Source organism: Oncorhynchus mykiss, chromosome 7, assembly GCF_013265735.2.
Source record: "Oncorhynchus mykiss isolate Arlee chromosome 7, USDA_OmykA_1.1, whole genome shotgun sequence".
Classification (NCBI taxonomy): domain Eukaryota; kingdom Metazoa; phylum Chordata; class Actinopteri; order Salmoniformes; family Salmonidae; genus Oncorhynchus; species Oncorhynchus mykiss.
In genome coordinates, this window is record NC_048571.1 from 30,005,816 (window position 1) to 30,077,904 (window position 72,089).

The 72,089-nt window shown below is 41.5% G+C and overlaps 1 protein-coding gene and 1 pseudogene across 1 annotated transcript; one reads left to right on the plus strand and one right to left on the minus strand.

The window, feature by feature from the left end:
* The first annotated feature begins 3,852 nt into the window (after positions 1–3,852).
* LOC110527626 (zinc finger protein 239-like) lies at positions 3,853–10,237 on the plus strand. The gene is made up of 2 exons (XM_021609028.2): positions 3,853–4,463; positions 6,452–10,237. The coding sequence occupies exons 1-2, from the start codon at positions 4,121–4,123 to the stop codon at positions 7,156–7,158; spliced, it is 1,050 nt and encodes a 349-aa protein (XP_021464703.2). The 5' UTR covers positions 3,853–4,120; the 3' UTR covers positions 7,159–10,237.
* Positions 10,238–20,887: 10,650 nt separating this feature from the next.
* LOC118965350 lies at positions 20,888–22,387 on the minus strand (annotated as a pseudogene).
* Between the last annotated feature and the right edge of the window lie 49,702 nt (positions 22,388–72,089).

Here is a 72,089-nt window from a genome sequence, read left to right on the forward strand (position 1 = left end):
TCCCCCCTCCTCCCCCCAGCCGCAGACACATATGACCTCTGACGAGCCGGGAGCCGGGCATTACTGCCACAGGTGTGCTGACGAGCCACACCAGTGGCATGCCGTGAGCTCGTCACAGTCCTTCGCCTCGTGCTCCCTAGATCCACAAAATCTGTACTTTCTTGTGCTGCACGAGGCTAGGATGTGCCCGTAGGCCATACAACGCCTACAAAACGGGGGCTGACGTGCATAAAACAATGTCCCCCTGTCAGCCCCCAGGGAGAACATAGCTGGAGGATGAAGGTAGCCGCCCAGTCCCTTTGGGTCCTCCCTGAGGAGGGCCTGGGAGTCTCTCCTCCTGTTCCAAAAACCCAGGGAGTCCTTGAGGTGCCTTGCTGAGGAGATGTCATCCATGTATCTCCCCAGAAAGGCCCTCACCTCCTCATCATAAATGTTCAGTTACAATCCTGAAATTGTTTTTGTTGTGTTTTGCCAAGCTGGTTACCTCGTCGTGGCAAATCAGCCTCGCACCTTCCACTTCTCTCACCTTTTTCAGGATCTCGTCGTGTTTTTCTTCTGTGTGTAAAGCCACATCATAAGTTCCTTCCAACGAGTAACCTAGGAGGCAAAACACATCCTTCCCTGTCAGTTTAAGGATCCACATCAAGATAGTCCTTCCAAAAGTTTCACGTCCGAATGGCTCCATCTCCTTGTCCTTCCACACAAAGCGGACCGTATTCGCCAGCCCGATCCCAGGGACCGACCTATTTGAAGAATTTTGCGCCATCTCCACTCCCGCTCTCTTCCAAAAAAGGTAAAACTGAAAAGAAAAGCAAAAACAGCTGAGAATATTTACCCCCAAAAAACTTTTTTTCCGGCCTACGACTTTCAGCTCATAGGTTACGGTACCCTCAGTACCCAACTTGAACTTAGCCACACAGGAGGGAAGCCTTATAGCTGTGATCAATGTGACAAGAGATACTCTCATTCAAGTGGTCTGATTAAACATCAGAAAATACATGCAGGAGATCCACAGAGTGTAGAATGACCTCCAAAACCAGATCTGGGTAGTCAAACAGAGTGTAGACCAAAATACATAAAATCACATTTTATTTGTCACATACACTTGTTTAGCAGATGTTATTGCGGGTGTAGAAAAATGCTTGTGTTTCTAGCTCCAACAGTCCAGTAATATCTAACCAGTATTATCTAACAATACACACAATCTAAATGAATGGAATTAAGAATATATAAATATTTGGACGAGTGATGTCAGAGGGGCATAGACTAAGATACAGTAGAATAGGATAGAATACAGTATATACCAGAGGTGGGACCAAGTCATTGTTTTACAAGAGTCTTAGCACTCAAGTCACAAGTCAAGACAAGCTATGGGGCGCAATCAGGCGATGTAGGCTTGTACACAACCGCCCAACCTTAACACACACATACACCCTCTCTGTGTGTGGTTACAGTAGGCATATATATGTCAATGGTTTTACGAACAGCACTCTGTGTTCGACAATCAGGCAGGATTTAGGCTACCAACTGCCTAGACAGTTGAAGCTCAATCTTGGGTGCAATGTTCACGTTCCCGCACTGACTGACTGTGTGGAGGAACATTGATTTAATGTTACGATGGCCTACATGCTATACTAGCAACATAAATATTGTATAGCTGTCGGCTATATTAGCCACGACTTACCGTTCTTTGTGCAGCTTCAAATGTCGAACAGTTGGAAGTTGTTGCGCCCCATGTCTGTAATGTTCTTCCCAGATGTTTTGCAAGGTGCAATCCGTTTTTTGGTGATACAGCGTAGTCTTTATATCTGAAAATAATAATTACTTAATTACATCAAGCGTCCCAATGGCAAAACGTTTGATTTAATTATGTTCCAAACGTAAAACTTTCGAGTTCATTGTGACACGGTCACGTTGCCTGTTGTTTATTGCCACGTTTGGATGAAACCTTTTTTTAATATCCTTTTTTAAAATATAAATATCCTTTTACCCACGTCTTTTCTCCTCAATTTCAATCTTGTCTCATCTTTGCAACTCCAAAACAGGCTGGGGAGGCGAAGGTCAAGTCATACTTCCTCTGAAACATGACTCGCATAACCGAGCTTCTTAACAACAGCCCAGTTAACCCGGAAGCAAGCCGCACCAATATGTCGGAGGAAACACCATTCACCTGACGACCGAGGTCAGCCTGCAGGCACCCGGCCCGCAAAAAGGAGTCTCTCCAGAGGGTAGTGAGGTCTGCACAACGCATCACCGGTGGCAAACTACCTGCCCTCCAGGACACCTACACCACCCGATGTCACAGGAAGGCCAAAAAGATCATCAAGGACAACAACCACCCGAGCCACTGCCTGTTCACCCTGCTATCATACAGAAGGCGAGGTCAGTACAGGTGCATCAAAGCTGGGACCAAGAGGCTGTAAAACAGCTTCTATCTCAAGGCCATCAGACTAACATTGAGTGGCTGCTGCCAACATACTGACTCAACTCCAGCCACTTTAATAATGGAAAATTGATGTAAAAAATATATTACTAGCCACTTTAAACAATGCCACTTAATATAATGTTTACATACCCTACATTATTCATCTCATATGTATATACTGTACTCGATACCATCTACTACATCCTGCCTATGCCGTTCTGTACTATCACTCATTCATATATCTTTATGTACATATTCTTTATCCCTTTACACTTGTGTGTATAAGGTAGCTGTCGTGAAATTGTTAGGTTAGATTACTCGTTGGTTATTACTGCATTGTCGGAACTAGAAGCACAAGCATTTCGCTACACTTGCATTAACATCTGCTAACCATGTGTATGTGACAAATAAAATCTGATTTGATTTGAGTCGCTAGAATGCGATGAGCCAAGTAAAGCCCCCCCTGGCCAAAACCCTCCCCTAACCCGGACGACGCTTGGCCAATTGTGTGCCGCCCTATGGGACTCCCGATCACAGCAGGTTGTGGTACAGTCTGGGATCGAACTTGGGTCTGTAGTGACGCCTCTAGCACTGCGATGCAGTACCTTAGATCGCTGTGCCACCCGGGCATAACCTTTTTGGTTGTTAAAAGTGGGATTTTGACATTATTACCATTATATCAACACACTCAGCACTCCCAGCACCCCCAACTAACAATATATTTGGCACCGTAGACATCTAGTGACCACTTGATTCCATGTGACCAAACATTCCTGAGTCTCAAATAGTCGCCTGTCCCTTTTAATAGCCGGGCAATGGCACACATTATAGCAAATACATTTGGGGTCTAAATTAAAGGAGCTACAATTATAATTTAATTACATGTTTTAAATGTCCATAATATCTGCATTAATAGTGGAATGATCGTGTTTCACAATATTCCTAAAAAAAAATATATATATCGATCTTCTAATTGTGTTATTAACTGAATGTTTGTTTATTCCATGTGTAACTCTGTGTTGTTGTTTTTGTCGCACTGCTTTGCTTTATCTTGGCCAGGTCACAGTTGTAAATGAGAACTTGTTCTCAACTGGCCTACCTGGTTAAATAAAGGTGATAAATAGAAATACAAAAATGTCGGAGCAGTATAGACCTAGTCTGTTCATTATATACATCTACATGATGTATTGTTACACCATGTAGGAGCAGTATAGACCGACAGTAGCTAGCTACTTATGTGCCGTAGGAAACATTTTTAATCGCACTAATCAATCAACACATTCCTGTCTTTGTATGTCTCAATATAATAGTACTATTTAATTAAATCTATTTAAAATAATCTTTGTCTAAAAATAAAATATGATCCTCAACTGCGTTTCCCCTCCGGTCAGCAGACGGCGATGTGCGTCTTTCAGGCGATGCTGCCAGCGTGACGTATAATCTAGTGGACGGTTCTTCAGAAACAGCTCGTTAATCACCAAGGTAGCTTGCTAGCCAACATAGCGTATAGCTTGAATCTTTCGGCTATCGATGTATATTAGCTACTGTGTTTTAGACACACTTCTGTCGTATCTACTTGTTAACCTATTTCATTTAATTTGATGTTATTTTGTATTAGTCAGCTATAGTAGCTGGCTGGTTAAGTTAGCACTAGCCTACTCGCTAATGATAGCTAGCTAGCTAACATCCCCGAACATGAGCTCCCTAAACTACTCTCCTCCTGTTACAGAAGAGGAGGGCTGCTGGACGGAGGAAGAAGCTCTGGGGCTGAACATTGTCGCGAAAGAGGAGAAGGAAGAGGAGGATGTCACAGTAAAACAAGTAGAGGGTGATGCTGTTACAGTGAAAGAAGAAGAGAAAGACGTTTCAGTGAAAGAAGAGGAAGACGCGTTCAGAGTGAAAGAGGAGGAGGATGTTACAGTAAAAGAAGAGGAGGAAGATAAAGATGAGGATGTCGTTTTTGGAGTGCAGAAGGAAGGGGAGATTACTGTCACATTGAAAGATGAAGAGGAGGAGATAGGAGATCTGATTAACACCAGTAAGTAACGCCTTAAATTGGTTTTTCACTTTGGATATTCGGAGTTGGTTCGTCAATACCTTTTCAATGGAGGCCCATAGGATGATGACTGATATGTCTAGAATCAGACGACGTAGAGAACAAGCTACCCCTTGTTTTCTCCGTTCCGTTTCCAAAAAGTGACTTAACATATATATTTGAGAAGGGTCTATCTGCTGACCGCAGACTGGGGGGCACGGCATGTTGTGATTTTCGTGTAGTGATGATTTACGACACACCTTGCACCTCAATAGTGCCATGCGAGAGTTGGGTTTGCTACACCAAAGATTATGGATGTACTGACAAGATGTCTCTGTTCTAACAAAGGGAGTCGTTGTCCACAAAGCGGCACTGCGGGTTGTCTAGCTCCCACCTATTCTTTCTTTGGATTGGTGGATAGATCTTATTATTGTAATCTATTGTTTACATTCTATGAGGGTTCTATGATGCTAAGCTACTAGCATGAATATGCATAGCGATCTGATGACAACTCCTATAGTGTTTTTATCAAAGTTGTCGGTATGTCATGTGTCCACATAATAACTTAATCATTACAAAACTTCTGTTAGATCAAGTAAACCTCACGTAGCAAATTAGCCATTAATTTAGTTGTTGACCAAATTCGACACTTTCCACATTGGGTTGATAATTGTTTCCACTTGGATACAACCTACTGTAGCCTACTGGCATGACCTAGAGAAATACAACCTACTGTAGCCCACTGGCATGACCTAGAGAGATACAGCCTACTGGTAGACCACACTATCTACCTAGAAAGTTTGTCTGTATTTTTCGTAGCTGTTTACATACCGCCACAGACCGATGCACGAAGACCGCACTGAATGAGCTGTATTCCGCCATAAACAAACAGGAAAACGCTCATCCAGAGGCGGCGCGCCTTGTGGCCGAGGACTGTAATGCAGGGAAACTTAAATCTGTTTTATCTCACTTCTATCAGCATGTTAAAAGCAAAAATGAAAGCAGGAAGCACCAGTGACTCGGTCAATAAAAAGCTGATGCTAAGCTACTGGACTGTTTTGCTAGCACAGACTGGAATATGTTCCGGGATTCTTCCGATGGCATTGAGGAGTATACCACATCAGTCATTGGCTTAATCAATAAGTGCATCGATGACGTCCCCACAGTGACTGTACTTATATACCCCAACCAGAAGCCATGGATTACAGGCAACATCCGCACTGAGCTAAAAGGCTAGAGCTGCTGCTTTCAATGAGCGGGACTCTAACCTGGAAGCTTATAAGAAATCCCTCTATGCCCTCCGACGAACCATCAAACAGGCAAAGCATCAATAAGGGACTAAGATTGAACCGTACTACACCGGCTCCGGCGGTCTACCAGACGAGCAAAAGTACTTTGAGGCAAATAACACTGAAACATGCATGTGAGCACCAGCTGTTCCAGACGACTGTGTGATCACGCTCTCCGCAGCCGATGTGAGTAAGACCTTTAAACAGGTCAACATTCACAACTTCGCAGGGCCAGACAGATTACCAGGACGTGTACACTAGGTCTATGTTATTTTTAGGTGAAGTTATGGGTCAATTGGCATACACTTAGTGTACAAACCCTCATTGTCAGGCTGATTTTAAAGCTTGCCAAAGAGCATTTTACTGGTTGAAGTGTTGAAGAATAAGGCAGTTGATTTGCGACCAGTAACACAAATATATTAAGATTCAAAAAAGCCTTACAATTATAATCCAAAAGTAGTGTGAAATGCACTCATAAGCAACCTGGAAATGGAGGCTATTTTTGCTGTCAGCCTATGAGAACTCCCCTGAGTTTTCCCCCACGGTGGTGAATAAGTGAATAGACACAGAACTTAAAGTGAGTTTCCTTGAGTAGCACTCCCGATCTTGCACTTCATGGCTACGCTGTTGGCATAACCTTTTACAGGAGATTTCCTCTGTTGTGGGCCTTTAAACATCTGTCTGACTTTGTTGTTCACACAGGAGAGAGAGGTGACTATCGTGGATCCTCTGGGGAGCCTCAACAACCGCATGATGCCGAGGCAGAGAAGAGTCTCTACAGACCAGGATACCTCAAGAAACACCAGCAGAAACCCAAAGGAAAGAGAACTCACCGCTGCTCTGACTGTGGGAAGAGTTTTGTTTTCTCAGGACAATTAAAATCACACCAGAGAACGCATACAGGAGAGAAATCATATAGCTGTGATCAATGTGGGAAGAGTTTTACTACATTTAGCAATCTGATGATACACCAGAGAACACACACAGGAGAGAAACCTTATAGCTGTGATCAATGTGGTAATAGTTTTGTTTCATCTGGCCTTCTGACTGTACATCAGAGAATACATACAGGAGAGAAACCATATAGCTGTACTCAATGTGGGAAGAGTTTTACTCAGCTAAGCAACCTGATATCACACCAAAGAATACACACAGGTGAGAAACCTTATAGCTGTACTCAATGTGGGAAGAGTTTTACTCAGTCAACCAGCCTGATATCACACCAGAGAACACACACAGGAGAGAAACCTTATAGCTGTGATGAATGTGGGAAGAGTTTTACTACATCTAGCAAACTGACTCTACACTACAGAACACACACAGGAGAAAAACCTTTTAGCTGTTCTCAATGTGACAAGAGATACTATGATAAATGTTCTCTGATTACACATCAGAAAATACATGCATGAAGGCGTTGTTTCATGATATCAATGAAATTATGTCAGAATGTAGAATGTTTAACAATGTACAAGGAGTATTTTAATGATGTCACAATATAGAACCCTAAATGTTTGCCCCCTGTTCTATTGATTTCAACATGATATGGATTTTAGCCTCAGGGGGGAAATCCAGGCTCTGAATTGAAAGAGTACTATTTATATGATTTAACAAAAAGTGAGTAACAAAAAAGTTCTGTCTTACACTTACTATGTTGGTGGCCCACTTTAATCACAAGTTACACTTGAATAAAAATGTAGCTAGAGGTTTTCTACAAATTGTCCTCAACCAGTGATGTACACATTACTCTCAGATTCCATATGGTTTTTGAGCTGTTAGTTTTAACAGGACGTGCAACCTCATCTCCCTCCTCTCGGCAGAATTGATTTCAACATGATATTAATGAGTGATGACAAATTAAGTGTTGCCCTTATTTGTTTAGCGACCCCTACATTTAAATGCATCTCTCCAAAATGTAGCTGACTGTCTTCTGCAGATTGTCCTCTAACCAGTGAGGTGAAAGATATCTCCTATTTCTATGTGTTTTTTTAGTTGTGTTAGGTACAACCTGATTTCCCCCCTAATTGATTTCACTGATTTATTGCTTCATGCCAAAACAACAGCGTTTCTGGTTCTTGTGCAGTACGTAAGATGCTTGTTTAAAAAATACAAGTAATATGTATTATTGTGGCAGATGTTTGTGTTTATATAGCTCAATTTATCACAAACTGTTTCTGCATATTGGTTATTGATTTGGACACATTAAAACTTTGTTTTGACATTGGGCTATCCCACCTAGCAAAATGTCATTGAAAAGAGGTTGAGAAGGAGACTATGCCCGGTGTACAATATACGTTCAGTTTTAGTTGAAGTGAAAGTTGAGATGTTGTTTTTTCAATTCACTTGCAGCCTATACACATGGACGCAGTATAATAACTTGGTCTGTAACAATTTTATTCGCATTCTTACATCACTCCAGTATTTCTTTGCAACATTCAAATGGTAATTGTCTTTATTCCCACTGTCAAAGAAGCATGTCTCAAATCACTTCATATTTCAAACACATCCATGCCTCACCATGAAGTTAATTATTGCCAATACATATTAACAAAGGGGTGTACATTTGGTTTTCATATTTACATTTAGTAATAATAATTATTTATGCAACCAATCAGGGTTCATTCTCAGATGTGCCAAACCAAATGTACTAGAGCATGACATTGGGGATTGGGCCCCGATCCAACAACATGCCTATCTAGTGAACCCTGAAAAGAGAGAGAAGCTCTGCAGTGAGGTGGAAAGTTACTACGGATATTGCAGGAGTTTCCTCTTGAAATCAGACATGTCCGTGGTAAGGACAACTTGGTTGTTGATTGTCTCCAGCGGGGTGTAGTCAAAAAGTTTTGTGTTTAGCCAGTGCGTTACCATGGATGACAATTTATTTTGACTGCATGTTTTTACGTATTGGAGATGAGTTTTGTTTGTGCTCGTTCCAAGGGGACGAGAGTTCTAGAAGCTAGTGAGTTTTTCAAAAATAGATTGTAGAAAAATATATATATTTAGAAATGTGTTTTTTCTTGTTTTTAATTGGTGACAGCCAGTAGACACCATGTTTATATTGTAGAAGGTGAAGCATTGTAGTTGATTTTAATATGAATTGGAAGTTGTTTTCTGTTGGTGGTGAGTAAACTTGTCCAACAAAAGTATAGGATATATTTGTAATCTTAAGGGGGAAGGTGTTACAGGCTTTGGTTTTTCCATTTATGTTTTGAGGTTGGACTTTAGCACATATAGCTCGTTAGCACTGTGAGGGAATTTTCTTTTAAACCTTACTAATGCATGTGTATTAAAATATTATTCTTTAAGCCGAGGCATTGGGCTTGAGATTGGTAAAGAACCTAACTCCTATAACATAGAAAAGTGTGTTGATAGAGGCCTGTTCTGGGTGTGTAGAATGAACCCATGATGTTCAGACACTCAGCCAAGAATATGACAGAAACTGACTGGTTCCTCTTGATCCTCCACAGAGTAAAGGTTTTTTCCTGCACACCAGTAACAGAGCTATTGTGTTGGAGCCTGTTTCTGAGGAAAGATTGTGGTGGAGAAATCATGATTAGCTAAGTAACATGGATAATTAAGATGTCTTATCTGTAGAATATGCTGTTATGAACTATTGACCTCTTGCTATTAGAATGTCTCCTTTCTGGATCTGGTGTTGGCAGCTGCACTTCCCCCCTCAAATGGGCCTCAGTCACCTTGGGTCCAAAGAAGCGAGATGTCAGGCTTATCGATCACATGTCCCTGTTGCTATGCAGAATATCAGCATCTATCACATTTCCCGGTTGCTATGCAGAATATTAGCATCTATCACATGTCCCTGTTGCTAGGCAGAATATCAACAGGGAGGAAGGCAAAGGAGATCAGAAGGAAACATTGTTTCCATATGTGAACTGTGTGTTTATTGCGAAACATGTGAAGGGATGGTGTGAGTAATGGGGAACCAATCACTTGTCTCCACAGTGTCTGTGCGTCAGTCACCTACTCCTAGGGGCAGATTGTATTTGGGGCCCAAGGTCTGACACAGGATGTGTGGGGTTGGTGTTTGGAACCATTGTACGTCATCTCTGAGGTTGCACCTATCCTGAGATAGTTTATAACCCAGAAGCAAGCCTCCTTGTAAAAACAAGTATTTTAATAAAAGTAAAAACCTTGATTGATTATTAATTTTGCGCCTCCTCATTATTGATTATGGGTAGAATTTCCACCCCAGCACGTATGGCGAACCGATTGGTATCACCTCGTTAGTTAGAATGTGTTGGCTTGTCCATCTTGTTAGGGTTGGATGTTGCATCCAATTGTTAATATTGTAATCAATGACATTTCCTTAGGGTGCTCATTAGTCTTTCAGTTGTTATTCTTCTGTTTTTTATCCTATTATTGTTGTGTAGTAAATATTTCTTTTTATTTTCAATGTTTTCTAAACATATTTTCCTGTGAAGTCATTGTGTTGCATCCATGTCTGAAATGTGCTGTATAAATAAAGCTTGATTTGAACATATTGCAAAAGAAATTAACCCGATGACTGACCAATCAACAGCCTCTTGCTAAACCAATTAACAAATATGTGCAAAAGCAACACATATCTTTGTCCATCTTAGTATGAAAAACAGTATAAATTCACTAAATCTTCCACTATGTCAATATAGTGCATGGCATGTAAGTTTAGTATCACTTTTTAACCAACCCAGTGCATTTGTTGAAAATGAAAAAAAAGGTACGAGTAAAACATGACATTATTTCCAAACCATTGTTGGGGAATAATCAGAATTAGTTGGGTAACCTAGATAAGATGTTTTATATTCATTATATGCTTGTGAGTTACTTCTCATCAGAATGTCTATTTTTGGATAATACTGTTGGCCGGTTGCAGTTATCTGTTCTCTGACATGGGGTCAGTTACTTGGGCTGCATAGAGGGGAGGGGTCAAGCTTGTCTTCATATGTAAACATATCTTTTAAATCAATTATCTCTTGGCTCCACAATGTCTGTGTGCCAGTCACTGTGTCTCTGTGATTTTGTCAAGGAGGGGGTATTTGATATATGCCTGTTGATAGGTTTTGTTTTATGGTCCTGAGAGCGAGGAAAGAACATAGTTTAGGAGACAAAGCTGAACAATAATTTATGGCCAATGCTGTCTGGCTATGTATGTCTTTGCTATAAAGGATCTCAGTTGCAATGTGTAAGGACTCTCAGAGAATTCATTGATAGACACTGAATTGATCTGAGAGTCACAGGGTTGTGATGGAGCTCATATAATTAAAGATGGACTTTAAGATAACTCTGACTTGTGTGTGGTTTGCTCTCATGATTTGGTAAATACAGGAAATTTCCACAACACCATTCACAATGCTGGCTGAGGTACGAGAAAAACATGACATATTATTTCCTAATTGTAAAAAAATCCCCACTCCTTTATCAACTAGTCTTTCACTGTTTAACCAGAATAACATGAGTTGTGTCCTTCATACTGTTAGACTGTTAGTCCATAATCAACTAGTCTCTCACTGTTCAACCAGAATAACATAAGTAGTGTCATTCAGACTGTTAGTCCATAATCAACTAGTCTCTCACTGTTCAACCAGAATAACATAAGTAGTGTCATTCAGACTGTTAGTCCATAATCAACTAGTCTCTCACTGTTTAATTAACCAGAATAACATGAGTTGTGCCAATCAAACTGTTAGACTGTTAGTCCGTAATCAACTAGTCTCTCACTGTTTAACCAGAATAACATGAGTTGTGTCTTTCAGACTGTTAAACTGTTAGTCCATAAGCATATTCAGCTACTTAGATGTCATGTATTGTCATGTTATGTTCTCTATAATGAAACATCACCAAGTGAAATAAAGTTGATAAGATACTATTAATAGACATTAAATAAAAAAATGGTTGTTCAGAAATCATTAATTATCTTGTTGCTCTCATGAAATAAACTAAATATTTGAATAATTGCAAGGAACATATTTGCATATTGCAGAAATCCTAAGAAAGAAATCCTGAATGTATTGAAATGCCTGGAGGGGATGTGTTCATTCATAACCCATCATTTATACATGTTAATTTATACCTGTTAGTTCATAACTGTCACACCCTGACCATAATTTGCTTTGTATGTTTCTATGTTTTGTTTGGTCAGGGTGTGTTCTATGTTGGATGTCTAGTTTGTCTGTTTCTGTGTTTGGCCTGATAGGGTTCTCAATCAGAGGCAGGTGTTAGTCATTGTCTCTGATTGGGAACCATATTTAGGTAGCCTGTTTTGTCATTGTGGGTTGTGGGTGATTGTCTATGTTAGTTGCTTGTGTCAGCACAGTTCTTATTATAGCTTCACGGTCATTATTGGTTTATTGTTTTTGTATAGTGTTGCAGTGTTCAAAAATTGGAAATTGATGTCACCTGGGTCAGCTTTCCATACTCGTCCTGAGGTAGTCGTCTGGTGAAGACTGTGCCAGCCTCACGCACCAGGCCTCCTGTGCACCTCCCTAGCCCTGCACGTCCTGTGCCAGCTCAGCGCTACAGCGCTCCTAGCCGTGCTAACCGTGGCGGGCGTTGTACTGGTCAGGCACCGTGTTATGCGGTGGAACGCACGGTGTCCCCAGTACGCGTGCTTAGCCCGGTGCGCTACATCCCAGCTCCCCACATCTGCCGGGGTAGGGTGAAAATCCAGCCAGGGTGGATGGTGCCAGCCCTGCTCTCGAGATCTCCAGTGCGCCTTCACGGTCCGGTCTATCCAGTGCTACCTCCACGCACCAGCCCTCCGGTGGCAGCCCCCCGCACCAGGCTGTCCCTCCGTCTTTTGCCTACAGGTGCCTGTCCAGCGCTGCCAGAGTCTCCCGTCTCTCCAGAGCGGCCAGGGTCTCCCGTCTCTCCAGAGCGGCCAGGGTCTCCCGTCTCTCCAGAGCGGCCAGGGTCTCCCGTCTGTCCAGAGCGGCCAGGGTCTCCCGTCTGTCCTGAGCCGCCAGAGTCTCCCGTCTGTCCTGGGCCGCCAGAGTCTCCCGTCTGTCCTGAGCGGCCAGAGTCTCCCGTCTGTCCTGAGCGGCCAGAGTCTCCCGTCTGTCCTGAGCGGCCAGAGTCTCCCGTCTGTCCTGAGCGGCCAGAGTCTCCCGTCTGTCCTGAGCGGCCAGAGTCTCCCGTCTGTCCTGAGCGGCCAGAGTCTCCCGTCTGTCCTGAGCGGCCAGAGTCTCCCGTCTGTCCTGGGCCGCCAGAGTCTCCCGTCTGTCCTGGGCCGCCAGAGTCTCCCGTCTGTCCTGGGCCGCCAGAGTCTCCCGTCTGTCCTGGGCCGCCAGAGTCTCCCGTCTGTCCTGGGCCGCCAGAGTCTCCCGTCTGTCCTGGGCCGCCAGAGTCTCCCGTCTGTCCTGGGCCGCCAGAGTCTCCCGTCTGTCCTGGGCCGCCAGAGTCTCCCGTCTGTCCTGGGCCGCCAGAGTCTCCCGTCTGTCCTGGGCCGCCAGAGTCTCCCGTCTGTCCTGGGCCGCCAGAGTCTCCCGTCTGTCCTGGGCCGCCAGAGTCTCCCGTCTGTCCTGGGCCGCCAGAGTCTCCCGTCTGTCCTGGGCCGCCAGAGTCTCCCGTTTGTCCTGGGCCGCCAGAGTCTCCCGTCTGTCCTGGGCCGCCAGAGTCTCCCGTCTGTCCTGGGCCGCCAGAGTCTCCCGTCTGTCCTGGGCCGCCAGCCAGCCAGGAGCCGCCAGACCCGCCAGCCAGCAGCCGCCAGAGCCGCCAGCCAGCCAGGAGCCGCCAGCCAGCCAGGAGCCACCAGCCAGCCAGGAGCCGCCCCTCAGTCCGGAGCCGCCCCTCAGTCCGGAGCCGCCCCTCAGTCCGGAGCCGCCCCTCAGTCCGGAGCCGCCCCTCAGTCCGGAGCCGCCCCTCAGTCCGGAGCCGCCCCTCAGTCCGGAGCCGTCCCTCAGTCCGGAGCCGTCCCTCCGTCCAGTGGGGCCCTTTAGCAGGGTTGCAAGTCCTAGGTTGGCGGCGAGGGTCGCCGCTCAAAGGACGCTACTAAGGTGGACTAAGACTATGGTGGAGTGGGGGCCACGTCCAGTGCCAGTGCCGCCAAAAATCAACATTAATCACTAACCTTTGATGAATTTCATCAGATGACACTCATAGGACATCATGTTACACAATATATGTATGTTTTGTTCGATAATGTGCATATTTATATCCAAAAATATCAGTTTACATTGGCGCATTACGTGCGGTAATGTTTTGATCCCAAAACATCCGGTGATTTTGCAGAAATACTCATAATAAACATTGATTAAAGATGCAAGTGTTATTCACAGAATTAAAGATAGACTTATCTTCTATGCAACCGCTGTGTCAGATTTTTTTAAAACTTTGCGGAAAAAGCATAATCTGAGAACGGCGCTCAGTACCCAATTCAGCCAAAGAAAACTCTGCTATTTTGGAGTCAAGATTAGTAAATATAAATATTCACTTACCTTTGATGATTTTCATCAGAAAGCACTTCTAGGAATCCCTGTTGTTAGCGTGTTCAGCCCAGTAATCCATCTTCATGAGGCGCGAGCACTTCCTCCAGACAAAAACTTGAAAAGTTCCGTTACAGGTTGTAGAAACAAGTCAAATGATGTATGCAATCAATCTTTAGGATTTTTAACTTAAATCACCAATAAGGTTCCAACCGAAGAATTTCATTGACTTGAAGAAAAGCATTGGAACGAGAGCATACTCTGTCGGGAGTGCGCGTCATGAGACCCAGGCTCTCTGCCAGACCACTCACTCAAAAAGCAATTATGAGCCCCTCCTTTACAGTAGAGTACTAAAACCAGTGTCTAAAGACGGTGACATCTAGTGGAAGCCCTAGGAAGTGCAAGCACTTCCAAATCTTACAGGGATTTCAACAGGCACTGTTTTGAAAATCGATTTCTCACTTCCTGTTTGGATTTCTTCTCAGGTTTTTGTCTGCCATATGAGTTCTGTTATACTCACAGACATAATTCAAACAGTTTTAGAAAATTAAGAGTGTTATCTATCCATTACTACTAATAATGCATATATGTAATGCATATACATATATCTGCATATGCATATAATTGCATCTGGGACAGAGTAGGAGGCCGTTCAGTTTGGGCACGCTATTCATCCAAAAGTGAAAATGCTGCCCCCTATTCCAAAAAAGTTATTCATTCATAACCCATCATTTATACCTGTTAGTTCATAACCCATCATTTATACCTGTTAGTTCATAACCCATCATTTATATCTGTTAGTTCATATCCCATCATTTATACCTGTTAGGTCATAACCCATTATTAATAACGGTTAATTAATAACCCATCATTTATACCTGTTTATTCATAACCCATCATTTATACTTGTTAGTTTATAACCCATCAATTATACCTGTTAGTTCATTACTGATCATTTATACCTGTTAATTCATAACCCATCATTTATACCTGTTAGTTCATAACACATCATTTATACCTGTTCGTTCATAACCCATCATTTATACCTGTTAGTTCATAACCCATCATTTATACCTTTTGCTTTAAAGGGGCGGTTCAGGCAGGCTGGCACGCTCCTTGACCTTACTTGGCAGGAACTAATTGGTATCCATAATAAACCCCAGGAAGAGTAGCTGCTGTCTTGGGAGGGACTAATGGGGATCCTGTTAAGGGGATTTTTTTTAATCAATAATGACTAATTATGTATACATTTCAATCAGGACTGACTAATCAGAATACTATTATGTTACTGTATATGTACTAATCAGAATACTATTATGTTACTGTATATGTATGAATTTTATTTTTAATCCTAGTACTGAATGTGTGTAAATATAATCAAGAATTAGAACAATGACTGTCTGTACCTTGGTAGAAATGACTGAACTATATCGCCAGACTGGCTAGAAGGCTTATCTACACCAGCTGTCCTAAGCTCAGTCATATATCATCTTAATAGGGAGAGACGATGTGAGAACCATACAGCCTTTGTACTAGAGCGGAGATGACACGGGCTGGGACTGAAACTAATGACGTCATTTTAAGTTTAGAACCTGTGGTAAAATGTGTAAGGAGCAGTACTCATGAGAATAAACGCAGCTGGTTGATTTCAAAGGCTTGTCTCTGTCCATTTTACACCAATAAGGGTCTTACAACCTCTTATGAATTGACAGAGTGTTTGATTTTAATTGGGTATTTAAACAGAGGAATTTAATTCCTGTAACAGATCCATAATAGACTCCAGAAAGAGTAGCTGCTGCCTTGGCAGGAACTAATGGGGATCCATAATAAATACAAATACTTGTATCAATATATTTGTCTCTCTTTACTCTTGGATTAGAAAAGGCTAATTAGCATCAAAGTAGATGACATGCAAGACTACAAATCCCTGAAAGCTCCTGCATGTCATCTCTCTCACATCTCGACACCTTTCACAGAACAGTTCACAGAATTGTCCATTGAAATAAATGTTGACAATTTAATCATTGCTACATTTAGGTCTTGATTGGTGGAGTGCTGCAGAGATGGTCGTCCTTCTGGAAGGTTCTCCCATCTCCACAGAGGATCTCTGGAGCTCTGTCAGAGTGAACATCGGGTTCTTGTTCACCTCCCTGACCAAGGCCCTTCTCCCCCGATTTCAGTTTGGCCGGGCGGCCAGCTTTAGGAAGAGTCTTGGTGGTTCCAAACTTCTTCCATTTAAGAATGATAGAGGCCACTGTGTTCTTGCCGACCTTCAATGCTGAAGACATTTTTTGGTATCTTTCCCCAGATCTGTGCCTCGACACAGTCCTGTCTCAGAGCTCTATGGACAATTCCTTTGACCTCATGGCTTGGATTTTGCTCTGACATGCACTGTAATCTGTGGGACCTTATAAAGACAGGTGTGTGCCTTTCTAAATCATGTCTAATCAATTAAATTTACCACAAGTGGACTCCAATCAAGTTGTAGAAACATCTCAAGGATGATCAATGTAATTCAGGATGCATCTGAGTTCAGTTGAGTCTCATAGTAAAGGGTCTGAATACTTAAGTAAATACATTTGCAAAAATGTAAAAAAAAATGTATTTGGTTTGTCATTATGGGGTATTGTGTGTAGATTGATGAGGGGGGAAAATGATTAAATTTTAGAATAAGGCTGTAACGTAACAAAATGTGGAAAAAGTGAAGGTGTCTGAATACTTAACAAATGCACTGTATACCTCTGGCAGAATGTTCTACTGCTGGCAGAGTTTTCTACAATTGGCAGTTTTGTACAGTCACATGATACGTGGTGTAGAAAAGTCCAATCTTAGGAGAGTACATGAGAGGCACTATACTGTGTGTCTGCAGGTGTCTATCTCGTCAAAACCACTGATACAGGAGCCCCTCCACACTCTGGTGGGATGGACCATGTCTACAGAGAAACTTAGATTCAAATACTTAGATATGTGTGTATTGGTTATATGTTGTGAAATAGTTAGATATAACTTGTTAGATATTACTGCACTGTCGGAGCTAGAAACACAAGCATTTCACTACACCCGCAATAACATCTGCTAAACACGTGTAAGTGACCAATAAAATGTGATTTTGATATGAAATAAACAGTCAATATGACTCCAAAGGAGTTGAATTTGTTAAAAGTCCATATTGATACAGAAACACTAAACCATGATTTATATTTATTAAGAACAAGTTTATTGACAAAGTCGTGAAAAATTGGAAGAACTGAATAAACCACATTTTGGCTATGATCAAAGATATGCCTCTGGGGTCAAAATGATCCATGTCAGAAGTATGGTTCAATGCAAATATGTGTAAAGTTTGATTCGTTTTTTAATGAGTGAGAATTTAAAACAATCAACACATGCTTCTCTTTGAACGACTTAATATAATATTAAACTTTTATGAAATAAATGAAAAATTAACATTTTGGTTCCTCAACTGCGTTGCCCACTCCAGTCAGCAGATGGCGATGTGCGTCTTTTAGTCGCTGTGTATTAAACACACTTCTGTCGTATGTAATTGTTGGTCCATTTAAATATAGATTTACGTTGTTTGTCAGCTAGTTTAGGACTAAGCTAGTCGCTAATGCTAGCTAGCTAACATCCCCGACCATGAGTTCACTAAGCTACTCTCCTCCTGATAAAGAAGAGGAGGTCTGCTGGACGGAGAAAGAAGCTCTCGTCAAAGAGGAGAAGGAAGAAAAGGATGTTACAATAGAAAAACAAGCAGAGGGTGGGGCTGTTCCTGTGAAAGATGAAGAGAAAGACGTTTCATTGAAAGAAGAGGAAGATACGTTCAAAGTGAAAGAGGAGGAGGATGTTACAGTAAAAGAAGAGGAGGAGGAAGAGAAGGATGTTACAATACAAAAACAAGTAGAGGGTGAGGCTGTTACCGTGAAAGAAGAAGAGAAAGACGTTTCAGTGAGAGGATGTTACAGTAAAAGAAGCCATTCTGGCTGGATGCAAGCTTCCCTCCGGCAAATGCGGGACGCTGGCACCGAGCATACCGGCCTGTGAATACTCCGCCTCGGTACCGTGCCCATCACCCCATAGCACGGGGCCTGACCAGTCCCATGCTCGCCACGGTAAGTATGGGGAGTTGGCTCAAGTCTGCTTCCTTACTCTGCCACACTCCCCGTGGCCTCTCCCTAAAAAAATTGGGGGGGCTGCCTCTCGGGCTTCCTTGCCAGCCGTGTTCGCTGGTTCCTCTCTCCGGCTGCCTCTGCTCTCCTAGCTGCCTCCACCTGTTCCCATGGAAGGCGATCCCTTCCCGCCAGGATCTCCTCCCATGAGTAGACTCCCTTGTCATCCAGAACGTCCTCCCATGTCCAGGTGTCCACCTTACCATGCTGCTTGGTCCGTTGGTGGTGGGAAGTTCTGTCACGGCTGGCTGAAGGACTGGACCAAGGTGCAGCATGGTAAGCGTACATTTTCTTTATTTAAAAATGACACCGACAAAACAAAGAACAAAACCAAACCGTGAAGCTTTGGGCTATGTGCCCTGATCAAAGTCAAAATTAACTTCCCACAAAACAGGTGGGGGAAAAGGGTACCTATGTATGGTTCTCAATCAGAGACAACGATAGACAGCTGTCCCTGATTGAGAACCATACTAGGCCAAGACATAGAAATACAAAACATAGAAAAAATGAAATAATATGCCCACCCTAGTCACACCCTGGCCTAACCAAAATAGAGAATAAAAAGCCTCTATGGCCAGGGCGTGACAGAATGGCTGAAGCTACACTGTAACATGTAGAACATCAAGAGTGGACCATCAACAAAACGTTAACGATTGATCAAACGCATCCAATGACAATGCCTGAAATACTGTAGTCCTCAATATCTCCTATTAGATTGTCCCAACATGTTATCTTTAAGGAGCAATCAGCGTTTTGTTTTACTCCAATGTTTGTCAGTAAATATAAACAAACACTGTATATCCTCAAAACATGGTTAATGTTGATGTCATGGATGGTTGCATTTCTCCAGCCCCAACACTCAGCTTTTTACCGAAACGAGCGGGGAGTACGCTTTGTTATTGTTTCTACTAGAGGTCGACCGATTATGATTTTTCAACGCCAATACCGATTATTGGAGGACCAAAAAAAGCCGATACCGGTTAATCGGACGATTTTTTAAATTGTTTTTATATATATACACAGACATTTTTGTAATAATGACAATTGCAACAATACTGAATGAACAATGAACACTTTTATTTTAACTTAATATAATCCATAAATAAAATCAATTTAGTCTCAAATAACATGGGAACATATGTTAAAAGGAACCACCAGCTTTCATGGGTATTCAATATTCCCAGTTCAGAAGTTTTAGGTTGTAGTGCAGAAAGCAGAGCTTGTCTGCATGCTCCCCTGTCAGTCAGCTCCTCCGCTTATCATAAATGACCACCCCTCACTGAACACTCTCTCGCTTGGGACCGAAGAAGGTGGGGGACAGAGAAACGTCTTTGCCAGTGGAGCGAATGATTGAAGTCTGTCCTCATTCTGCTTCCACCACTCCAAAAGGCAAGCCGCTCTTTCTGTCAATGACAGTTTCTGTGAGGTAACGCTCAAACTCAATTTAAAAAATTCCCTGGACTTCAGCCCTCCCCTCTTGGCTTCCAAGGATTCTAGCGTAGAGGCTGTCCACCAGACTGAGTGGCTGATCTACCTGGACTCTTTGCCTTTTTGAACCAGGATCTGGGTCCTCCTCTTCACTCGTCCCATCTGCTGTGGCTCTGGGATTTGGTTTCCTTAGTAGGACAGACTCCTCCTTCAGCCACTCTTTTGCTTTCTCTAGTGCTGTCCCTGAGCTGAAGGCATAGCTCTTGTAAAGTGGATCCAGGACAGTTCCAGCACCAGGCACTTTGTCTCCTCGGCCTTGGAGAACCTGCTTGTCAGACTGTCCAACATGGTCTTTGTTACAGGAATTAAATTAATTTGTTTCATTTAACCAATTCAATTAAACTATTGTTTGGTGGTCTGGGGAAATGCATCATCTAGTGAAGTTAGGAGGCTGCAGAATGCACAGAATAAAGCAGCAAGGATTGTTTTAAGGCGGAGATATGGTTCTTCTGTTGCAGTCATGCGCAGTGTTCTTGGTTGGTCATCAATCGACAAGATAATTGAAAAAAACATGCTTATCTTATTTTATAATATACATCATTTAAAATGGCCAAGTTCTATTCACAATGGTATTCAGTTGGTAAGAGACAGACATTCTGGAAATACTAGGAATAGATTGTCCACCATCTATGCGTTATCCAGACAGAAAAAAGAAATGGGCAAAATAACATTTCGATTTAGAGCAATAAAGAAATTGAATAAATTAACTGAGCAAACTAGAAACCTTTCAATATATAAGTTTACATATTATTTAAAAACAATTTAAATATAGTATATAGAAATGTTGTGGGACTATAGTAGATGAAGAATATATATTTTTTTTTTACAAAAAAATATTATTAGATTGAGTATTTATTGGGTCATTATGCTAGTGTATTATGTATGTATGTATGTTTGTGAAAGTGTGTTTGTATTATAAATTGTATTTTAATGTTAATGACTCTTGGAAGATTAGTCCAAATGGGGACTAAAAGAGATCCTAATAAAATCAAATCAAACACTCTGCCCACTCATAAGAATTTGTAAGACCCTTATTTGCATAAAATGGACAGAGACCAGTCTCAAAATCAATCAGTAGTGTTTATTCTCGAGAGTACTGAACACGATACAATTTACCACAGGTTATAAACTGAAAATGACATCATTAGTTTTCGAACTGTCCCGTCTCTTCTCCACTCCAGTACAATGGCAGTATAGTTCTCAAGCCTTCCCACATAGTCTCCCACCAATTTAGATAATTTATGACCGAGCAAAGGTCTTCCTGTGTAGATAAGCATTCTAGCCAGTCTGACGATAACTTCATTCATTTCTACCAAGGAACAGACAGTCAATGTTCTAATTCTTGATTATAATTACACACATTATATTCAGTACTAGGATTAAAAGAAAATTCATACATCTATACAGTAACATAATACTATTCTGATTAGTCAGTCCTGATTGAAATGTATACATAATTAGTAATTATTGATAAAAAATCCCTTAACAGTCTTCCATAAAGTTTTGATGCCTTGAGTAGAAGAACCCTCCTGCTGTAGCATCAGCTTCAGCACCGACACACTGGAGATTGTGCATGCTGCTGTAGAGTTGTAGTGGCTCATCTCCAGTGTCACCTCCTCCATAGGTGCCAGAGTCTCAATTAGGTTAGAGACAATGTCCAACTGTGCAGCAGACAAACTGCTGATGTGTCCGTATTCACCTGCATACACATTCAGTGCATGCCTCTGTTCAAACATCCTCTGCAACATGTGTAGTGTTGAGTTCCAGCGAGTTTGAACTGCTTGGATGATGCTGTGTTTGGGGAGGCCAAGCTCTTCCTGAATGGCCCTCAGCCTCTGTTTGGCCAGTACAGAGTGGTCAAAGTGAGTTGCACAGCTCTTCAACATGGCAATAATGTCTAGCACAGCTCTGACTGGATAGGCCATCATTGATTACAAGCTATAGGGTGAGCGCACTGCAGCTGAAGTCTAGATGCTCTGCCAGTCTCATACCTTTCACCATGTTTGCCCCACTGTCCCTGAGGACCAGCACTACACATGCTGTGTGGATTTCCCAGTATTCCAACATAGTCAAAAACATCTCTCTGATGTAGTTTCCTGTGTGTGATCCAGTCATAGTCTTGACATTCAGCACAACCTGCTTTCTTGTCCAGACATTGTCAATGAAATGTCCAGTAAGGCTCATCAGGGACTCTGTAGTGCCTGACCAGCAGTCAGTTGTGAATGCCATGTGTGGAGCATTGACTGGTGCCACCAGATTCTTCATTTTCATCACAACTCTTTCATGTGTTTTATCTAGTATCTCGATGCGAAAATATTTTTATCTTTGATCCTGTACCGGGGTTCAGCAAGAGTAATCAGCCACTGAAAATCAACGTCAGACACCATTGCGAATGGCTGGTTGTCAGTGGCAATAATCTCAATAATTGCTACATCCATCTTCTTGGCCCTTGGGTCTTCGTCCTGCCATTTTGCTTGTTTATTAAAAAGTTGTAAGATTGTATATAGCCTGCGATGTCTGTGACGTGTCTGTATCACTTTTTCCTTGTGAAGAATTTGCGTTTGCTTTTTTCATCATTGCTTCCTTATGGGCTTTTGGGTCGGTGTTCTTAAGGTTATTCCTTCAGGCTAGTGGTATTTTTAGATTTAGCCGTTGCTGACCACATGCTTACATCTTTTTTTTTACAAATAAGACACCTTGTTTTCCCTGGTGCCAATTCCATTTAATAGTCCCACACTGGTGCTCTGCTTTTCTCTGCCATCTGTAAAACACAAACACACACAGAGCGTTGGACTAGTAACCGAAAGGTTGCAAGTTCATATCCCCGAGCTGACAAGGTACAAATCTGTAGTTCTGCACCTGAACAGGCAGTTAACCCACTGTTCCTAGGTCGTCATTGAAAATAAGAATTTGTTCTTAACTGACTTGCCTAGTTAAAGCTTGGTCACAAATGGGTCTTCCAAATGGACAATGACCCCAAGCCTACTTCCAAAGTTGTGGCAAAATGGCTTAAGGACAACAGAGTTAAGGTATTGAAGTGGCCATCACAAAGCCCTTACCTCAATCCCATAGAGAATTTGTGGGCAGAACTGAAAAAGTGTGTGCGAGCATGGAGGCCTACAAACCTGACTCAGTTACACCAGCTCTGTCAAGAGGAATGGGCAAAAATTCACTCAACTTATTGTGGGAAGCTTGTGGAAGGCTACCCAAATCGTTTGACCCAAGTAAAAAAATGTAAAGGCAATGCTACCAAATACTATTCGAGTGTATGTAAACTTCTGACCCACTGGGAATGTTATGAAAGAATTAAAAGCTGAAATAAATAATTATCTCTACTATTATTCTGACATTTCACATTCTTAACTTCCTGACTGATGTCTTGAGATGTTACTTCAATACATCAACATAATTTCCATACCTCATGATGCCATCTATTTGTGAAGTGTACCAGTCCCTCCTGCAGAAAAGCACCCCCACAACATGATGCTGCCACCACCGTGCTTCACGGTTGGGATGGTGTTCTTCGGCTTGCAAGCCTCCCCCTTTTTCCTCCAAACATAACGATCATCATGGCCAAACAGTTCTATTTTAGTTTCATCAGACCAGAGGACATTTCTCCAAAAAGTAAGATCTTTGTCCCCATGTGCATGTGATGGCTGCATGGTCCCATGGTGTTTATACTTGCGTACAATTGTTTGTACAGAATGTGGTACCTCCAGGCATTTGACATTTGCTCCCAAGGATGAACCAGACTTGTGGAGGTCTACAATTTTTTTTCGGAGGTCTTGGCTGATTTCTTTTGATTTTCCCAAGATGTCAAGCAAAGAGGCACTGAGTTTGAATGTAGGCCTTGAAATACATCCACAGGTACACCTCCAATTGACTCAAATGATGTCAATTAGCCAATCATAAGATTCTAAAGCCATGACATCATTTTCTGGAATTTTCCAAGCTGTTTAACTTCACTAGGGTAGGGGGCAGGATTTTGACATCCAGAAAACCTGAGAAAATTCATCCAGGGATTGAGGTCATAGGATTTCCAATGGGTTTCTATGGGACACCCTTATTATTAGGAACCTGGTTGCAGTTCCTATGGCTTCCACTAGATGTCAACAGTCTTTAGAAATTGTTCTATGTTTTTCTTTAGAGAAATGAAGAAGTAGTCCTATTCATTGTACGTGTCACTCAAGGTGGACTCTACTGTTTTGGTGCGCGTGAACAGGAGCGCGCTACACGTTGTTTTTATCCAGTATTAGAAACAGTTTATTCCTTCTTAAATTTTATAGATTATTTACGTTTTAGGGTAACTGAGGTTGGTATAGGAACGTGGTTTGAAATGTTTGAACCAAGTTTTACAGGCAACTTATTAGATACTTTGTAGGCATGTTGGGCGAGTTGAAACCGGTGTATTTCTGAATCAAACGCGCCAGATAAATTGACATTTTTGTGACATAAAGAAGGACATTATCGAACAAAAGGACCATTTGTGATGCTTCTGGGACATTTTGGAGCGCCAACAGAAGAAGATCTTCAAAGGTAAGGCATTAATTATATCGCTATTTCTGACTTTTGTGTTGCCCCTGCCTGGTTGAAAAATGATTTTCATGTGTTTGTATGCGGGCGCTGTCCTCAGATAATCGCATTGTGTGCTTTCGCTGTAAAGCCTTTTTGATATCTGACACTTTGGCTGGATTAACAAGAAGTTAAGCTTTATTTTGATGTATAACATATTTTCAAGAATGTTCAATATTTGAATTTAGTATTTTTGAATTTCGTGCTCTGCAATTTCACGGGATGTTGGCCAGGTGGGACGGTAGCGTCCCACATACACTAAGTTGACTGCCTTTAACTTCTCTAGGGTATGTAAAACTTCTGACCCATTGGAATTGTGAAACAGTGAATAAGGGAAAAAATGTCTGTAAACAATAGTTGGAAAAATACTTGTGTCATGCACAAAGTAAATGTTCTAACCGACTTGCCAAAACTATAGTTTGTTAACAAGAAATTTGTGGAGTGGTTGAAAAACAAGTTAATGACTCCAACCTAAGTGTATGTAAACTTCTGACTTCATACCTATGATCACTCGGCTATACAGCTGATGCCTCCCAGACTCTTCACTAAGATGACTAGAAGCCACTACATCACCGGATTCCTGCTGTAAGCTCTGGACCTTTGCACCGGACGCACCGGATTGGCTATAGTGGCTTACGCCATTGTCCCGAAGCTAGCACCAGTTAGCCTCGAGGAGCAGGCCGGGAGATGGGCCTGGCTCAAGGCTAGCTTCGGGGCTGGGCCACTCGATAGCAGCTAGCTAGCTGCGATTATCCGGTGTAATGGTCCAGAGTTTACGGCAGGAATACAGTGATGTAGTGGAGAAAAACAATCCGATATGCTCAGGGTTGATATCGCGCTGTGCAGACTAGAGGTCGACCGATTAAATCGGAATGGCCGATTAATTAGGGCTGATTTCAAGTTTTCATTACAATCGGTGATAGGCATTTTTGGACACAGATTGTGGCCGATTACATATTAGCTAAAGTTCGTTGGCTACTAACTCATACATTATCGTTACAAATGTTATTGCTAGATTATAGAAGAAACATAGCTAGCTACTTTTTCTCCGTCCACCGGATGATTCGACATGGCTACAGTAGCTAGCTAGTTACACTGTATCCTGCAGGGAAGAGCGTGTTCCACGACGTGCAGAAAGGATTGTGGAAAGTTGACTGATGAACGCAAGCTGCATCTGTTCAATAGGTTCTATACTGTCCCATACGAGAAACAACAAGCGTTGATTCTCTCCGGCTTAGAACAGGTTAGAAATAAGACAAAACGCCTATTATTATAATAGCTATATTGAACACTTGCATAGTTTAACTTTGACAGTAATGATACGTACATTAACGTTAACTCTAAAAGTGCTGTGTTACACAATGGTGCAATACAAACTCATTCTGTGTATAGATTGGGAGTGTGTGAAAGATGGAGGTCCTGATCAAGCAATATCCTGAATGTGCTACAGTATATTAAATTCTGAATTCATCATTGTCAATTTTTATTGCAGCATGAGGTGAAACGGAGACGTAAACCTGAGGATTCAAAGGAGAACAAACGATGGAAACAAACCTTCAAATACCATGTACAGCAAGCAGGCCAGAGATTGAATGTGTGCAAGGTTACTTTCATGTCTGTGTTCCAGCTAACCAACAGCCGTCTTCAGGCAAGTGAAAATATGAATTAATGTCTATATGAATATCAATTACAAACATATTGTATTCTCTGTACAGATGCTGACAGATGCTGTGGGCAGAATAACAACTGGTGGATGCTCAATCTGATGTCGATGCTCGTCTCTATGGGTTACTTTACCCAAGTTGAGCAGAAGTTCATGGTCTCTGGTCATTCTTTTCTTCCTTGTGATCGATCTTTTGCCACCATCGAGAAGAGGCGCAAGGTGTCAGTCCTTCATACACCTGATGATGTTTCAAAGATGATACTTGAAGCACAACCAGCAAAACCATTCAAGGTGATGAGGATGCAATGTGAAGACTTCAGGCACCTCCCAGATTCTGTCCTCAAGCGACCAGCTGGACTACAGATCACCTCAGTGAGGTGGTTAAAAGTCACAGGTATTGCACAGAGAATAGTTTACTAACATCCCATCAACACGCAACATGTTGTTCTAACAATAAAATATCCTAATGCTTGACTGTGAAAGTTGTTATTGATGTCAGGAACTTAAAATGTTTCTGTTCTAATTTCAGTTGAGGATCCTTGGAATCTGTACGCCAAACAGAGCCACAGTCTATTTGAGGGATGGAAGTCGTGGCTGATCTCCAAACCAAAACAAGGAGCTACACCTCAGCCTCCCTATTTTGCAAGCCACTACCCTAGAGCATATGAGAGTCCTCTGCCCATCAAAAAAAACAAGTACCAAGATCTGATGACCATGCTCAACTACTTGCCAGCTGCTGCACACTCTTTTTATGAATCACTGCAGAGTGAATCATTTGTTGTTAAACCAAGCTACATAATTAAACGTTTTTTTCTGTGAGTTTATGATCCCCTGAACCTGTATACTGTAGTATGTTGAATCTGTATACATTTCAGAAGACATGTCACCCCTATTGTAGGAAATTAAATGTATCGTAGGTGTTTTCTATGTGAATCAATTTGTGTATGATTTGAACCAGCACAATATATTGAATTAATTTAATTTTAAGATGTTGTTCCTAGTGTAGAAAATGTTATGTACAATGTGTTCTGTTGATAATTATTTTGTGTGATCATTTGAACCTTTTTTAATCTGAATGAATTAAAAACAAATAAGTCATCACATACAGTATGTGAGTATTCATTTGATCTTGATTCCCTTTTATTATTCATTACAATATACACTGTCTCTCTGTCACCACATTTAGCATTAACTCTAAGCAGTTAATACTTATTTACTGCTGTCACCTCAGTGCAGAAGGACATTTCTTGCCTTTAGCATGGGTTTAACGCAATTCACAACTTAATTACTGATCATGGTGTTAAACACAAAGAGAATGGTTTTCTGAACGTTTTGTAATATTGACCTTCGGGACCTGCATAATGGACATGCATATTGGCACATCACATTTATCCCTATTTGATATTTACAAGTTGTGCTTGTTTTGATTGAATTAATTTAATTGTATTCTATTTTGGTAGTTCTATGGTATGTTCACATTGAGGGCTTCATTTTAAATGAGACTAAGATTTCATGACTCAACTTTTAAGAAAAGTCATCATTGCTAAAGTTGATAGACCACCTTTAAATGAACCTCCATACAAATGAATTAACTGCATATTGCATTTAAGTTATTTACATGAAGGGCATCTGTACTTGAAAGTACTTAAAACATCATATCAGGTGTTAAAAAAGGACATCTTACAAGAGTCATGCAAAATGTCACATATACTGTTCTTCCACAAACTGAGATCATCACTGGAGATATACTGTTCTTCCACATTCTAAAAATTAAAACGGCAATAAAAAAAATATAATTTGTTGTTGGAAGATATGGGTATGGTGAATTATTTCTCAACCACAAAACACCTAATGTGGTACACACAATTAATAATATAAAAATAACTGATTATCTTAAAATGGAAAAATTGTCACATATATGGTTCTTCGTCTGTAGGGTTCATATGATCAATTTTTTTGGTTCTAGTCAGGATTCTAGCAGCCGTATTTAGCACTAACTGAAGTTTATTTAGTGCTTTATCCGGGTGGCCGGAAAGTAGAGCATTGCAGTAGTCTAACCTAGAAGTAACAAAAGCATGGATTCATTTTTCTGCATAATTTTTGGACAGAAAGTTTCTGATTTTTCAAAGTTACGTAGATGGAAAAAAGCTGTCCTTGAAACAGTCTTGATATGTTCGTCAAAAGAGAGATCAGGGTCCAGAGTAACGCCGAGGTCCTTCACAGTTTTATTTGAGAGTACTGAACAACCATCGAGATTAATTGTCAGATTCAACAGAAGATCTCTTTGTTTCTTGGGACCTAGAACAAGTATCAATTTTTTGTCCGAGTTTAAATGTAGAACGTTTGCAGAAATCCACTTCCTTATGTCTGAAACACAGGCTTCTAGCAAGGGCTATTTTGGGGCTTCACCATGTTTCATTGAAATGTACAGCTGTGTGTCATCCGCATAGCAGTGAAAGTTAACATTATGTTTTCGAATGACATCCCCAAGAGGTAAAACATATAGTGAAAACAATAGTGGTCCTAAAACGGAACCTTGAGGAACACCGACATTTACAGTTGATTTGTCAGAGGACAAACCATTCACAGACACAAACTGATATCTTTCTGACAGATAAGATATAAACCAGGCCAGAACTTGTCCATGTAGACCAATTTGGGTTTCCAATCTCTCCAAAAGAATGTGGTGATCGATGGTATCAAAAGTAGCACTAAGGTCTAGGAGCACGAGGACAGAAGCAGAGCCTCGGTCTGATGCCATTAAAAGGTAATTTACCACCTTCACAAGTGCAGTCTCAGTGCTATGATGGGGTCTAAAACCAGACTGAAGCATTTCGTATACATTGTTTGTCTTCAGGCAAGCTGCGCAACAGCTTTTTCAAAATGTTTTGAGAGGAATGGAAGATTCGATATAGGCCGATAGTTTTTTATATTTTTGGGGTCAAGACTTGGCTTTTTCAAGAGAGGCTTTATTACTGCCACTTTTAGTGAGTTTGGTACACTTCCGGTGGATAGAGAGACGTTTATTATGTTCAACATAGGAGGGCCAAGCACAGGAAGCAGCTCCTTCAGTAGTTTAGTTGGAATAGGGTCCAGTATGCAGCTTGAAAGTTTAGAGGCCAAGATTATTTTCATCATTGTGTCAAGAGATATAGTACTAAAACACTTGAGCGTCTCTCTTGATCCTAGGTCCTAGCAGAGTTGTGCAGACTCAGTACAACTGAGCTTTGGAGGAATACGCAGATTTAAAGAGGGGTCCGTAATTTGCTTTCTAATGATCATGATCTTTTCCTCAAAGAAGTTCATGAATTTATTACTGCTGAAGTGAAAGCCATCCTCACTTGGGGAATGCTGCTTCTTAGTTAGCTTTGCGACAGTATCAAAATGACATTTTGGAATGTTCTTATTTTCCTCAATTAAGTTGGAAAAATAGGATGATCTAGCTAGTCAGAAGACTTCCAGTTTGGTGTGGCGCCATTTCTGTTCCAATTTTCTGGAAGCTTGCTTCAGAGCTCTGGTACTTTCTGTATACCAGGGAGCTAGTTTCTTATGACAAATGTTTTTAGTTTTTAGGGGTGCAACTGCATCTAGGCTATTGCGCAAGGTTAAATTGAGTTCCTCAGTTAGGTGGTTAACTGATTTTTGTCCTCTGATGTCCTTGGGTAGGCAGAGGGAGTCTGTAAGGGCATCAAGGAATCTTTGTTTTGTCTGAGAATTTATCGCACAACTTTTGATGCTCCTTGGTTGGGGTCTGAGCAGATTATTTGTTGCGATTGCAAACGTAATAAAATGGTGGTCCGATAGTCCAGGATTATGAGGAAAAACATTAAGATCCACAACATTTATTCCATGGGACAAAACTAGGTCCAGAGTATGACTGTGTCAGTGAGTTGGTCCAGAGACATGTTGGACAAAACCCACTGAGTCAATGATGGCTCCGAAAGCCTTTTAGAGTGGGTCTGTGGACTTTTCCATGTGAATATTAAAATCACCAAAATTAAAATATTATCTGCTATGACTACAAGGTTTGATAGGAATTCAGGGAACTCAGTGAGGAGTGCTGTATATGGCCCAGGAGGCCTGTAAACAGTAGCTATAAAAATTGATTGAGTAGGCTGCATAGATTTCATGACTAGAAGCTCAAAAGACGAAAACTTCATTTTTTGTTTTTAAATTGAAATTTGCTATCGTAAATGTTAGCAACACCTCCGCCTTTGCGGGATGCATGGGGGATATGGTCACTAGTGTAACCAGGAGGTGAGGCCTCATTTAACACAATAAATTCATCAGGCTTAAGCCATGTTTCAGTCAGGCCAATCACATCAAGATTATGATCAGTGATTAGTTCATTGACCATAACTGCCTTTGAAGTGAGGGATCTAACATTAAGTAGCCCTATTTTGAGATGTGAGGTATCACGATCTCTTTCAATAATGGCAGGAATGGGGGAGGTCTTTATCCTAGTGAGATTGCTAAGGCGAACACCGCCATGTTTAGTTTTGACCAACCTAGGTCGAGGCACAGACACGGTCTCAATGGGGATAGCTGAGCTGACTACACTGACTATCCTAGTGGCAGACTCCACTAAGCTGGCAGGCTGGCTAACAACATGTAATGTCATGAAATGTGAGATGCGTGTGTCTGCCACCCCACCCCAACCCACATGAAATAGCCTATTTGAGGCTGTTGAGAGGGCAGGATCACATCAATGGCCAAAGTGAAATGGAGACAGTAGATACAGCTGGTCTGTTGTAATATAATAAAGACAGTAGATCTAGCTGGTCTGTCATAATATAATAGAGACAGTAGATCTAGCTGAAATGTCATAATATAAAAGAGACAGGAGATCTAGCAGGTAATAATAATATCATAATATATTCAACCTTCAACTCTCTATATATATCTGTTTATTATACCTGTTGATACATGGCTCATATGTGAAACTATTCTAACTGAACATTTTCTTTCACAGTGACACTGATGCCGAATGGGAGTCTTATCCGGTGTCCTGTGTGAATTTAAGTATGCTCTCTCTAATTCTCTCTTTCTCTCTCTCGGAGGACCTGAACCTTAGGACCATGCGTCAGGACTACCTGGCATGATGACTCTTTGCTGTCCCCAGTCCATCTGGCCTTGCCGCTGTTCCAATTTCAACTGTTTGGTATTTTGTATATAGTTATTTGTTTCAAAATGTATACCTTCACCAATTTGGCCACTTGGGTACATTTGGGCTACTTGTGTGGGACACCTGGGTGACTTCATGATAAATTGCATGTAGCACACTCATTTTGGAAGTTATCATTCTGAAACTTTGCACAAGTACTGTTGCCCTCTTATATTTTTCACTGAAATTGTCCCCATCATCCTATCTGAATGTTTGTTATTTCTTGTTCATTTTAAAGATGATGATATAAAAATAAAAAATGTATGTTTTTTTTCATTGTTTTATCTAAACCAGATCTATTGTGTTATATTTGTTATATTCTACACAAACTTCATAGTGTTTTCTTTCATATGGTACCAAGAATATGCATATCCTTGGTTCTGTGCCTGAGCTACAGGCTTTTATATTTGGGTGTCTTCAGGCGGATATTGCACAAAGTAGGGGGGGGGGGGGGAGCTGTAAGAGGTTAAGGAGATTCTGTCTCAGAGGAAAAGGCGTCACGTAGGTCTCTCTTTTAAATTCCTAAAAATCCAGTAATGCTAAGAACTTTTGAATTCAGTAAATTGCATGCATGCTTGTGTTTTGGGGGTTGTTAAATGTAAATGTATAGGTGCATTTGTAAGGACTAAGTATGGAGGCAGGGAGACCTTGCTGGTGTCGGGTATTTAGCTGAGGGGGCTTGCATTTACTCTGGTCGGACCATTTGAACGGACCCACGTGTGGGGCCAGACTGGTGTGTTTGTTTGCTCTCTCTGACTGAACTGCCTGGCCTGGTGTGGGGCTGCTGCTGCCTGCCCATATGGTCAGAAACAAATCAATAAGTAGGTAGAAAAGTCCACGAATACCGCCCTTTAAAAAAGAAGATTAGAAAGGGGTCTGCTTGGGTGGCATTCATGGTTACCGCCCCAATAAAGAGGGGGTCTGCTCGGATGAATAGCTAGAGTGCAGAAAAACGTCAGCCCGATTTGGCGAAGTTAAACTGCAAAACAAATCCTGCGGATTCAACGCTCCATCTGTCTGAACGGGGGTCTCTAAATGAGCAGGTCACGCCATAATACAGCTCTGAGAATAAAATGAATAAATAACAGCAACAGAGGTCTGCATTGGATGGGTGAATAGGGTATGAAGACAGGCTGACCCGATTAGGCAGTAGTGTTGTATGCCGTGAAGAAACCTATAGGATAAAGACCAGCTTAAGAAATCATAGGTCATTTTAGGTAAAACGTAGTGTGTGAATGAACAAGTGTGAGTAAACGAATTGTGAAAAATTGTGTGTGTGTGTGTGTGTGTGTGTGTGTGTGTGTGCTGGTCAGGGAAAGGAATGCGCAAGCCCCTCTGTGACAGTTGACTGAGTGTAATTTGAGAATGAGAGTGCATTTAACTCTCACTGAGAGGAGGAGATCGATGTTGGACAGAAAAAAGCTATGAAAAGATAGAACATCGACATAATAAATGTGTTAATAACTATTCTGGAATGCATAGAACTTGTTACAAAGTAATAAACAAGGCACATAGTATATAACAGTGTGTGAGAGATAAAATATACAGATAAGCACAATACTATGTGGTTAAAATAAACCTAGGCTGTCTAGAATAAATAGTGAAAACAAATACATAAAAATAGCAACGTGGTATAGTCTAGAGTATATAGAGGAAACAGCACTCTGTAGCAGCAGAAACCTGTAGGATAATTATACCTTGAAGCAAAGGCAGAGATGTAAGATTTCCGAAACTAGGATAGAGAGTGAGTCTGAAAAAGTAGAGAAATGATAAATTAGAAATAAAAACAATAAGTAACAATAAAATAGGATACAGTAAGTAAATAAAGAGATAAGAAAGTGTAGATATTATAAATAGCTGAATTAGAAGGGGAAAATGTATTAAATAGGATTTAATACACTGAATAAAGTTAATGTAATAAGTACTGTTAAAATGAATAGAACATAATATAACCCCTATGCAGAGTATAAATAATAATGATATCTGTGAATGGGATAAAGGCACAGTGATATTTGTGGTACTGTACTAGAATAAGACATTAAGTCTTCTGTAGTATTCAGTAATACAGTTGCAGACATTATAGAGTAGGCTTTAATAGGAGGTATTAAGTGCTGTAACTAATTAATTATTATCTGGGAAAGTGGGTAGCCCTACCTTGGGAAATAGTTATTAAAAGGGAGTGTTTAGGAAAAATAAATAAATAGGAGCATGGAAACATACGGACTGTTTCTCCCTGGAATTTAGAGATAGCGAAATTTAATAAATCCATGGAGTCGCTGAAAGAAGCGCACGTTAATTCTACCAATTCGGCTTGAATATGAAAGAGCAAACTGGATAATGTAGGGCAACATTACCCGGTAAACAGGATAAATAAAATAAACGATTAAGGGAGGCAATAATGAATTGGAACAATCGGTTTGATGTTAATTAACATTCTATCATCAGAAAATACATTACGATGGGGGACAGATATGATTCTGCTTGCCCTCGCAGACGTGTGAGTGGTTAGCAGAGCTATAGAGAATATATCAGCATAAGAAAATAGCTCCCTGTTTTAGATGTGGAGCTAATGGGTATGGGAAGAATGAGTGTAAGGTAGCACTGGAACTTAGTGCGGTAGCAGAGAATGCCGCTATACAGGAGTTTGCATCTTTTTCAAAAGAGCAACAACTAATCGTTTTTGAGGTTAGTAAGAATGGAATTTTCACCAAGCAGTGTATAGTCTCTGATCGATCAATAAGTGGTTCATAGAGATTACAGTTTATATGTGATGAAATAGGTACTAGATCACGTTTTACCTAACTTCTAGTAAAGTACCGATGGGATTTACTAATAGTCCCACGTGGTATCATTTTGCATTGAAACAATAGTTTCAGTGATGATAAAATACGTGGATGATTTCTTATTAGCGTCAAAAGACGTGAAAATAAACGTATATGAAAAATCACCACCTTGGTAAAATTAGTTGGAGGAAAAGAAACATGTAACATATTTGGTGTTTTCCATTTCTAAGGGCAAGATACAGATAACCTGGGATCAGGAAGAAACTATGCGTTCTGTGGCATGGCTAAAACTTTTATCGCATGATCAAATAAAAAAAAATAAAAGGGGATTTTAATTGTGTTAGACATTCTATACCGTCATTCTCTGAAACTGCTAAGACGCGTATAGAATTAAATCAATATATCAGTAATACTATTGGCTTGCTGATTAAAAGGTAACATTGTGAATGTTAACGAAATGTACACTGTCTTTTCCAGAAGAAGGGGTTTCATTTTCTCTGGTCAAAATGTCCTTGGAGACTGTGATATTGGGAAAAGAAGTTAGTGATAGTCTGCCGCTTTAAAAGTAAACCTATCTGGATAAGGCTATAAATGGAGTTCCGGTTAAGTGAGGCTAGTTCCTGTGTGTTCTTAACCTATGGTTCACTAGTAGGTGCACACCATATACCGGGAATGAATATGCGTTAGTGGACTTATTTTGAAAGGGGTCCTTTTCAATTCAGTTTTAAACTGGGTATACAGAAAGATGGAAATGTTTTTGAAAATGTTTTAAAATGTTTCTTAAGAAAAGGGAGTGGAAACATTTTAATGGTGTCAAATGCCCTGAATCCTAAGAATTTCCTGTGAGGACTGATCAACTTCACTAGAAATTGTTGGAACAGGTGGGATTTAATTATAAAATGACTAAGAAACACCAGTCTCTACTCAAAGTGTACAATTACTTTGAAATTATATTATTTCCTTAGGAAAATGTTGAAGGGATGTAATCTTAAATTGACTAGTTACTCAAATATGTTTATTTTTTATTTAACATGTGTTCATAGGAAAACTTATCAGTTCCCTGGGGTTGTGGTCTTTGGGTAAATACACAAATGTGCTTTGTTCATTCTGCATATAGAAGGGAAATGTGTAAACAAGGGATGACAGTTACTCCAAATGGTTTATGATATAAGTACTGGGATAATTTCATTTTGTGTTTCAACAAAATTTGCAACATTGGAATATTGGAGTGTGGGTTTCTGCAAGGGTTATGTTGATAACCACATCATTTGTAAACTCGTCTGAGAGATCGCCAGTAGAATAAGGGAGGTATCATGGAAGGTGACGTCAGAATGCACCGTACTGGCTGAAGAGTGAGGGTTAACTGTGTCTGATGACCTGTGAACTATACCTGAAATAAACATGCTGGAATGATGTGTGTTGAATTAAGAAGGTTGAATTTGAGTTAAAAGTAAGCACTAAGGACTGTTATTCTGAATTTGGATTGGACAATTTATACAACTTTTTAGTTATGATTTGGATATAAAACTTTAAATTTACTAGGCCTAGGGAAGCTCTGGAAACTAATCCTGAGGCAGGGAGATTGACAGAATTGACAGAATATTAGATTAAAGGTTTTGTTTCTTTTGTTTTATTATGTCATTAGAATTTGAATGTTAAATTGTATTGATATAATTAATTGAATAAAAGGTTTATAGTCTGTTTTGCGATAACACCCAAGGATGGAGAAGAAAGGGACCAACATAACATGGGCATAGAACTAAATGGATGGACGTTTTTCCTGGGTTTAGTTACATTACGAGCAGTGGTAATTTATTGAAAAATGCAGTTATTATAATTTATTTTCTCTTTTTTCTTGGTTGGTCAATTTATTTTTGTTTTGAGGAACATAAGTGTGTATATTGTTCCTGAGGAGGGACTGTTATAAATTGACTAAAATTGAGTTGAGAATGTTTTAGTATGTATCAAACTATGGAAGGAAAATAGGAGGAGTGACATGTGTTATGGGAACTGCATTGGGGATCTGAGGGGGCTCATACATGAAGGTTATGGTAGCGGAGGGGTGTTATTTCTAGAAACTATGTATATTATTAGAGAAGATACCCCACAGAAAAGGAAGGACAGCAGGCTGTGTAAAATGTAGATATAAAATATAGGGACAATTCTAAAGTAAATTGAACATTACACATACAGTGGGGCAAAAAAGTATTTAGTCAGCCACCAATTGTGCAAGTTCTCCCACTTAAAAAGATGAGAGAGGCCTGTAATTATCATCATAGGTACACTTCAACTATGACAGACAAAATGAGAAAAAAAATCCAGAAAATCACATTGTAGGATTTTTTATGAATTTATTTGCAAATTATGGTGGAAAATAAGTATTTGGTTACCTACAAACAAGCAAGTTTTCTGGCTCTCACAGACCTGTAACTTCTTCTGTAAGAGGCTCCTCTGTCCTCCACTCGTTACCTGTATTAATGGCACCTGTTTGAACTTGTTATCAGTATAAAAGACACCTGTCCACAACCTTAAACAGTCACACTCCAAACGCCACTATGGCCAAGACCAAAGAGCTGTCAAAGGACACCAGAAACAAAATTGTAGACCTGCACCAGGCTGGGAAGACTGAATCTGCAATAGGTAAGCAGCTTGGTTTGAAGAAATCAACTGTGGGAGCAATTATTAGGAAATGGAAGACATACAAGACCACTGATAATCTCCCTCAATCTGGGGCTCCACGCAAGATCTCACCCCGTGGGGTCAAAATGATCCCAAGAACGGTGAGCAAAAATCCCAGAACCACACGGGGGGACCTAGTGAATGACCTGCAGAGAGCTGGGACCAAAGTAACAAAGCCTACCATCAGTAACACACTACGCCGCCAGGGACTCAAATCCTGCAGTGCCAGACATGTCCCCCTGCTTAAGCCAGTACATGTCCAGGCCCGTCTGAAGTTTGCTAGAGAGCATTTGGATGATCCAGAAGATTGGGAGAATGTCATATGGCCAGATGAAACGAAAATACAACTTTTTGGCAAAAACTCAAACTCGTCGTGTTTGGAGGACAAAGAATGCTGAGTTGCATCCAAAGAAGACCATACCTACTGTGAAGCATGGGGGTGGAAACATCATGCTTTGGGGCTGTTTTTCTGCAAAGGGACCAGGACGACTGATACGTGTAAAGAAAAGAATGAATGGGGCCATGTATCGTGAGATTTTGAGTGAAAACCTCCTTCCATCAGCAAGGGCATTGAAGATGAAACGTGGCTGGGTCTTTCAGCATGACAATGATCCCAAACACACCGCCCGGGCAACGATGGAGTGCTCTAAAGGAGATCTGCATGGAGGAATGGGCCAAAATACCAGCAACAGTGTGTGAAAACCTTGTGAAGACTTACATAAAACAATTTGACCTCTGTCATTGCCAACAAAGGGTATATAACAAAGTATTGAGATAAACTTTTGTTATTGACCAAATACTTATTTTCCACCATAATTTGTTGTGGCTGACTAAATACTTTTTTGCCCCACTGTATATATATATAGTGTTTTATGACAAAACGTTTTTTACAAATCCGTCAAGACACCAACTTAGACTTTACCGAGAAATGCTTTAATTACAAGCTCTTAACCAACAGCGCAGTTCAAGAACATTTACCAAGTAGACTAAAATATAAAGTAACACAATGAGAATAACAATATCGAGGCTATATACAGGGGGCACCGGTACCGAGTCAGTGTGGAGGCTATATACAGGGGGCACCGGTATCGAGTCAGTGTGCGGGGGCACAGGCTAGTTGAGGTAATCTGTACATGAAGGTGGGGGCGTAGTGACTATGCATAGGTAACAAACAACCAGTGAGTAGTAGCAGTGCACAAAAGGGAGGGGGGTGGGGAGGTCAATGTAAATTGTCCGGTGGTAATTGTGGGTCGTCAGCTACATGGGAAACACCTGGGCCCGGTGTCTACCAGGATAAATACACCACTTCCCCATTCATGGAGGAGACTCTCTCCATGCAGACACTTTGATAGTTTTTGTTGTGTTTCTTGGTGGTTTTTGGTTGTTTGCCTTAGCACCTTTCAAAACCCTGCATTATCACATTCACGCATGCAAAACACTCACTTACACTACTGATTACTGATTACACACACCATTGTATATTTTCCTTAGTTGCTTTAGTTAATAAATATATATTTTGTTACTCCTTATCTCCACGTTGTCTCCCTTTTGTTACGGGCATTGAGCCGGTTCGTGACAAGTGGGGGCTCATTCGGGATATTTGAACTATTGGTTTGGGAGACCGTGGAGGTACGTGTTTGGTTTGCATATTGTGTTTGAGTTTGATAGGCCCAGTATTGGTTGCCTTTGTTTGGTTTGTGTGCTGCGTTGGAGAGAGTATAATGGTTAGTTTCCAGGCCCTGCCTAGCCTGGAAACTCTTGTTCTACTTTCTGTTGGGATGTCAGTCTGAGGTGCGTAATCGGCTGTGTACCTCGGGAGATTTGGGTAGGGTTGTGGAACTTGCTACCCGGAGTTATAGCCTTTTTCCCCTGATAGGCTTAGCGACATGTTTCATTTTTTGGAATATGTTGGGCATGGTTAATGTTTGTTATTTTTGTGTGGTGTCTGTGGACTGAGCAGTTGTCTCGGGGGCACATCCATGGCTTGGTGGAATTTGCCAGCATGCTGGGGAGTTTTTCCTTGCCAGCGGGCTACAGTGCGTAAATTCCCACCGCAAATCCGCACGAAGACTAGGGTTGAGTTATTGTAGGTTTTGGGGAAGCTCCGTATCTCATCTCTCTTCTGTGGTGCTCAGGGTGATTGTCAATTCTCGGGTTGTAGTCTGGTGTGCTCAGCAGAGGGGAAGAGCGAGAATTTTTTTGTGTGACTATGGTGTCTTATGTAGATGAGTTCATTCGCTTTCCATCGGAGGAATTGTTAGATTTAGGTACTAAAGAACAGCTGTTGAAGGTCGCTGAACACTACAAGGTTGAGATTAGTGATAAACGTTTAAAGAATTCTATTAGGGTGATATTGAAGGCCAATCTGATGGAGAGTGGTATTTTTGAAGTTACCACTGGGCCAGCCTCTGCTGAGGATCTGTCGTCTCCCCATAACGTTACAATGGCCATTCCATTGGTTAGTCCTAGTAGTCTTCTTTTTGAACAGCAGAAAGAACTGCTTCTGTTACAGCTGGAGCATGATCGTGAGAAGAGAGAGCATGATCGGCAGCATTATCGTGAGAAGCTAGAGCATGATTGTGAGAAGCTAGAGCATGATCGTGTAAAGTATGTAAAGGAATTGGCATTTAAACAAGATATGAAGCGTGCTAAAATCAAGTTGCAACAAGAACGTATAGAGTTGGTTAGGGAAGGAAAGATCTCAGGGGAGAGTTTGTTTTGGGAAGGTGACCCAGATTTACCTAGGGGTATTTCCTCTTTTGGTCGTGCCCCAGAGACATTTGATATTGTTGGGAACTTACGGTTATTGCCTCAGTTTAATGAAAGGGACCCCGAGACATTATTTTCGTTGTTTGAGCGGGTTGCTGACGCTAGGAGTTGGCCTGATTCTGACCGCACTTTAATGTTGCAGTGTGTGCTGACTGGTAAAGCGCAGGAAGCATATTCAGCTGTTAGTGTACACGACAGTGCCAGTTATGATAAAGTTAAAACAGCTGTGTTACAGATTTATGAATTGGTCCCTGAGGCTTACCGCCAACGATTTAGAACATTAAAAAGGGATGATAAGCAGATTCATGTTGAGTTTGCGCGACAATTATCTTTACAGTTTAATCGCTGGTGTTCCGCCTCTGCAGTTGTGACTTTCCAAGGGCTGTGTGATCTGATTATGTTAGAGCAATTTAAGGATACAATTCCTGATCGTATTGCCACGTACATTAACCAGTTAGAGCTCTAGGGGCGCTATTTCATTTTTGGATAAAAAACGTTCCCGTTTTAAGCGCGATATTTTGTCACGAAAAGATGCTCGACTATGCATATTCTTGACAGTTTTGGAAAGAAAACACTCTGAAGTTTCAGAATCTGCAAAGATTTTGTCTGTAAGTGCCCCAGAACTCATTCTACAGGCGAAACCAAGATGATGCATCACCCAGGAATTAGCAGAATTTCTGAAGCTCTGTTTTCCATTCTCTCCTTATATGGCTGTGATTGCGCAACGAATGAGCCTACACTTTCTGTCGTTCGCCCAAGGTCTTAGCAGCATTGTGACGTATTTGTAGGCATATCATTGGAAGATTGACCATAAGAGACTACATTTTCCAAGTGTCCGCCTGGTGTCCTGCGTCGAATTCGGTGCGCAATTGCCAGCTGCTTCTACTTTACCATTTGATTCAGGGGAGAAAGCATGTGTCCAAGAACGATGTATCAATAAAGAGATATGTGAAAAACACCTTGATGATTGATTCTAAACAACGTTTGCCATGTTTTCAGTCGATATTATGGAGTTAATTTGGAAAAAAGTTTGCGTTTTGAGGACTGAATTTATGGATTTTTTTTGGTAGCCAAATGTGATGTATAAAACGGAGCTATTTCTAATACACAAGGAATCTTTTTGGAAAAACTGAGCATCTGCTATCTAACTGAGAGTATCCTCATTGAAAACATCAGAAGTTCTTCAAAGGTAAATGATTTTATTTGAAGGCTTTTATGTTTTTGTTAATGTTGCGTGCTGGATGCTAACGCTAATGCTAACGCTAAATGCTAACGCGAAATGCTAACTCTAGCTAGCTACTTTTACACAAATTATTGTTTTCCTATGGTTGAGAAGCATATTTTGAAAATCTGAGATGACAGTGTTGTTTACAAAAGGCTAAGCTTGAGAGCTAGCATATTTATTTCATTTCATTTGCGATTTTCATAAATAGTTAACGTTGTGTTATGCTAATGAGCTTGCTGATAGATTTACACAATCCTGGATACAGGGGTTTTTTCATAGCTAAACGTGACGCAGAAAACGGAGCGATTTGTCCTAAACAAATAATCTTTCAGGAAAAACTGAACATTTGCTATCTGAGAGTCTCCTCATTGAAAACATCTGAAGTTCTTCAAAGGTAAATGATTTTTCTGAATGCTTTTCTGTTTTTTTGTGTAAATGTTGCCAGCTGAATGCTAATGCTAAATGCTACGTTAGCCATCAATACTGTTACACAAATGCTTGTTTTGCAATGGTTGAGAAGCATATTTTGAAAATCTGAGATGACAGTGTTGTTAACAAAAGGCTAAGCTTGAGAGCTAGCATATTTATTTCATTTCATTTGCGATTTTCATGAATAGTTAACGTTGCGTTATGGTAATGAGCTTGAGTCTGTATTCACGAACCCGGATCCGGGATGGGGAGATCAGAAAGGTTAACAAACAGAAAGTAAAGAATGCCGTTGAGGCTGCGGTTTTGGCGGACGAGTATGTGTTGACTCAAAAGTGTCTTTGCAGAGCCCCGTATTCGGAAAGAGTGGGGGCAGATTTGGGCTTCGCTCACCGAGATACTTTGGTTCACGGGCAGAGTTCTATTCAACTAGGGTTGAACCTGACTCCCATGGTAAAGCTGACTTTGGGCAGGAGTGTCACTACTGTCAAGGTTCAGGTCATTGGAAAAAACTAATGTCCACTTCTCAGGTCAAAGGGTGCTTATGCTAAATCTAAGCCTACCGCGTTAGCTGCACCTGTTCCACATCAGTTCACTCATGACTCAATTCCTCAAGCCCAGGAGAATAGGAAAATCCATATTGATGCAGGCTATTTACCTTTCATTACGGAAGGTTTTGTGTCTATGTTCAGAAGTAAAGACCTTGTGCCAGTGAAGATCCTGAGAGACACAGGTGCCTCTGAATCATTTGTGTTGGGAGTCTGTGTTACCCTTTTCTGCTGAGACTGATTCGGGGAATAGTGTTCTAATTAGGGGAATAGGTTTGTCAGTCTGAAACACTCTGTCAGTTCCATTGCATAAACTGATGTTGGATTGTGGGCTGGTGAAGGGTGAATTTGTTGTGGGGGTGCGTCCTTCGTTGCCTATTGAGGGTATCGACGTTATCCTTGGGAATAACTTGGCTGGTGAGCGTGTATGGCCTGTCGTGTTTCCATCTCTGGTGGTTTCCACTAAGCCGTCATTTGTTGGGATTCTTGATGAGTGTACAGAGTTTCCCAGAGGTGTTCTCTGCGTGTGCACTGACACGTTCTATGAGCCGTGGCGAACTGGTCACTGCGCCGACTAATGATAATAATACAAAGAAGTATGTCAATGTTTTCCCTGTTATCCCGTTATCTGTAACCCGCTCAGATCTAGTCAATGCGCAACGGGATGACCCCACGTTGGAAGAGTTGCGTGACCAAATTGTGCCTGTAGAACAGTTGGGAGATGTCGCCCATGGCTATTTTCTCCAAGAGGATGTCCTGATGAGAAAGTGGGTGTCTCATGATAGTTGTTTTCTGGGGGAGGCAATTAGTCAGGTTGTTGTACCAGTTAAGCTTCGTGAGTTGGTGTTGGAAACTTCTCACAGCGACGTTGCTGGACATATGGGGGTGAGGAAAACCTACAATCGCATATTAAGACATTTCTTTTGGCCTAGATTAAAGAGGGATGTTTCTGATTTTATCAAAACTTGTCACACCTGTCAATTAACTGGTAAGCCTAATCAAGCTATTAAACCGGTACCATTGTTTCCTATACCTGTACTCAGCCAACCTTTTGAGTATCTGATTATTGACTGTGTGGGTCCTCTGCCTCGTTCTAAAAATGGTAGCAGTTACCTGTTCACTGTGATGTGTCAGACGACTAGGTTTCCAGCTGCCTATCCTCTCCGATCTATCACGACTAAATCTGTGTTAAAAGCTTTGACTCAGTTTCTCTCATTGTTTGGAATCCCTAAGGTCATTCAGAGTGATCAAGGATCTAATTTAACCTCTAATCTGTTTAGTCAGGTTCTTCAACAGCTCCATATTAAACACAATTTGTCTAGCGCCTATCACGCGCAAAGTCAAGGAGCACTGGAACGTTTCCATCAAACACTTAAGTCTTTGTTGAGAGCTTATTGTACTGAGATGGATAAGGATTGGGAGCAGGGGTTGCCTTGGTTACTGTTAGCCGCTAGGGAGGTTTCACAGGAGAGCACGTGTTTCAGTCCAAATGACCTTGTGTTTGGATATAGGGTGTGTGGACTTTTATCTGTTCTCCAGGATGATTGGGAGTCATTGTGTGTGTGTGATTTCTGGCGACGGCTGTATGCCGCTGGTGAAATGGCGAAAGAGAAGTTATCTTCACAGGAGAGGATGAAGGGCATATTTGATCGCCGAACTGAGCCTCGTCACGTTAGTCCGGGTGACCAGGTTCTTGCTCTGCTGCCAATTGTTGGTTCTCCGTTTCAAGCCAAGTTTCAAGGTCCATATACAGTGGTGCGCCAGTACACTGAGCAAAATTATCTAGTTGCCACTCCAGAACGGAGGAAAGCACACCAGCTGTGCCATGTAAATCTGTTAAAAACCCTGTTATGCACGTTCTTCTGAGACTGAAGGACGGTATTCTACAGAGGACGGTAAAACCTGTTCTTTTGGCTGATACCGTTGTTTCCTTGGGTTCTTGTCGTGCTAGATCTGTGCATGAGGAGGAAGATGTTCCTGGTCCTGACGATTGTATATTCCAGGGTAGATTGAAAAATTCAGAAACACTGGATATTTTAGACAGTCTTCTCACTCACCTACCTGTTGATGGGCGGAAAGAGATGGTCTGATTCAGAGATTTCCAGGTTTGTTTTCTGATACACGTACAAACTTAATAGAACATGATATTGACATTGGAGATGCTGACCCCATTCGTCAGCGGTTCTATAGAGTTTCTTCAGAGAAACTACGTTGTCTGGATGCTGAGGTCAAGTACATGCTGGAGAGTAAGATAGCAGAGCCTTCTTTCTCCAGTTGGGCTTCTCCCTGTATCTTGGTCAGTAAACCGGATGGAACAAACCGATTTTGTACGGACTACCCTAAGGTAAACAGTGTCACAAAGCCAGATTCATTTCCTCTTCCTCGGCTGGAGGACTGTGTTGATCAAGTCGGTGCAGCTAAGTTTGTGAGCAAATTTGACCTGTTAAAAGGCTATTGGTGTGACAGGTTAAAGGAAATATTCATTGCCTGTTATACATGAAAAAGTATTAGTAAGTTTATAGTATGTGAGGATCGTAAAACATCTAAGGTTAAAAAGATGCATTCAGTATTAGTTGATAGAGATTGATAACATTCATATAATTGTGTTAACGTTAAAATCTGTCAAAGGGTACGAATTGTGAGTAATGTGTAAACGTTATATTGATTACTTTATTTTGTGGTGCCTAAAAGTGTTAATCTGTGATCTACGAAATGCTCTTAATCTATGAGCCGGAGATTGATTGCTGTGGTCTCCACCCATATTCCTGGGGAAATCGCAGTCTTTTCTCATTGAACTAAAAGTTGCATTGAGAAAACAATACCGTATCACTCTCGTGATTATTTCTCCCCAGTTTTCAGGGGCGTAACATTGGCAGGTGCCACTGACGACTAGGGCACGTGAAATCTCTGCCTTTATTACACCCTTTGGTCTCTACTCGTATTCGGTTATGAGTTTCGGTCTGCGTAATGCACCTGCCACTTTTCAGCGACTTATGAACAGGGTTGTCGCCGGTCTGACCGGGTGCGTTGTTTATCTGGACGATGTAGTGATATATGCAGACACTTGCGAAGAACATCTGTCCCGTATTCAAGCCTTGTTCGAACGTCTGGCTGCGGGTCGCCTCACAATCAATCTGGCTAAATGTGAGTTTGCTCAGGCGACCGTTACATAACTTGGAAAAGTGGTTGGGCAGGGTGAAGTGTGTCCTGTTCGGGCTAAAGTGGTGGCTATTGATGCTTTTCCACCACCAACTACTAAAAAGGAACTGATGCGTTTCTTGGGCATGATTGGTTATTACTGTAGTTTTTGTAATAACTTCTCTACTGTGGTTGCTCCCTTGACAGATATGCTGAAAGCTAAGGCTGTTTACATTTGGTCTACTCGTTGTCAACATGCTTTTGAAGATGCAAAGAGGTTGCTTACCTCAACTCCGGTGCTGGCTGCTCCTCGCATGGATTTGTCATTTACCTTGCAGGTGGATGCTAGTCATGTGGGGGCAGGTGCAGTTTTGCTGTAAGCAGATGTGTCTGGGGTTGAGAGGCCTGTTAGTTTCTTTTCCAAAAAGTTGAACGATTATCAGTTGAACTATTCGGTTATTGAAAAGGAAGCGCTAGCACTCATTTGGGCGTTACAACACTTCGAAGTGTATGTCGGGTCGGGGGTAGTACCTATTGTGGTCTACACCGACCATAACCCCCTCACTTTTTTGAGGTCCATGATGTGTCCAAACCAGAGGATAATGCGATGGTGTTTATTTTTACAATCATTCCATCTCGACACATCCGGGGGACTGAAAACGTGATTGCTGATGCGCTCTCTCGTGCGCCCTGTTCCTAAATGTTTACGTGACTGACCATTGTTTTGTATGGTCATGTTCTCTCTGTCCTGTCTGCTCCCTCCTGGTCTTGTTTTCTTCTTTCCTCTTAAATGTTGCTACCTGTGCGAAGGTTGCTGAGGTCTGTGGAGGAGGTTGGATAGGCAAATTAGAAGTGTGAACACGTAACCCCTCATCAATTTGTGGCGCAGAAGCTGTGTCAATTTGGAACTCAGAGGGTGGTATTTTGTTCGGGGGTCCTTGTTGGAACCCGGTTTTATTGGGGGGGGGGGGGGGGAGAATGTAACGACCCTCCCACTCTGTCTGCCGTATACTCTCTTTGTTGTTTCCTTATTAGCATGCTGGTGGGCGGAGTTGGGAGGGTCGTCATCTACATGGGAAACACCTGGGCCCGGTGTCTACCAGGATAAATACACCACTTCCCCATTCATGGAGGAGACTCTCTCCATGCAGATACTTTGATAGTTTTTGTTATGTTTCTTGGTGGTTTTTGGTTGTTTGCCTTAGCACCTTTCAAAACCCTGCATTATCACATTCATGCATGCAAAACACTCACTTACACTACTGATTACTGATTACACACACCATTGTATATTTTCCTTAGTTGCTTTAGTTAATAAATATATATTTTGTTACTCCTTATCTCCACGTTGTCTCCCTTTTGTTACGGGCTTTGAGCCGGTTCGTGACATGATTTTATGAATTGTTCAGCAGACTTATGGCTTGGGGGTAGAAGCTGTTGAGGAGGCTTTTGGTCCAAGTCTACGACTTGGGTGACTGGGGTCTCTGACAATTTTGTGGGCTTTCCTCTGACACCACCTTCTTTCCTGGATGGCAGGAAGCTTAGCCACAGTGATGTACTGGGCCGTTCGCACTACCCTCTGTAGCGCTTTAGGGTCAGATGCCGAGCACTTGCCATTCCAGGCGATGATGCAACCGGTCAGGATGCTCTCGATGGTGCAGCTGTGTTTTCCCAGGCGTTCTCATTTGTTGACTTCTGTAACTGTAAAAGCCTTGGTTTCATGTATGTTAACATCAGAAGCCTCCTCCCTAAATTTGATTTACTCACTGCTTTAGCAACCTTGATGTCCTTGCCATGTCTGAATCCTGGATTTGGAAGGCCACCAAAAATTCAGAAATTTCCATCCCCAACTTCAACATTTTCCGTCAACTTGGAACTGCCAAAGGGGGAGGAGTTGTAATCTACTGCAGAGATGGCCTGCATAGTTCTGTCATACTTTCCAGGTCTATGCCCAAACAGTTCGAGGTTCTAATTTTAAAAATGTATCTCTCCAGAAATGTCTCTCACTGTTGCTGCTTGTTACCGACCCCTCTCTCCCCTCAGCTCCCATCTGTGCCCATGATACCATATGTGACTCGATGGCCCTCATCTATCTTCAAAGTTCGTTCTGTTAGGTTACCTAAACTGGGATATTCTTAACACCCCGGCCATTCTACAATCCAAGCTAGATGCCCTCAATCTCACACAAATTATCAAGGAACCCACTAGGTACAACCCTAAATCTGTAAACATGGGCACCCTCATATTATAGGCACCCTCATAATATCCTGACCAACTTGCCCTCCATATACACCTCTGCTGTTTTCAATCAGGATCTCCGCGATCACTGCCTCATTGTCTGCATCTGTTATGGGTTCGCGGTCAAACGACCAACCCTCATCACTGTCAAACGCTCCCTAAAACACTTCTACGAGCAGGCTTTTCTAATCGACCTGGCCCGGGTATCCTGGAAGGATATTGACCTCATCCCTTCAGTAGGGGATGCCTGGTTGTTCATTAATTGTAATTTCCTCACCACCTTAAATAAGAAGGCCCCTTTCAAAAAATGTAGAACTAAGAACAGATATAGCCCTTGGTTCACTACAGACCTGACTGCCCTCTACCAGCACAAAAACATCCTGTGGCGTACTGCACAAGCGTCAAATATTCCCCACGATATGCAACATTTCAGAGAAGTCAGGAACCAATACACACAGTTAGGACAGCAAATGCTAGCTTTTTCAAACAGAAATTTGCATCCTGTAGCTCTAACTCCAAAATGTTTTGGGACACTGTAAAGTCCATGGAGAATAAGAGCACCTCCTCCCAGCTTCCCACTGCACTGAGGCTAGGGAACACTGTCACCACCGATAAATCCACGATAATCGAGAATTTCAATAAGCATTTCTCTACGGCTGGCCATGCTTTCCTCCTGGCTACCCCAACCCCGGCCAACAGCTCCACACCCCCCCGCAGCTACTTGCCCAAGCCTCCCCAGATTCTCCTTCACCCAAATCCAGATAGCTGATGTTCTGAAAGAGCTGCAAAACCTGGACCCGTACAAATAAGCTGGGCTAGACAATCTGGACCCTCTCTTTCTAAAATATCCGCCGCCATTGTTGCAACCCCTATTCCTAGTCTGTTCAACCTCTCTTTCGTATCGTCCGAGATTCCTAAAGATTGGAATTAAATCTAGAATCGGCTTCCTATTTCGCAATAAAGCCTCCTTCACTCACGCTGCCAAATATACCCTCATAAAACTGACTATCCTTCCGATTCTTGACTTTGGCGATATCATTTACAAAATAGCCTCCAACTCTCTACTCAGCAAAGTGGATGCAGTCTATCACAGTGCCATCAAGCTCCGCCTTCGCTCAGCTCACTGGTCAACATAGCAACACCCACCTTTCGCAAACGCTCCAGCAGGTATGTCTCACTGGTCATCCCCAAAGCCAACACCTCTTTGGCCGCCTTTCCTTCCAGTTCTCTGCTGCCAAGGACTGGAACGAATTGCAAAAATCGCTGAAGTTGGAGACTTATATCTCCCTCACTAAGATAGCATCAGCTATCTGAGCAGCTTACCGCTCGTTGCTGTAAATAGCCCATCCAACTGCCTACCTCATCCCCATATTTTAATTGACTTTGTCTCTTTTGCCATCCAGTATTTCTACTTGCACATCATCATCTGCACATCTATCACTCCAGTGTTAATTTCCAATTTGTAATTACTTCGCTACTATGGCCTATTTATTGCCTTACCTCCTTACTCCATTTGCACACTCTGTATATAGATTTTTCTATTGTGTTATTGACTGTATGTTTGTTTATTCCACGTGTAACTCGGTTGTTTTTTTGTCGCTCTGCTTTGCTTTATCTTGGCCAGATCGCAGTTGTAAATAAGAACTTGTTCTCAACTGGCCACCTGGTTAAATAAAGGTGAAAAAAAAATCTTAACTTTATTGATTTCCAAATGGATACTGTCATTAATGTGGTTCTTTAATGATTACACATAATTCTTAATACTGTAGCAAACATTATATTAAGCAGGACATTCAAACGAGCCTTACAATTATAATCCAAAGTAGTGTGAATGCACTCATAAGCAACCTGGAAATGGAGGTTACCCCCCCTGAGTTTTCCCCCATTCACATTCAGAATACTTTGTGAAAAACTAAAATCTTTGCTCATCATTCTTGCTCCAGGCAGATATTGGAGGCAGATATTGGAGACCAAAAGTCGTCTGGCACACTGCTTAGAATTTCAACAACATGAATAACTTATTTCTAGCCTACAAAAAGTCAATGTTACTACTAAAATATGAATATTCTTGCTCATTTTAAGACAATTGTCAAATAATTTTAACATTCATTACAGACGTCAATTGTTGTACAACGTCATGGCTACGCTGTTGGCATCACAACCATGTGTCTGACTTTGTTGTTCACACAGGAGAGATACAGGACTATCGTACATCCTCTGGGGAGCCTCAACAACCTCATGATGCTGACGAGTCAGAGAAGAGTCTCTCCAGATCAGAACACCTCAAGAAACACCTGCAGAGATCCACAGGGAAGAGAACTCACTGCTGCCTTCTCTTGTCTCTACTCCTACCGTTACAGGGTCTGAGACGCCGAAGCTTCCCACCATTAGCTCTGGAAAATTGAAAACTCTAGTCATTGGCGACTCCATTACCCGCAGTATTAGACTTAAAACGAATCATCCAGCGATCATACACTGTTTACCAGGGGGCAGGGCTACCGACGTTAAGGCTAATCTGAAGATGGTGCTGGCTAAAGCTAAAACTGGCGAGTGTAGAGAGTATAGAGATATTGTTATCCACGTCGGCGCCAACGATGTTAGGATGAAACAGTCAGAGATTGCCGAGCGCAACATAGCTTCAGTGTGTAAATCAGCTATAAAGATGTGTCGGCATCGAGTAATTGTCTCTGGCTCCCTCCCAGTTAGGGGGAGTGATGAGCTCTACTGCAGAGTCTCACAACTCAATCGCTGGTTGAAAACCGTTTTCTGCCCCTCCCAAAAGATAGAATTTGTAGATAATTGGTCCTCTTTCTGGGACTCACCCACAAACAGGACCAAGCCTGACCTGCTGAGGAATGACGGACTCCATCCTAGCTGGAGGGGTGCTCTCATTTTATCTACCAACATAGACAGGGCTCTAACTCCTCTAGCCACAATGAAATAGGGTGCAGGCCAGGCAGCAGGCTGTTAGCCAGCCTGCCAGCATAGTGGAGTCTGCCACTAGCACAGTCAGTGTAGTCAGCTCAGCTATCCCCATTGAGACCGTGTCTGTGCCTCGACCTAGGTTGGGCAAATCTAAACATGGTGGTGTTCGCCTTAGCAATCTCACTAGGATAAAGACCTCCTCCATTCCTGTCATTATTGAAAGAGATCATGATACCTCACATCTCAAAATAGGGCTACTTAATGTTAGATCCCTTACTTCAAAGGCAATTATAGTCAATGAACTAATCACTGATCATAATCTTGATGTGGTTGGCCTGACTGAAACTAGCCTGATGAATTTACTGTGTTAAATGAGACCTCACCTCCTGGCTACACTAGTGACCATCCGCAAAGGCGGAGGTGTTGCTAACATTTACGATAGCAAATTTCAATTTACAAAAAAAAAATGAAGTTTTCGTCTTTTGAGCTTCTAGTCATGAAATCTCTGCAGCCTACTCAATCACTTTTTATAGCTACTGTTTACAGGCCTCCTGGGCCATATACAGCGTTCCTCATTGAGTTCCCTGAATTCCTATCGGACCTTGTAGTCATAGCAGATAATATTCTAATCTTTGGTGACTTTAATATTCACATGGAAAAGTCCACAGACCCACTCCAAAAGGCTTTCGGAGCCATCATCGACTCAGTGGGTTTTGTCCAACATGTCTCTGGACCTACTCACTGTCACAGTCATACTCTGGACCTAGTTTTGTCCCATGCAATAAATGTTGTGGATCTTAATGTTTTTCCTCATAATCCTGGACTATCGGACCACCATTTTATTACATTTGCAATTGCAACAAATAATCTGCTCAGACCCCAACCAAGGAACATCAAAAGTCGTGCTATAAATTCACAGACAACACAAAGATTCCTTGATGTCCTTCTTGCGCAATACCCTAGATGCAGTTCCACCCCTAAAAACTAAAAACATTTCTCATAAGAAACTAGCCCCCTGGTATACAGAAAATACCCGAGCTCTGAAGCAAGCTTCCAGAAAATTGGAATGGAAATGGCGCCACACCAAACTGGAAGTCTTCCGACTAGCTTGGAAAGACAGTACCGTGCAGTATCGAATAGCCCTTACTGCTGCTCGATCATCCTATTTTTCCAACTTTATTGAGGAAAATAAGAACAACCCGAAATTCCTTTTTGATACTGTCGCAAAGCTAACTAAAAAGCAGCATTCCCCAAGAGAGGATGGCTTTCACTTCAGCAGTAATAAATTCATGAACTTCTTTGAGGAAAAGTTCATGATTATCAGAAAGCAAATTACGGACTCCTCTTTAAATCTGCGTATTCCTTCAGAGCTCAGTTGTCCTGAGTCTGCACAACTCTGCCAGGACCTAGGATCAAGAGAGACGCAAGTGTTTTAGAACTATATCTCTTGACACAATGATGACAATAATCATGGCCTCTAAACCTTCAACCTGCATACTGGACCCTATTCCAACTAAACTACTGAAAGAGCTGCTTCCTGTGCTTGGCCCTCCTATGTTGAACATAATAAACGTCTCTCTATCCACCGGAAGTGTACCAAACTCACTAAAAGTGGCAGTAATAAAGCCTCTCTTGAAAAACCCTAACCTTGACCCAGAAAATATAAAAAACTATTGGCCTATATCGAATCTTCCATCCTTCTCAAAATTCGTAGAAAAGGCTGTTGCGCAGCAACTCACTGCCTTCCTGAAGACAAACAATGTATACGAAATGCTTCAGTCTGGTTTTAGACCCCATCATAGCACTGAGACTGCACTTGTGAAGGTGGTAAATTACCTTTTAATGGCATCAGACCGAGGCTCTGCATCTGTTCTCGTGCTCCTAGACCTTAGTGCTGCTTTTGATACCATCGATCACCACATTCTTTTGGAGAGATTGGAAACCCAAATTGGTCTACACGGACAAGTTCTGGCCTGGTTTAGATCTTATCTGTCGAAAAGATATCAGTTTGTCTCTGTTAATGGTTTGTCCTCTGACAAATCAACTGTAAATTTTGGTGTTCCTCAAGGTTCCGTTTTAGGACCACTATTGTTTTCACTATATGTTTTACCTCTTGGGGATGTCATTCGAAAACATAATGTTAACTTTCACTGCTATGCGGATGACACACAGCTGTACATTTCAATGAAACATGGTGAAGCCCCAAAATTGCCCGCGCTAGAAGCATGTGTTTCAGACATAAGGAAGTGGATGGCTGCAAACGTTCTACTTTTAAACTCGGACAAAACAGAGATGCTTGTTCTAGGTCCCAAGAAACAAAGAGATCTTCTGTTGAATCTGACAATTCATCTTAATGGTTCTACAGTACTCTCAAATAAAACTGTGAAGGACCTCGGCGTTACTCTGGAACCTGATCTCTCTTTTGAAGAACATATCAAGACTGTTTCAAGGACAGCCTGTTTCTCATCTACGTAACATTGCAAAAATCAGAAACTTTCTGCCCTAAAATGATGCAGAAAATTAATCCATGCTTTTGTCACTTCTAGGTTAGACTACTGCAATGCTCTACTTTCCGGCTACCCGGATAAAGCACTAAATAAACTTCAGTTAGTGCTAAATACGGCTGCTAGAATCCTGACTAAAACCAAAAAATTTGATCATATTACTCCAGTGCTAGCCTCCCTACACTGGCTTCCTGTCAAGGCAAGGGCTGATTTCAAGGTTTTACTGCTAACCTACAAAGCATTACATGGGCTTGCTCCTACCTATCTCTCTGATTTGGTCCTCCGTACATACCTACACGTACGCTATGGTCACAAGACGCAAGCCTCCTAATTGTCCCTAGAATTTCAAAGCAAACAGCTGGAGGCAGGGCTTTCTCCTATACAGCTCAATTTTTATGGAATGGTCTGCCTACCCATGTGAGAGATGCAAACTCGGTCTCAACCTTTAAGTCTTTACTGAAGACTCATCTCTTCAGTCGGTCGGTCATATGATTGAGTGTAGTCTGGCCCAGGAGTGTGAAGGTGAATGGAAAGGCTCTGGAGCAACGAACTGCCCTTGCTGTCTCTGCCTGGCCGGTCCCCCTCTTTCCACTGGGATTCTCTGCCTCTAACCCTATTACAGGGGCTGAGTCACTGGCTTACTAGGGCTCTTTCATACCATCCCTAGGAGGGGTGCGTCACTTGAGTGGGTTGAGTCACTGATGTAATCTTCCTGTCTGGGTTGGCGCCCCCTCTTGGGTTGTGCCGTGGCGGAGATCTTTGTGGGCTATACTCGGACTTGTCACAGGATGGTAAGTTGGTGGTTGAAGAAATCCCTCTAGTGGTGTGGGGGCTGTGCTTTGGCAAAGTGGGTGGGGTTATATCCTTCCTGTTTGGCCCTGTCCGGGGGTGTCATCGGATGGGGGCACAGTGTCTCCTGACCCCTCCTGTCTCAGCCTCCAGTATTTATGCTGCAGTAGTTTATGTGTCGGGGGGCTAGGGTCAGTTTGTTATATCTGGAGTACTTCTCCTGTCCTATCCGGTATCCTGTGTGAATTTAAGTATGCTCTCTCTAATTCTCTCTTTCCCTCTTTCTTTCTCTCTCTCAGAGGACCTGAGCCCTAGGACCATGCCTCAGGACTACCTGACATGATGACTGTATTACCTTTTGAGGAGCTGGGGACCCATGCCAAATGTTTTCAGACTCCTGAGGGGGAAAATGTTTTGTTGTGCCCTCTTCACGACTCTCTTGGTATATACTCACGTGGGTGATTAAAAGATGAACTGAGTTCCACACTCCAGTCCAGTTGATGGTGGTAATGCACCTTAAAGTTGGTTGCCAACCGCCATATAAAGTCCAAATAAGAAAAAGAAGCCTGAAGGAATGAGATGACGAGAAACTAATTTGGTTTACGTTTTACCTTTTGTGACTGGTTATCTATTTTGATGTGATATGAAAGTATTGTGTGAACTTATGTTGATGTGATATGAAAGTACAGCGATGTATGTTCCTAGAAATGTATCGCAATTGAGAATCAATTCACATTTAGGTGGATTATTTGACTCTTTTACCTGCCAGAGCCAGTCTACCTCTGAAAAACATACAGTCCTTGGACCTTGAGGAGTAACAGGAGCAGCAATCAGCAGTAGAAACAATAACAAAGCGTACTCCCTGCCCATTTCGGTAAAAAGCTGAGGGATGGTGCTGGAGAAATGCAACCATCCATGATATCAACATGATAGTTTTAACCATGTTTTGAGGATATACAGTGTTTGTTTATATTTACTGACAAACATTGGAGTAAAAAAAAGCTTATATTTTGGGTTCTGATGGGGTACAACAGTTGAACTGAGCTCATGAGGCATTTAAAAGTGAATTCTTCAAGAAACAGATTGGTACATATCATTAATGTATACGTCTCAAAATGGATGTAACAACTGCTGATTGCCCCTTTAAGACTACATATTGGGCTAATCTAATAGGAGATATTGAGGACTACAGTATTTCAGGAATTGTCATTGGATGCATTTGATCAATTGTTAACGTTTTGTTGATGGTCCACTCTTGATGTTCTACACGTTACAGTGTAGCTTCAGCCATTCCTACAGAATAACATTAAAGTGTAGAACCCCTTCACTGCATATTGGTTCAACGACTGCAGAGACGGTACTTACTGGTGTTAAACAGATCTCCAACCTCCTCTTCTTCCTCCAATGTGACAGTAATCTCCCCCTCTTTCACTCCAAACACTGCATCCTCCTGTTTCACTGCCTCCTCTCCATTTACTGTAACATCCTCCTCCTCTTTCACTCTGAACGCGTCTTTCTCTTCTTCTTTCACGGTAACAGCCTCACCCTCTACTTGTTTTTGTATTGTAACATCCTCCTCTTCTTTGACGAGAGCTTCTTTCTCCGTCCAGCAGACCACCTCTTCTTTAACAGGAGGAGAGTAACTTTGTGAACTCATGGTCGGAGATGTTAGCTAGCTAGCATTAGCGACTAGCCTAGTTCTAAGCTAACTTAGCAAACCAGCTAGCTGACAAACAACGTAAATATATAATTAAATGGACCAACAAATACATACGACAGAAGTGTGTTTAATACACAGCGACTAATATACAGCGAAAACAGTGTAAAGAGCGTGAATGTTGTAGCTATGTTTGCAAGAAAGCTACAAAGGTGTATGACAAGCTGTTGTTGTTGAAGGAGCGTCCCGTCCACTAGATTATACGTCACACTGGCAGCGTCGCCTGAACCTAAAAGACGCACATCGCCGTCTGTTGACTGGAGTGGGCAACGCAGTTGAGGAACCAAAAGTGTATTTTTAATTTATTAAGTTTAATATTATATTAAGTCGTTCAAAGAGAAGCATGTGTTGATTGATTCGTGTTTAATGAGGGAGAATTTAAAACAAACTTTATACCCCACTACATATTTGTATTGAACCATACTTCTGCCATGGATTATTTTGACCCCAGAGGCATATCTTTTATCATAGCCAAAAATGTGGTTTATTCAATTCTTCCAATTTTTCATGACTTTGTCAATCAACTTGTTCTTAATAAATCTAAATCACGGGTTAGTGTTTCTGTATCAATATGGACATTTAACAAATTCAAATCCCTTGGAGTCATTTTGACCCCAGCCAAAAGCACCTTTGATAAATAGGATGTTTATTTAAAATCAAAATCAAATCACATTTTATTGGTCACATACACGTGTGTAGCAGATGTTATTGTGTGTGTAGCGAAATGCTTGTGGTTCTAGCTCTGACAGTGCAGTAATATCTAACAAGTGATATCTAACAATTTCACAACATATACCAAATACACACAAATCTAAGTATTTGAATCTAGGTTTCTCTGTAGACATGATCCCTCCCACCAGAGGGTGGAAGGGCACCTGTATCAGGGGTTTTGACCAGATAGACACCTGCAGACACACAGTATAGTGCCTCCCATGTACTCTACTAAGATTGGACTTTTCTATACCACGTATCATGTGACTGTGTACAAAACTGCCAATGGTAGAAAACTCTGCCAGCGGTTGAGAATTCTGCCAGAGGTAGAAAACTCAGCCAGTGGTATACAGTGCATTCGTTAAGTATTCAGACCCCTTCACTTTTTCCACATTTTGTTACGTTACAGCCTTATTCTAAAATTGAATAATTTCCCCCCTCATCAATCTATATACAATACCCCACAATGACATCACAATACCCCATAATGACAAAACCAAAACTTTAAAAAAAAACATTTTTGCAAATGTATTTACTTAAGTATTCAAACCCTTTGCTGTGAGACTCGAAATTGAGCTCAGATCCATCCTGAGTCCATTGATCATCCTTGAGATGTTTCTATAACTTGATTGGAGTCCACTTGTGGTAAATTCAATTGATTAGACATTATTTGGAAAGGCGCACACCTGTCTATATAAGGTTTACAATGCATGTCAGAGCAAAAACTAAGCCATGAGGTCAACGGAATTGTCCATAGAGCTCTGAGACAGGATAGTGTCGAGGCACAGATCTGGGGAAAGGTACCAAAAAATGTCTTCAGCATTGGATGGTCCCCGAGAACACAGTGGCCTCCATCTTTCTTAAATGGAAGACGTTTGGAACCACCAAGACTCTTCCTGGAGCTGGCCGCCTGGCCAAACTGAGAAATCGTGGGAGAAGGGCTTTGGTCAGGGAGGTGAACAAGAACCTGTTGTTCACTCTGACAGAGCTCCAGAGTTCCTCTGTGGAGATGGGAGAACCTTCCAGAACGACAACCATCTTTGCAGCACTCCACCAATCAGGCCTTTATGTAGCAATGATTAAATTGTCAAAATGTATTTCAATTGACAATTCTGTGAACTGTTCTGTGAAAGGTGTCAGCTAGAGATGACATGCAGGAGCTTGTAGGGATTTGTAGTCTTGCATGTTGTCTATTTTGATGCTAATTAGCATTTTAGAATCCGAGAGTAAAGAGACACAAATATATTGATACAAGTTTTTGTACTTTATTATGGATCCCCATTAGTTCCTGCCAAGGCAGCAGCTACTCTTCCTGAGGTTTATTATGGATCCCCATTAGTTCCTGCCAAGGCAGCAGCTACTCTTCCTGGGGTTTATTATGGATCCCCATTAGTTCCTGCCAAGTCAGCAGCTACTCTTCCTGGGGTTTATTATGGATCCCCATTAGTTCCTGCCAAGGCAGCAGCTACTCTTCCTGGGATTTATTATGGATCCCCATTAGTTCCTGCCAAGGCAGCAGCTACTCTTCCTGGGGTTTATTATGGATCCCCATTAGTTCCTGCCAAGGCAGCAGCTACTCTTCCTGGGGTTTATTATTGGTCCCCATTAGTTTCTGCCAAGGCAGCAGCTACTCTTACTGGGATTTATTATGGATCCCTATTAGTTCCTGCCAAGGCAGCTGCTACTCTTTCTGGGGTTTATTATTGGTCCCCATTAGTTCCTGCCAAGGCAGCAGCTACTCTTCCTGGGGTCCAGCAAAATAAAGGCAGTTCTACAATTTTAAAAACATTACAATAAATTCACAACACACTGTGTGTCCTCAGTCACCTTGTCCTCGAGAGATTTACATGGTTATCAAAACGTCACACCAGGGTGAGACTAAAATAAAACACAGCCCTTTGGGGAAAATGAATGGTGGAAAAACAATTGGAACCATTTACCTGTTAGAACTCAAGTCTGACAGCCCAAACAAAAACACACATTCTCAGTCAAAAACACAAGTCAGAACAAAGCCTCTCTATTCTCTCATGTATCTCAGGTCCTCTGACTGGGAAAATGTCTTTCCACAATGAGAGCAGTGGTATGTCTTCTCCTCCTGTGTATTTGTATGTATTCTTTCATGCTCTTTCAGGAACCTTAACCGGGTAAATCTCTTTCCACAGTGGGAGCAGTGGTGCATATTTTTTCCTGTGTGTCCTCTCATGCTGGTTCAGGTTTCCTAACTGGGCAAAATGCATTCCACAATGTGAACATTGGTAAGGCTTTTCTCCTGTGTGTATTCTCTCATGCTCCTTTAGGCTCCCTAACTGGGTACATCTCCTTCCACAATGGGAACATTGGAAAGGCTTTTCTCCTGTGTGTGTCCTCTCATGCCTTTCCTCGCGCCCTAACCATCTAAACTGCTTTCCGCGCAAGGAGCAGTGGTACGGCTTCTCTCCAGTGTGTCTTCTCTTATGTGTTTTCAGGCTCCCTAACTGAGTAGAACTATTTCCACACTGGGAGCAGTGATGTCGTCCTGCTGGTTTGGACGTCTCTGGGACTGGTTCCCCTGAAGGACTCTTCCTGTGACGTTTAATCTAGACTAGATCCCTCAATCACCTTAAGTCATTTTTCACAAGTATTATAAAACCGACTTCAAAATTCAGGTCTCTGTGTGCTTCTTAGGATGTCCAGGCACGTGTTTCACTTCAACTTAAGTCTTGCAGGTGTTTACATGGTTTGACACATCTGCCAGGTCATCGAAAAATCAGTACCAGCGTATTATTATTATTTTACCCCTTTTTCGTGAAATCCAATTGCAACTCCCCTACGGACTCGGGGGAGAGGCGAAGGTCGAGAGCCATGCATCCTCCATGCATCCTCCTTGACACACTGCTCGCTTAACCTGGAAGCCAGCCACACCAATGTGTTGGAGGAAACACTGTCCAGCTGGCGACTGAAGTCAGCTTGCATGCGCCCGGCCGCCACAAGGAGTTGCTAGAGCGCGATGGGACAAGGACATCCCGGCCGGCCAAACCCTCCCCTAACCTGGCCAATTGTGCGCCGCCCCTATGAGACTCCCGATCACAGCCGGTTGTGATACAGCCTGGATTAGAACCAGGGACTGTAGTTACGCCTCTAGTGACGCCAATGACAAGCATACCCATAAAATGATGCAGCCACCACCATGCTTGCAAATATGAAGAGTGGTAGTCAGTGATGTATTGGATTTGCTCCAAACATAACGCTTTGAATTCAGGATATAAAGTTAATTTCTTTGCCAATTCTTTTTGCAGTTTTACTTTAGTGCCAACAGCCTCTCTATTCTCTCATGTGATTTCAGGTCCTCTGACTGGGAATGTGTGTTGCAGTTTTACTTTAGTGCCTCATTGCAAACAGGATGCATGTTTTGGAATATTTGTTTTCTGTACAGGCTTCTTTCTTTTCTCTGTCATTTAGGTTAGTATTGTGGAGTAACTACAATGTTCTTGATCCATCCTCAGTTCTCTCATATCACAACCATTAAACGTTGTAACTATTTTAAAGTCACCATTGGCTTCATGGTGAAATCCCTGAGCGGTTTCCTTTCTCTCCAGCAACTGAATTAGGAAGGACGCCTGTATCTTTGTAGTGACTGGGTGTATTGATACATCATCTAAAGTGTCATTAATAACTTCACCATGCTCAAAGGGATATTCAATGTCTGCTTTTTTACCCATCTACCAATAGGTGCCCTTCTTTGTGAGGCATTGGAAAACCTCCCTGGTCTTTGTGGTTGAATCTGTGTTTGAAATTCATTGCTCGACTGAGGGACCTTGCAGAAAAATGTAGGTGTGGGGTACAGAGATGAGGTGTTCATTCAGTAATCATGTTAAACACTATTATTGCACACAGAGTGAGTCCATGCAACTTATTATATGACTTTTTAAGAAAAATCTTTACTCCTGAACTTAATTAGGCTTTTAATTACATTTGTAAACATTTCCAAAAATGTAATTCCACTTTGACATTATGGGGAATTGAATCCATTTTAAATTCAGGCTGTAACACAACAAAATGTGGGACAAGTCAAGGGGTGTGAAACCAGAAATAGTTACACATGATAGAGATCCATTCATGGATGTACAGGTCTGTTCAGAAATGTCAGCTGCTGATTTTTTCTAGGTGTTCATAGCGGACACCCTGGCCCTGTGAATCCTGGCCGTGGACAAATTCTCAGTCAAAAACATGAGTCAGAACACAGCTTCTCTATTCTCTCATGTGATTTCAGGTCCTCTGACTGGGAAAATGTATTTTCACAATGAGAGCAGTGGTCTGTCTTCTCATCCTGTGTATTAGTGTGTTGGAAAGGCTTTACTCCTGTGTGTTTTCTCTCATGCGTTTTCAGGATCCTTAACCACTTAAAACTGTTTCTACTGTGAGAACAGTGATAAGGCTTCTCTCCAGTGTGTATTCTCGTGCTTTTTCAGGACCCATAACCACCTAAAACTCTTTCCACAGTGGGAGCAGTGGTGTTGGTTAGGCATCTCTGGGTCTGTTTCCTCTGAGGAACTCTTCCCGCTGTCAGAGTCTGGTCTCTCTCCTGCCAACGACAAACAGATTATTTAGTTAAACAGAGAGACCTGAATGACACCTGCATTAAATAAAAGTGTCTTCCTATGAGGTTTAATCTAGACTAGATCCCTCAATAACCTGAGGTCAGTTTTCACGACATTACATCATTAAAAATAAACTTGGTGATGGTGAGATTAAAAACAAATGATGTAGAGCTTCAAATCTAATTTCTCAGGGAATGTATTGATGTCATAATAAGAGCTCTATAATACTAGATAATGTCATGTTTATGGGCTGAACAGAGCTCTATAATAATAGATAATGTCATGTTTATAGGCTGAGCAAATCTCCATAATAATTGATAATGTCATGTTTATAGGGTGAGCAGAGCTCTATAATAATAGATAATGTCATATTTATAGGCTGAACAGAGCTCTATAATAATAGATAATGTCATGTTTATAGGCTGAGCAGAGCTCTAAAATAATAGATGTAATGTTTAAAGGCTGAGCAGAGCTCTATAATAATACATAATGTCATATGTATAGGCTGAGCAGAGCTCTATAATAATATATCATGTCATGTTTATAGGCTGAGCAGAGCTCTATAATAATAGATAATGTCATGTTTTGGTCTCAATGTAGACTTTGATCTGAAGCCATTCTTGTGATTATTGTGATTTTGCTATTCATTGTAAATGTTTGTAGGACTATGTATATATATATAAATTGTATCTATTATGGGATGCTATCCATTCATGTTTTTATATGTTCTTATATCTGAGAATTAACCAATGATACCAGGCCACACCTGGGCCATGATAACAGGTGTTCTACTCCGCTAGCCAGCACCTCTCCTAAACAGGTGTGCATTTCTTTTGCCTCTAGATTGGATGCATTGATCCATTGTTAACGTTCTGTTTATGACTGTACTTACTGGTGTTGATCCGATCTTCGGTCTCCTCTTCTTCCTCCTCTTTCAATCCAAAAACGGCATCCTCCTCTTTTACTTCCTCCTCTTCTTTTACTGTAACATCCTCCTCCTCTTTCACTCTGAACGCATCTTCCTCTTCTTTCACTGAAACGTCTTTCTCTTCTTCTTTCACTGTAACAGCCTCACTCTCTACTTGTTTTTTTTACTGAGACATCATCCTCTTCCTCCTCCTCTTTCACAACAACGTTCAGCCAAAGAGCTTCTTCTTCCGTCCAGCAGACCTTCTTTTATTCAGCAGGAGGGGAGTAGCTTAGTGAACTCATGGATGTTAGCTAGCTAGTTAGCATTAGCTCAGGGCTAGGCTAATTTATCTGACTAACAATGTAAATATTACATTAAATGGGGTAACTAGTAGCTACGACAGAAGTGTGTTCAAAACACAGTGGCAAATAGACACTGAAATAGTCTGAAGGGCTTCAAATCAAATGTATTTATGTAGCCCTTCTTACATCAGCTGATATCTCAAAGTGCTTTACAGAAACCCAGCCTAAAACCCTAAACAGCAAGCAATGCAATGTTTCTACGATGTTTGTTATGGGTGTAAGTGATGCTATCAGGTGGTAAATGTTAATTACTGCAACTCCAGTGTTTTACCGGTGTGCTTGAGATTGTAATGTACTGAACAAGACTGGTTACTCGCATCAATGTCTCTGTCTCTGTAACGGCTGTCGTCGGGAGAAAGAGAGGACCAAAGCGCAGCGTGGTTAGTGTTCATCTTTTTAATAAGAAACTGAACACTTCAAAAATAGAAAACCACAAAGTGACAACCGAAACAGTTCTATCTGGTGCAGACACACAAAGACTGAAAATAACCACTCACAAAACACAAAGGAAAACAGGCTACCTAAATATGGTTCTCAATCAGGGACAATGATTGACAGCTGCCTCTGATTGAGAACCATATCAGGCCAAACAGAGAAATAGAAAATCATAGAAAAACTAACATAGACAACGCACCCAACTCACGCCCTGACCATACTAAAACAAAAGACAAAACAAAGGAACTAAGGTCAGAACGTGACCTTAGTCATTTAACATTCAAACAATGTTGTCTAGTTGAAGGAGCGTCCCGTCCACTAGATTATACGTCACACTGGCAGCATCCACTGGGCTGCATTCAGTACATTTGATTTTGATTTGATTTGGCTTGGGGATGGCCATTTGACACGTTACCCAGCTTGGCTTGGGGATGGCCATTTGACACGTCACCCAGCTTGGCTTGGGGATGGCCATTTGACACTTTACCCAGCTTGGCTTGGGGATGGCCATTTGACACATTACCCAGCTTGGCTTGGGGATGGCCATTTGACACATTACCCAGCTTGGCTTGGGGATGGCCATTTGACACATTACCCAGCTTGGCTTGGGGATGGTCATTTGACACGTTACCCAGCTTGGCTTGGGGATGGCCATTTGACATGTTAAATATTCAAACCCCTTGACTTAATCCACATTTATCTACAGAGCCTTCAGAAAGTATTCAGACCCCTAGGGCCCGATGGAACTAGCGAATGCAGCCAGTAAATCCCCTGGGAAGTCCTAGGGCCCGATGGAACTAATGAATACAGCCAGTAGATCCCCTGGGAAGTCCTAGGGCTCGATGGAACTAGCGAATACAGCCAGTATATCCCCTGGGAAGTCCTAGGGCCTGATGGAACTAGCGAATACAGCCAGTAAATCCCCTGGGAAGTCATAAGGCCTAATGGAACCTCCCACACTGTTCTAAGACTGACCCCATTTAGTAGACTGTACTAGGACTGACCCCATTTAGTAGACTACACTGTACTAGGACTTACCCCATTTAGTAGACTACACTGTACTAGGACTGACCCCATTTAGTAGACTACACTGTACTAGGACTGATCCCATTTAGTAGACTACACTGTACTAGGACTGGCCCCATTTAGTGGACTACACTGTACTAGGACTAACCCCATTTAGTAGAATAAACTGTACCAGGACTGACACCATTTAGTAGACTGTTCTGGGACTGACCCCATTCAGTAGACTGGTTATTTGTTTGATTGATTGGCTGTTGGTCGACTGTACTGGGACTGACCCCATTTAGTGGACTGGTTGTTTGTTTGGTTGATTGGCTGTTCGTCGACTGTACTGGGACTGACCCCATATAGTGGACTGTTCTGGGACTGACCCCATTTAGTAGACTGTATTAGGACTGACCCCATTTAGTAGACTGTACTGGGACTGGCCCCATTTAGTAGACTGGTTATTTGTTTGGTTGATTGGCTGTTGGTCGACTGTACTGGGACTGACCCCATTTTGTGGACTGGTTGTGTGTTTGGTTGATTGGCTGTTGGTCGACTGACCCCATTTAGTAGACTGTACTAGGACTGACCCCATTTAGTAGACTACACTGTACTAGGACTGACCCCATTTAGTGGACTACACTGTACTGGGACTGACCCCATATAGTAGACTGGTTGTGTGTTTGGTTGATTAGCTGTTGGTCGACTGAGATTCTCAAATGTATCAAAACATTTAATAAAGGTGCGCAAGACACTGGCTCCTGTCTGATTGGCTCCTATCTGATTGGCACCTGTCTGATTGGCACCTGTTTAAATGGACTGATCCATTGGGAGGCTCCTGTCTAAATGGACTGATCCATTGCGGAGGCCGTGGGGATGGCACAGTCCATCACTTCAACCTTTCTAGGGCAGGCGTTCCGCTAGCGGAACCCCTCGACAACATTCCTCTGAAAAGGCAACACGCAAAATTTACAAATATTTTTTTGAAATATGTAATTTTCACACATTAACAAGTCCACATTAACGTGTCCGATTTCAAAATGCTTTACAGCGAAAGCACAACAAAAGATTATGGTAGGTCATAGCCAAGTCAAAAAAAACAAACAGCCATTTTTTCCAGCCAAAGAGTTACAAAAAGCAGAAATATAGATAAAATGAATCACTAACCTTTGATGATCTTCATCAGATGACACTCATAGGACATCATGCTACACAATACATGTTTTGTTCGATAATGTGCATATTTATATCCAAAAATCTCAGTTTACATTGGCGTGGTACGTGCAGTAATGTTTTGATTCCAAAACATCCGGTGATTTTGCAGAAATACTCATAATAAACATTGATAAAAGATGCAAGTGTTATTCACAGAATTAAAGATAGACTTATCCTCTATGCAACCGCTGTGTCATATTTTTAAAAAACTTTACGGAAAAAGCATAATCTGAGAACGGCTCTCAGAGCCCAATCCAGCCAAAGAAAAACCCACCATTTTGGAGTGAACAGAAGTTAGAAAAAACACTATAAATATTCACTTACCTTTGATGATCTTCAACAGAAGGCACTCCTAGGAATCCGGGTTTGACAATAAATGACCGATTTGTTCCATAAAGTTCATAATTTAGCCACTTGTTGTTAGCGTGTTCAGCTCAGTAATCCATCTTAATGAGGCGCGAGCACTTCCTCCAGACAAAAACTCGGAAAGTTCCGTTACAGTCCGTAGGAACAAGTCAAATGATGTATGCAATCAATCTTTAGGATGTTTTTAACATAAATCATCAATAACGTTCCATCAATAAGGTTGCAACCAGAGAATTTCATTGTCTGAATAAAAGGTGAGGGTACAGCTAAAGGCTATCAGAACTGGTCGTCTAGTGCGTTGTGAACAGAGAATAAAAAGAGCAGATTTCTGGGCATGGTAGGATAAATTCAAGGCGTAATGTACAGACAGGGGTATGGTAGGGTGCCAAAGATAGAGTCACAAAAGCAGGATTATAGATAAAATGAATCAATAACCTTTTGAAAATCTTCATCAGATGACACTCATATGACATGTTACACAATACATTTATGTTTTGTTCGATAATATGCATATTTATATCCACAAATCTCGGTTTACATTGACGCCATGTTCAGAAATGCCTCCAAAATATCCGGAGGAATTATAGAAAGCTACGCCAGATAACAGAATTACTCATCATAAACTTTGACTAAAGATACATGTTCTACATATAATTAAAGATACACTGGTTCTTAATGCAACTGCTGTGTCAGATTTTTTAAAAACGTTATGAAAAAAGCCAGCGCTCAGACGTATATATATTTCTCCGCCATGTTGGAGTCAACAGAAATACGAAATTACATCATAAATATTCCCTTACCTTTGATGATCTTTCATCAGAATGCAGTGCAAGGAGTCCTAGTTCCACAATAAATTGTTGTTTTGTTCCATAATGTCCAATACTAGTGTCCAATTAGTTGCATTTGCTAGCACTTTCAGCTCACGTGCCCAAAAGCTGACGCTGCTCCAGGAGAACTCGGACGAAAACTTCAAAAATATATATTCCAGGTCGAATAAACTGGTCAAACTAAGTAGAGAATCAATCTTCTGGATTTTATTTTCATATATATCCAACAACGTTCCAACCGGAGCATACGTTTTCATCTGCAGCCAAATGGAACGATGGTGACACCCACAGACAAATGCACCACAGCGAAATGGCATTCTGTTGGGACAGTGACTATTTCCCCTCCCATTCGGTCAAAGTTCACACCAGAAGCTCCATTCCATGTTCTACTGAAAGAGGACATCTAGTGGAAGGCGTAGGAAGTAAAAATACTGCCCCCTATCCCCAACAAGTTAATGAACAGGCCAGCAGGCATCAGCTATGTAACCAAGTGATCATAGGGTCCAGTGAACAGCAATATATGAACCAGGGAAGCCGTTAGGTAGTAATTACTACGCAAGGTGTTAGGTGGAGTTATGGGTTCTACAGTCGGTCTATGTTATTGTTAGGTGAAGTTATGGGTCCTACAGTATTTATATGTTGTTGTTTGGTGTTGTTATGGGTCCTACAGTAGGTCTATGTTATTGTTAGGTGACGTTATGGATCCTGCAGTGGGTCTATGTTGTTGTTAGGTGAAGTTATGGGTCCTACAGAAGGTATATGATGTTGTTTGGTGATATTATGGGTACTACAGTAGACTATGTTAGGGAGAGTTATTGGTTGTATGTTGTTAGATGAAGTTATGGGTCCTACAGTAGGTATATGTCATTGTTAGGTTAGGTTATGGGTCCTACGTTAGGTCTATGTTGTTGTTAGGTAAAGTTGTGGGCCCTTTAGTAGGTCTGTTTTTGTTATGTGAAGTTTTGGGTCCTTACAGCAGGTCTGTTTTTGTTATGTGAAGTTATGGGTCCTACAGTATATCTATGTTATTGTTAGGTTAGGTTATGGGTCCTACAGTAGGTCTATGTTGTTGTTAGGTGAAGTTCTTGGTCCCTTACTAGGTCTTCGTTCTTGTTTGGTGAAGTTATGGGTCCTACAGTAGGTGTATGTTGTTGTTAGGTGAAGTTATGGGTCCTACAGTAGGTCTGTTTTTGTTATGTGAAGTTTTGGGTCCTTACAGCAGGTCTGTTTTTGTTATGTGAAGTTATGGGTCCTACAGTATATCTATGTTATTGTTAGGTTAGGTTATGGGACCTACAGTATGTCTATGTTGTTGTTAGGTGAAGTTCTTGGTCCCTTACTAGGTCTTCGTTCTTGTTTGGTGAAGTTATGGGTCCTACAGTAGGTGTATGTTGTTGTTAGGTGAAGTTATGGGTCCTACAGTAGGTCTGTTTTTGTTATGTGAAGTTTTGGGTCCTTACAGCAGGTCTGTTTTTGTTATGTGAAGTTATGGGTCCTACAGTATATCTATGTTATTGTTAGGTTAGGTTATGGGTCCTACAGTAGGTCTATGTTGTTGTTAGGTGAAGTTCTTGGTCCCTTACTAGGTCTTCGTTGTTGTTTGGTGAAGTTATGGGTCCTACAGTAGGTTTATGTTGTTGTTAGGTGAAGTTATGGGTTCTACAGTAGGTTTATCTTGTTGTTAGGTGAAGTTATGGGTCCTACAGTAGACTATGTTAGGGATAGTTATTGGTCCTATGTTGTTAGGTAAAGTTATGGGTCCTACAATAGTTTTATGTTGTTGTTAGGTGAAGTTATGGGTCCTACAGTAGGTCTATGTTGTTGTTAGGTAAAGGTATGGGTCCTACAGTAGGTTTATCTTGTTGTTTGGTGAAGGTATGGGTCCTACAGTATGTCTATGTTGTTGGTAGGTGAAGTTATGGTCCTACAGTAGGTCTATGTTAGGTGAAGTTATTGGTCCTATGTTGTTAGGTGAAGTTATGGTTCCTACAGTAGTTTTATGTTGTTGTTAGATGAAGTTATGGGTCCTACAGTAGACTATGTTAGGGATAGTTATTGGTCCTGTGTTGTTAGGTAAAGTTATGGGTCCTACAGTAGTTTTAAGTTGTTGTTAGGTGAAGTTATGGTTCCTACAGAAGGTCTATGTCATTGTTAGGTTAAGTTATGGGTCCTACAATAGGTATATGTTATTGTTTGGTGAAGTTATGGGTCCTACAGTAGGTCTATGTTGTTGTTAGGTAAAGTTATGGGTCCTACAGTAGGTATATGGTGTTGTTTGGTGAAGTTATGGGTCCTACAGAATTCTAAGTTAGGTGAAGTTATTGGTGCTATGTTGTTAGGTGAAGTTATGGGTCATACAGCAGGTCTACCTTGTTCTTAGGTGAAGTTCTGGGTCCCTTACTAGGTCTTCGTTCTTGTTAGGTGAAGTTATGGGTCCTACAGTAGGTTTATGTTGTTGTTAGGTGAAGTTATGGGTCTTACAGGAGGTCTATGTTATTGTAAGGTGAAGTTGTGAGGCCCAAACTAGGTAGGTCAATGTTGTTGTTTGGCGATATTATGGGTCCTAAAGTAGTTCTATGTTAGGTGAAGTTATGGTCATATGTTGTTAGGTGAAGTTATGGGTCCTATTGTAGGTTTATGGTGTTGTTTGGTGAAGTAATGGGTCCTACAGTAGGTCTATGTTCTTGTTAGGTGAAGTTCTGGATCCCTTACGAGGTCTTCTTTATTTTTTCGTGAAGTTATGGCTCCTACAGTACGTTTTTGGTGTTGTTTGGTGAAGTAATTTGTCCTACAGTAGGTCTATGTTCTTGTTAGGTGAAGTTCTGGGTCCCTTACTAGGTCTTCTTCATTTTTTGGTGAAGTTATGGCTCCTACAGTACGTTTATGGTGTTGTTAGGTGAAGTTATTGGTACTACAGTAGGTCTATATTGTTGTTAGGTGAATTTATGGATCCAACCGGATATTTATGGTGTTGTTAGGTGAAGTTATGGGTCCTTCAGAAGTTCTATGTTATTGTTAGGTGAAGTTGTGAGTCCCAAACTAGGTAGGTCTATGTTGTTATTTGGTGAAGTTATGGGTCCTACAGTAGGTTTAGGTTGTTGTTTGGTGAAGTAATGGGTCCTACAGTAGGTCTATGTTCTTGTTAGGTGAAGTTCTGGGTCTCTTACTAGGTCTTCTTTATTTTTTGGTGAAGTTATGTGTCCTACAGTAGGTGTATGTTGTTGTTAGGTGAAGTAATGGGTCCTACAGTAGGTCTATGTTGTTGTTAGGTGAAGTTCTGGGTCCTAAAGTAGGTTTATGTTGTTGTTTGGTGAAGTAATGGGTCCTACAGTAGGTCTAAGTTCTTGTAAGGTGAAGTTGTGAGGCCCAAACTAGGTAGGTCAATGTTGTTGTTTGGCGATATTATGGGTCCTAAAGTAGTTCTATGTTAGGTGAAGTTATGGTCATATGTTGTTAGGTGAAGTTATGGGTCCTATTGTAGGTTTATGGTGTTGTTTGGTGAAGTAATGGGTCCTACAGTAGGTCTATGTTCTTGTTAGGTGAAGTTCTGGATCCCTTACGAGGTCTTCTTTATTTTTTCGCGAAGTTATGGCTCCTACAGTACGTTTTTGGTGTTGTTTGGTGAAGTAATTTGTCCTACAGTAGGTCTATGTTCTTGTTAGGTGAAGTTCTGGGTCCCTTACTAGGTCTTCTTCATTTTTTGGTGAAGTTATGGCTCCTACAGTACGTTTATGGTGTTGTTAGGTGAAGTTATTAGTACTACAGTAGGTCTATATTGTTGTTAGGTGAATTTATGGATCCAACCGGATATTTATGGTGTTGTTAGGTGAAGTTATGGGTCCTTCAGAAGTTCTATGTTATTGTTAGGTGAAGTTGTGATTCCCAAACTAGGTAGGTCTATGTTGTTATTTGGTGAAGTTATGGGTCCTACAGTAGGTTTAGGTTGTTGTTTGGTGAAGTAATGGGTCCTACAGTAGGTCTATGTTCTTGTTAGGTGAAGTTCTGGGTCTCTTACTAGGTCTTCTTTATTTTTTGGTGAAGTTATGTGTCCTACAGTAGGTGTATGTTGTTGTTAGGTGAAGTAATGGGTCCTACAGTAGGTCTATGTTGTTGTTAGGTGAAGTTCTGGGTCCTAAAGTAGGTTTATGTTGTTGTTTGGTGAAGTAATGGGTCCTACAGTAGGTCTAAGTTCTTGTTAGGTGAATTTCTGGGTCCCTTACTAGGTCTTCTTTATTTTTTGGTGAAGTTATGGGTACTACAGTAGGTGTATGTTGTTGTTAGTTGAAGTTATGGGTCCTACAGTAGGTCTATGTTATTGTAAGGTGAAGTTGTGAGACCAAAACTAGGTAGGTCTATGGTGTTGTTTGGTGATATTATGGTTCCTACAGTAGTTCTATGTTAGTTAAAGTTATTGGTCCTATGTTGTTAGGTGAAGTTATGGGTCCTACAGTAGGTCTATGTTATTGTTAGTTGAAGTTATGGGTCCTACAGGAGGTCTATGTTATTGTCAGGTGAAGTTATGGGTCCTACAGTAGGTTTATGGTGGTGTTTGTTGAAGTAATGGGTCCTACAGTAGGTCTATGTTCTTGTTAGGGTGAAGTTATGGGTCCCTTACTAGGTCTTCTTTATTTTTTGGGTGAAGTTATGGGTCCTACAGTAGGTCTATGTTTTTGTTAGGTGAAGTTATGGGTCCTACAGTAGGTTTATGTTGTTGTTAGGTGAAGTTATGGGTCTTACAGTAGGTCTATGTTATTGTAAGGTGAAGTTGTGAGGCCCAAACTAGGTAGGTCTATGTTATTGTTTGGCGATATTATGGGTCCTACACTAGTTCTATGTTAGGTGAAGTTATTTGTCATATGTTGTTAGGTGAAGTTATGGGTCCTACAGTAGGTTTATGGTGTTGTTTGGTGAAGTAATGGGTCCTACAGAAGGTCTATGTTCTTGTTAGGTGAAGTTCTGGATCCCTTACGAGGTCTTCTTTATTTTTTGGTGAAGTTATGGGTCCTACAGGAGGTCAATGTTATTGTAAGGTGAAGTTATGGGTCCTACAGTAGGTCTATGTTATTGTTAGGTGAAGTTATGGGTCGTACAGGAGGTCTATGTTGTTGTTAGGTGAAGTTATGGGTCCTACAGTAGGTTTAGGTTGTTGTTTGGTGAAGCAATGGGTCCTACAGTAGGTCTATGTTCTTGTTAGGTGAAGTTCTGGGTCCCTTACTAGGTCTTCGTTCTTGTTTTGTGATATTATGGGTCCTACAGTAGTTCTATGTTAGGTAAAGTTATTGGTCCTATGTTGTTAGGTGAAGTTATGGGTCCTACAGTAGGTCTATGTTGTATTTATGTGAAGTTATGGGTCCTACAGTAGGTCTATGTTGTTGTTAGGTGAAGTTAAATGTCCTACAGTAGGTCTATGTTGTTGTTAGGTGAAGTTATGGGTCCTACAGTAGGTTTATGGTGTTGTTTGGTGAAGTAATGGGTCCTACAGAAGGTCTATGTTCTTGTTAGGTGAAGTTCTGGATCCCTTACGAGGTCTTCTTTATTGTTAGGTGAAGTTATGGGTCGTACAGGAGGTCTATGTTGTTGTTAGGTGAAGTTATGGGTCCTACAGTAGGTTTAGGTTGTTTTTTGGTGAAGTCATGGGTCCTACAGTAGGTCTATGTTCTTGTTAGGTGAAGTTCTGGGTCCCTTACTAGGTCTTCGTTCTTGTTTTGTGATATTATGGGTCCTACAGTAGTTCTATGTTAGTAAAAATTATTGGTCCTATGTTGTTAGGTGAAGTTATGGGTCCTACAGTAGGTCTATGTTGTTGTTTGGTGATATTATGGGTCCTACAGTAGTTCTATGTTAGGTAAAGTTATTGGTCCTATGTTGTTAGGTGAAGTTAATGGTCCTACAGTAGGTCTATGTTGTTGTTAGGTGAAGTAATGGGTCCTACAGTAGGTCTATGTTCTTGTTAGGTGAAGTTGTGAGTCCCAAACTAGGTCTTCTTTATTTTTTGGTGAAGTTATGGGTCCTACAGTAGTTCTATGTTAGGTGAAGTTATTGGTCATATGTTGTTAGATGAAGTTATGGGTCCTACAGTAGGTTTATGGTGTTGTTTGGTAAAGTAATGGGTCCTACAGAAGGTCTATGTTCTTGTTAGGTGAAGTTGTGAGTCCCAAACTAGGTCTTCTTTATTTTTTGGTGATATTATGGTTCCTACAGTAGTTCTATGTTAGGTGAAGTTATTGGTCATATGTTGTTAGTTGAAGTTATGGGTCCTACATTAGGTCTATGTTGTTTTTAGGTGAAGTTATGGGTCCTACAGTAGGTTTATGGTGGTGTTTGTTGAAGTAATGGGTCCTACAGTAGGTCTATGTTCTTGTTAGGGTGAAGTTCTGGGTCCCTTACTAGGTCTTCTTTATTTTTTGGGTGAAGTTATGGGTCCTACAGTAGGTCTATGTTGTTGTTAGGTGAAGTTATGGGTCCTACAGTAGGTTTATGTTGTTGTTAGGTGAAGTTATTGGTCTTACAGTAGGTCTATGTTATTGTAAGGTGAAGTTGTGAGGCCCAAACTAGGTAGGTATATGTTATTGTTTGGCGATATTATGGGTCCTACACTAGTTCTATGTTAGGTGAAGTTATTGGTAATATGTTGTTAGGTGAAGTTATGGGTCCTACAGTAGGTTTATGGTGTTGTTTGGTGAAGTAATGGGTCCTACAGAAGGTCTATGTTCTTGTTAGG

Bases quoted from the DNA above. Each gene is read 5' to 3' on its own strand.
- LOC110527626 (XM_021609028.2), top strand. From the start codon at position 4,121: ATGAGCTCCCTAAACTACTCTCCTCCTGTTACAGAAGAGGAGGGCTGC. The intron at 4,464-6,451 runs GTAAGTAACGCC...TTGTTCACACAG, and splicing joins AGGAGATCTGATTAACACCA to GAGAGAGAGGTGACTATCGT.